Genomic DNA, 72089 nt, shown 5'->3' with positions numbered 1-72089 from the left:
TTTATTGTGATATTCAATTTTTATAATATAAAAATAAATAGCTCTTTCAAATAGAAAAAAAATTTATATGCTATTTCCACAAGATTTGAAACATAAATAACAGCCATATGAACTATAATAAGCTAGACTATCACTATCTTATTTAGAAAGAGAAAATGTCTATATCCCATCTTCAGGCTGTTAAAAATCTAATGAGTCTTACAGCTGTAGAATATTGAAAGCTTACCATTCACAACTATGCTAATGAATTTTAGGAGCTATCTCTCACTGTAGCATCTTATCATTAGCTGAGTCTAAGGAAAAGAGCAGAATGTCAGGAGAAGCTACTCCTCTGTTTGAGATTTGACTACATAAAGCGTTCATTTTATTTTATTTATTTATTTATTTATTTTAAAGATTTTATTTATTTATTTGACAGAGAGAGACACAGTGAGAGCAGGAACACAAGCAGGGGGAGGGAGAGGGAGAAGCAGGCTTCCCGCTGAGCAAGGAGCCCGATGTGGGGCTCGATCCCAGGACCCTGAAATCATGACCTGAGCTGAAGGCAGACACTTAACAACTGAGCCACCGAGGTGCCCCATAAAGCATTCATTTTAGAATGATTCATGAGTGAAACTGAGAAAAATCAGATGCTGTTTAAAGGGCAGAAATAAGCGTATTCAAGTTAAATAATTTGTAGTTCTATTACTAGAAAAATCCCAAACTATTCATCTCTTGTATTTCTCATGTGCATATGTAAAACTAAAGGTAGTTACATTTTGTGTCCAAAATTTTAATGGAATACTCTTTGATTTTTACCTCCTTGGAATTATATATATTTCAAAGCAAGAGAAAACACAAAGCTTTTGACAAAAATGTTATATTGGAAATAATCAACATATTTTGACAATCCATGTATTCTCCCAGGAATCTACATTGCTAAAGAGGGAAGACATTACATCTTTATCAGAATCATAATGCAAGAATTCTACATTTTTTAATAAACCAAAGAAAACATAATGACTTTTTATTCATAGATAAAATGTTAATTAAACACACACATATACTCACATACACACAAACACATACATACATAGCATCTTCATGCAAATTTCTTTTTTTCTTTCTTTGCTAGTTCTAAAGGATAGAGTGACTCCCAGTATCAGGATGAATAAGAGGGCAATCCATAAGCAATGTTTGTCCTTTAGGGAAATACACCAGGCATATTAGGACATTTTATTTCATTGAAAAATGATATATTAAAGCCTGTGAAGGAGTTAGATATAATTAGAATTCCCACTCTCTGAGACCCAATTTGATCCTTATTAGATAAATTAGTAAAATATTGCCGAAAATTAGATATAAACCATATATGCAGTAGTCATATAAAACCCAAAGTATCTAGTAATTTTTTAAGTTCCTTAGGATTAGTGGAGCCTTGTGTCTTGTTGATTTCTTCAGATCCTTACAAAGATGCTGAGCACTCAAATATGTTCTGTAAAGACTCTTACCTAGTGGTATTTTATGCCTCAAATAAGATATTTGGAGATTCAAACTGAAGTTCAAATGCTCACCTATCTTGGGATAATATAACAACCAAAATGTATTTCTGCCGAAAAGAGAAGAAATGATAAATACTTTTGAAATAAAGGAAGTTTTTAAAATGTAGCATTAGAAAAAAATATTTTTAAGTCTACAGGAGTAAAGTTCTAGTAGTTATATGAAACCATTTCATATACTAAACCTCATTTTGAACTTACCTCTTAGGAGATAACCAGGAATAGCAATTATATCATGAAACAATGATTAGAACTTTATCCTAAGAGCCTAGTAACATTTCTAATCATATTATATCTAAACAATGGGGTCATATTCAAAAGTATCCCCAAATAGCAAATGTAGTCATCTTCTAATAGAAACCTCAAATTAAGCTGAACAGTGAGAAGAATATTTGTTATAGTTAGAATTTTATATCTAATAAATCAAGTCTGTTATTTGGTGGCTTGTCTTATCCTTATCTTTATCAATTTTTGCTCTGGTTCATATAAGAATCGTTATAAGAAATGTATTGAAATCTTCCTTGGTAGTAAATTTGTCGATTTCATTTTGTAAGTCTTTCCATTTTGCTTCATATATTTTGAAGCTATTTTTACTGAGTAGTTTCAAGTTTAGAATTATTATTAGCTCCTTAGTATATCAAACCCTTTACAAGTAGTGACCCTTTCCGTATGCAGTAATGCTTTTTAAGTTAAAATCTATTTTGTCTCACATTAATATTGTTAACACAGCTTGCTTTATGTTAGTATTTAACTGGTATATGTTGTAAATCCTTTACTTTGAACCTTTACATGTCCTATGTTTTAGGTGTATCTTTTATAAATAGCATATAGCTAGATTGATATGAATCCATTATGAAAATCTAGTCTGTTTAAAATCACTCATTTTTTCCGAAGTGCCTCAAAGAAAATTGCAAACGGCATATTCTATCCCTAAATTATTTAATTTAGGTTTCTAAAAAGAATTTTCTTACACAGAAAAAAACACACACACACCACATTATCATACCTGTGATGATTAATTTTTTAACTTGGATAGGTTATGGTGCCCAGTTGTTTTTTTAAAACACAAGCCTAGATGTTGTGAAGGAATTTTTTGGATATGATTGACATTGACAGCTAGTTGACTTTAAGTAAAGCAGATTATCCTGCCGCAGGAGGGTGGGCCTCGGTCTGTGAGTTGATTGACTTAAGAGCAAAGTCTGAGATTTCCAGAGTAAAAAGGAATTCTTTCTCAAATCATTAAGTTAGCAATCCTACCTGAATTCCAGCCTGCTAGAAAGCCCTGCAGATTTCAGACTCAAGACTGTAACATCAATTCTTGCAGAATTTCCAGCATGCTTCCCTATGATCTAGATATTAGAATTTCTGTCTGGATTAGATTTAAATTAAACAGTTTTGTAAGAAATTTATCAGAGCTAATGTTTCAAACTTTGAATGACATCATATCGGAAGACATATAATGTTTGTGTCCCAACATTAAGTACCCACTGGTTAGGGTAGTGACAGACTATAGCCTTGTGCAAAGTTCCTTTTGTTTTTGGTTTTTTTTTTCCTCTTGCATCAGAAAATAATCTGTGTGATATTATAGTGTGACTCTCACTATAGGAATGTCCAAATCTCTTTCATATTCTGTCACTTCTAGCATATTTATTAGCTTAACATTCTTTTCTGAACTAGAACGTCCTCTCTCTAGCTAGGGTTATTTAATTACCTTGAAGTATAATTCTTTAGCAAATTTACATTTGCTAAATTCATAGGATATTTATAGTTATCTCTGTCATCATATTTTTGCTTCTATTTTGCTGTTTTTCTGTGACTCTTCTCTATTTTATTTCTTTTCTCTATTGCCTCTTTCGAGTTCATTGTTTTTCATTTTAACTGCTCCATACACATATACTCTTTTTGGATTTATATATCCTTTTTCTATTATTTTAATACTATTACTACTATTACTATTTTTAATACTATTAATATTATTTAATACTTTGGCTAACCTTAAATTTATCAGCTGTATTGAACTCAAAAAGTCCAAAGTTATTGTCATAGCCCCTGGCCCCCAGAACAACTGAAGTGCCTTAGGCCCCTTTAACAGCATCACCTTATCTCTCAATTTATGTGCTATTCTTATCTAACATTTTTTATGTATCTTCTATTGTTATAAAACAGCATATCAGAAACCGTTATTATTATTTTTTCTTTTTTAAATTTTATTATGTTATGTTAATCACCATACATTACATCATTAGTTTTTGCTGTAGTGTTCCATGATTCATTGTTTGCGTATAACACCCAGTGCTCCATTCAATACGCGCCCTCTTTTTTTTTTTTTTTTTTTTAAAGATTTTATTTATTTATTTGACAGAGAGAGAGATAGCGAGAGCAGGAACACAAGCAGGGGGAATGGGAGAGGGAGAAGCAGGCTTCCCGCCGAGCGGGGAGCCCGATGCGGGACTCGATCCCAGGACCCTGGGATCATGACCTGAGCCGAAGGCAGACGCTTAACGACTGAGCCACCCAGGCGCCCCCAATATGCGCTCTCTTTAATACCCATCACCAGGCTAACCCATTCCCCCACCCCAGATGGGTTATCCGTTATTATTATTTTATGCAGTCACTGTATGTTTAGTTTATAGACCTATTTATTTCTTCACTCACCATTTCATTTTAAATCTCACATCTTAAAAAGAAAAAAAAAAAGTCTTTTCATAGCTGCCTAAAGAACATCCTTTAGAAATTCCTTAAAAAAAAAATTCCTCAAACCTATTGTTGTTGGCAAGCTCTTAGTGTTGTGTTTACCTGAACATTTATTTATTGTATGCTCCTTTTTGAAAATTAGTTTTGTTGGATACCCAGTTCTAGTTTGACTGTGATTTTTTCATAATGAAATTCTTACTCCATTATTCTATTAGCTACTAGATACTCTTTAAAAGTCTGCTGTTTAAGCATTGTTCCATTGAAACAGAGGTGGCTTTTATCTCTAAACTTGCTAAAATCTTCTCTTTACCTTGACATTTTGTAGTTTTAGTGAATTTTGTCTAGTGTGAAGTTTGTGTTTTGATTCCAGCTTCAGTATCTTTGGATTCTTCAATGTCTTATCTTTCATTAATTCTAGGAAATTGTCTGCAATTTTGTCCTCAAATTTCCCTCTCCTTTATTTTATCTATGCTCTGTTTTGGGTGCCCTGATTAAATATACATTGGAACATTGTATCTCTTTAAAGTCTTCTGGTTTCTGCCTACATGTTTCTCCATAGCGCACCCTGGGTCACTTCTGCTTTGCCTTCCTCATGACTCATTTTCTCTTCAGCTGTGTATAACCTGCTGTTCAGTCCATTCATTGACACCTTTACCCCCAAAGTAATATATTTTATTTCTAATATTTTCTTTGGCTGTTTTTTTTTCAAATGTGTCTTATACTTTTGATCATATCACTTCCATTTTTATTTCTTCTTTTCTTTCAGCATTTCATATATAATTATTTTATATTCTATGTTTGACACTTCAAATTTTCATTTTGGGAGAGTGAGGGTTTAATAATGTTTAGTTTTATGTAATCTAACTAATTTTGATTTTTCTGATTATTTGGTGGTTTTTTGTTTTTGTTTTGTTTTGTTTTGTTTCATCAGTGGGAGTCCTGAGAGCCCACCTTGGAGATTCTGTCTCACAGAGCGCATTTACATTTCCTTCTACTAGGAACCATGAAGTACCACTAAAGTGAGATTTCTTTGGTCCCTCTCAGGTGCACAACTTAACCTTGGAATTTCTAGTTTCACCTAAATAATCCGGCTGCAAATTGGTACTGTACAGGCCTCCAGGAAAAACTGACATCACAAAAACTCCTGCCCTCATTGTTCTATTAGCACCTCCTGACTCTCTCGGGGAGAGAGAAAAGGCTCTTTTAAATTACTCTTGCCATTTATAAGCAACCCAGCAACAGAATGCAAACTAAGTTATATGTAGATACTGGTTATTTTGGTGTGGAATAGTGTGTTATAATACCTCAACTACCACACTTCCAGTGGCCAAAAGTACATTAACATTTTGGTCAAAAATTATTTGTATATTGCACCCTTGAAATAAGGAACTTTAGTATAAATAATTTATTTCCCCTAATATATGAAATTGCTATAAATTATCTTATCCTTTTAAAGTTCATATGTTTCTTGTTATATTACTAACTTTTTAACCCCCCCTTTTTTTTTCTCTCTCGTACAGAATTACAAATGGGAAGCATTGTCCACGGACAATTTAACAGTTGTGAAAAATTTAAAAACCATGCATAATAGAGGCACATGGTCTTTAAACAGGAGAACCTATATTGACTCCTAAAAAGTTTACTCCTAATTACCTCTTTTTCACTAGTAGTTCTATGTGTTCCAATAAGCATTGCTTTGCAGAAAAACATTGCCGTGTGTATGGAAACAAATGCAGTGAACTCTTACTATGGAACCTCCTAAAGGCATAAACCATTTTGGTCACATTCATCATTTCACCCTTCAAACTGAGATGTAGTCAAGACTTTTTTTTTTTTTTAATTACAAAAAGCATTGGCATTTTTTTTATCTTTAGTTATTTTCAGTTCTGCCAAGTGAGTAAAGAATCTTTTGCTATGAAAGAATTAAACACCTGGGAAAGGAGGACATATGTCTCTAACATCAATGGGATTAATTGTAAGGATAAAAAGAAAAGCAACGTCAGAGTTTGGGCTCTGTCATATGAATAGTCTGGAAATAAGTGTTAAGCAATACTGATTTCCTCTTAATTTTCACACAGTGGAATTCTTGAGGGCAAAATCCTCTGGCCTTCACATTTATTACATTGCTACTTGACATGACTGAAGTATCTGAAATGTTAAGTGTTCTTGTCAAAGGGAATCTTAAATCTTGCACATTTGAGTAGATTTATTTAAAAGAGGGTATTTTCACCTTTTGCTAAAGCAATATTCCCAACTCAGTAACTATACCCAACAGATGACTAATGAAGGTCTTACAATAGAAATTAGCCTCTATGCTGTCTCCTGGATTCAGTTGTCCCATAGAGACTCTCTCAATCTGCCTTTTCCATTCAGCTGGCTCCCTAGAGAAAGCTGGAAACAAGTGCTAGGGACCTTGTCATTAATTCAGATCAGCAGTGTCAGTTAATTAAGTGGAAGTTCTTTAATGCAGCCTCTAAAGGCAAAGATGGCTAAGGGTCCAGAATGTTAAAATAAAACACAGACTTCATTTCATCTCATAAGTCAGATTTGTTCTTCCTAATTATATCTTTTACAATTTTTTAGTCTTAACTTTAAAAAAAATTAATGTGGCCAATATAATGGGAAAAAAGATAAGATACCTCTTAATCTTCTTATGTCTAGAATATCATGAAAACAGTGCTTTTCAACACAAATTCCACACACATCTTTTATATGAGATGAGAATAGATGGATCTTGGAAGGATAAACATGCTGTAAAGCAACATAATATCAGAAATACTAGATTTATTAAAGACTTCTTTGTTGCCAAACTTTACTAAGCTTAAAACATACCATTAATGTATGTTATTATAAATCACTGAGATGGATACATTATGTAGTGCTTCACACACACGTGCGCGCGTGCATAAAATGATGGTGTTATTTATGTAAACATAATTTCTTTCTGTAATAATTTTTTTTAATTTTTGAGCTTTTTCAACAATAGAATTTTATGGAACTTAAGGAAACCCTGGATTGTTCTTTTATAGAAAGGTTATGCAACACTTTTGTCCATTATATATAACACTTTCATTAAAAAAATTCCCCATATTATTTTTTTAAAGATTTTATTTATTTATTTGAGAGCATGCGAGAGAGAGAGAGTGCATGGGCGGGGGAAGGGGCAGAGGGAGAGGGACAAGCAGACTCCCAGCTGAGCAGGGAGCCTGACGTGGGGCTCGATCCCAGGACCCCGAGATCATGATCTGAGTTAAAGGCAGATGCTTAACCCACTGAGCCACCCAGGCGCCCCTCCCCAGATTATTTTTATGTGAACGCCACGTTAAAGTTTGGAGGAATTTCAATATCTACACTTCCGTTGGTGAAACAAATTCTTTTCTGGTATGTGTGCTTGTCAAGGCTGGACTGTCCACTTTATTTTCCAGTCTTCTTTTAGAGTTTTCATCTACTTGACATCAAAGCAAAAATAATAAAAGGAAAAATTTCCCCTAGCATTTAATTGAATACTATGAGATTCCTTTGAAGAGCAACCTCAGGGCTTATGTGCAAAACAGAAAGAGGCATCTCTTCCTCAAGACACTACTTCCATCTGCTGCAATATGGTGATATACTGGAATGTGAAACAGTGCTGCTATCTTCTGGAAAATTATTCTATGATGTGATTCCCACAATGTGAATGAGGCCCCTAGAGTTGTGCAGTGCACAACTTGCACATCTCTACACAATCACTCTGGAGCAAAAGTAAAAGCATTTTAAAGAGTGCACAATATTCTCCCAAAGGCCATCCCTAAGCTTATAGTCGCCTCAGATGCAGGAGTCTAAAGCCCAAAGGAAAAACTACTCTTTAAAAATTGTCATTTTTGGTTTTTATGGTTAGCCTTAACAACCAGTCCCTTCCTCCTTTGAGGCCCATATTACTATTCCATTAATGACACAAGCCTTTTACCTGTTGGTTGGTGCTATGTGATTTTTTGCACAAATGCCCATTCCCTAGAATCTAGTAAAAGGAGAGCAACATGTTATTAATTGCTTTCCATGATGACCTGCTTTGGTTTTGGGCCCGAGGCTCATGCTAATTCAACTCCCATAGGCAATTTACCTATGCAAAATTATACTTTATAACACTTTTCAGAAAGATAGTCAATGTGATTGTTGAAATGTTTGATGTTATCACTGTATAAAAATTAATTTAGAATTATTTTGTATTTCATGCAAATATAGCACTCAATGTGATCAGCTGGAATTTATGTGATCAAATTAACACAGATTGAGAAAGTGCTCGCCATCCGTACCTTTAGAGTATGTGTTGCTGGTGTGCTTTAAATTATGGATGCAAACAGTTGTTTTCTGCCAGAATCATCTGGTATAGCTATTTTGTGAGCAGTAGGAGGAAAAAATTTCCGCAGTAACTTGTTGTGTATTTCAGCTGGGGCTGTGTAGACCTAAAATGTTGCCATTCGCTCCTCTGAGTTGCCTCATAAAGGTGCTTGCTTTCCCTTCCATTATATTATTTACAAGGTTCTTATCTAATTGTTTACATCTCTGTCTTTCACGATTGAACTCTGGACTTTTAAAAGTGGGAACTCTCTTATTTTTCTTAGTGCCTCCACAGAGAGTGGCAAAAGTGGGTGTTGAACGGATCACTGATGGCAGGGCAGTTCAAAAGGAGATCTCATCTCCAAGAGCAGAATTCTAGATACTTTTTAAGAATCCAGAGAAAACATCCCTGTTGTCAACTGGCCTACCTCCCTCTGTACCTTTAAGTCCCTTTTCAGGTATTTTAAGTTTCTCATCTATAAAATATTTAATAAGTTTCATGAGGCCTCTGAAGTGAAATTAATAAGAAAGTATTAATATAAATACTATGTTTGACAAACAAGAACATTATGAAATAATACATTTTGTTTCATTATGCTTGCTTCCCAAAAGCCACTGATGGAATTTTTTTTTTTTTTTTTTTTGAGAAATTGACGCAGGGTAATATCTTTTGAGTAATTTGAAATAAATCTGGAAAATACTTTATAAGAATAATAATTACAATTTGCCCAGATGTCATAGTGTCATCTGATCTCTTCTCAAAATATTGAAAATCAGGTTTTTATGTTGTAACACCAATCACTGCTTATTGAAAACAGGCTTGATTATAAATAACGAAGTCCTTCACCTTCTCCTTTCTTATCGTTTGTATGGAGTCTCTTTGATGATTTACATTTAGGACAGATACTGATTTCTATCCTCTGACTTTGCCCTGTAAATGCTACTCTATTTTCAGTCAAGTGTGATAGGGATTAGGTCAGGACAAGGATGGGACAAATAAAACGAAACGACTATGTTTAAGCAAGCAAAACAAGAACATCTCCCAAGTACCCACAGTTTCCTGTAATGTGCCTTTTGCTGTACAAATAATGGAACTGCGAACTCCAGATTCATGTGCAGCTTAGTTGTGTTTATATTTCTAAGAAGCCTATATAATTTAATGTTATATGCTTTCTTTAGGTCCACTAAAATTTTTTTTCTTAAGTGTCAATTTTGGTGGGAGTATTCTGAGGGCCAATGAAAAAGTCCTAATTTCCTAGCATTTCAGGAAAAACAATACACGATATGGGGAGTAAGGAGAAAATAGTTGCTGAAATTTCTTTACGAAATTTTTAATGTGACCATCTCACATTATACATGTCAAGATTTGATGTGTGGATTACGTGGGAGCCAAAGCCATGGGCTCAGGACCCAGGTGTCATGAGCAAACAATTCAATTAGAGCCAACAACCTAGAAGCACTTTTGCTTTTGAAAAGTATGCAGTCTCTTTTAAGGAAAGAAATGTACTGAAATAATTAAATATGCTTTTGCAGAATGCCTACATGAAGGTCCTAACACTGACTTAGGAAGAAGGAAAACATCAAGCAACACCAAGTGAATTGCCTAAGAAAAATCTGTAATAAAGGAAACCTCAGTCTTTCAAGCAAAATGTGACATGCCTATCAGATTAAAAACACCAACTTTTTGCTTTATTTTATTAAGTACTACTTGAATCAAGGTGTCTATGGTAGGCAGAAGAATGCTCCCCAAAAGATGTCCACATTGTGAGTCCTGGAAGCTGTAACCGTGTAGCTAACATGGCAAAGGGGAATTAAGATTACAGCTGGAATTAGGTTGTTAATTAACTAACCTGGAGATGGAGAGCGTCGTGCATTACACAGGTGGGCTCAATGGAGTCATAAGAGTCTTTATAAAGGCGAGAGGAAGGCAGAACGCAGAGAACCGGAGAACCGGCGGTATGAGAAGCGCTTGGCTCGATCTTGCTAGCTTTGAGGCTAGAGAATTGGGGTAGTGAGCCAAAGACTGCAGGTACCCTCTAAAAAGAAGAAAAGAGGCAACAAAACCGAGTCTCCCTGAGGGCCTCCAGAAAGCAGAGCAGCCCTGGAAACACCTGGATTTTAGCCCAGTGAAGCCCATTTAGATGTCTGATCTTCAGAACAGTAAGCCAACAATTTTGTGTTATTCTAAAATGCTACATTTGTGCAATTTGCTACAGAGCAAGAGGAACTAATATCCTGTCTAATAGCAAAATGATATCAGAAAAGACCTACGGTAAGCCAGGCGAGGATGAATCGAATTCGGATATCTTCTCTCTCTCCTTCTGCCCCTTTCCACCCTGCTCGAGCACGCGTGCTCTTTCTCTCTCAAAAAAAGAAAAAAAGAAAGCTACAAAGAGTTAAAGTTCCAGGTTTTTCCTGAACTCTACTGAAGTTTCCTCAACCAGAAAAGAAAACTTTTAAGTGGTTTAAGGAATTATCTGCTGACTCAGCTGCAACAGGGAAAAGCAGCAGCAAGAGCAAAAGCAGAACATCAGAGGCACGCTCCCTCCTGAAGGCTGTTGATTTTCCTGCCCCCGGACATGTTTATTATTTGCTGTGCTCACCAGGTGTAGTGATGTGGCCTTCAAAGTCACAAGGCCCAGTAGACTTTACCCAGCACCAGGCTTACTTAAATTTGTGGGGATAAAAAATGTAGGCGAGGCAAACCACAGTAACAGCACAGATGAAGTCTCTTGACTCTCAGGCTCAGTTTCCAAATGGCTTTTCATTCCTTACCAGGATGTGAAGGATCAGGAGAGCTGATCTGCAATGGGTGTGGCCCACCTCAGCTCAGTGACACTATGGTACAGAGTCCTTTTCAGCTTTTATCCCTTGCTAATCATGTCCCTTCAAGGGTACAGGATTGATCCCCATTTTCTGGGGAAGCTGTATGCATCAGTTAGAGTTTATTAAATAAACCTGGTATTTAGAGTGAGGAATAAATCATGTGTTGGTATGTAGCCTTCAACCTGGATTCTGTATACTACTAGAGATTCCTTGAGTCATTGTGGCAAGGGAGGTTAAACCAAAAGTCATATTCTGAGGGTGAAGACTACACAACCACTTCTAACATGGACTCTGTCTCATGGACTAAGAGGCTAATGACCTCAAACTCTATGGTATTGGACATTGGACATTGGCAGTTGATAATCAGAAAAAAATCAAGAATGGTTGAGACAAATAACTTTTAAAGACTATTTAAATGAAAGGATATCCAGAAAGACCTGGAAGTGACCTATCCGGCCATTCATAGGAATCCTTCCCAATTTACCTAATTAAAGGAGAATCATTTCTAGGTGTTTGTGCTGGTTTCATGTTGTAAGTTTTAGGTGAGAGGCTTTGCCTGTTTTTTGTTTGTTTGTATTTGAAGTATTTGGTAAACATTTTATCCCTAGAAATTCTTTCGAGATTACAAAATGTTCCAAAATTTCACATAGTGAATATATTGTATATTACAGACTGTTGTGATTGATTTTTCCTTGTTTTTAGAAATCTTGTTCTCAACTTCAGTAAACTTTTGAAAAGAAAATCATAAAGGTTCTTAACGTCGTTTTCTCTTGCTGGGCACACAGGAAGGCTGTGTTCCCCAGCCTCTCTAGCAACAGTGTGGGTGCTTTCTCTCTGTCTCTCTCTGTCTCTCTCTGTCTCTCTCTGTCTCTCTCTGTCTCTCTCTGTCTCTCTCTGTCTCTCTCTGTCTCTCTCTGTCTCTGTCTCTCTCTGTCTCTCAAACAAATTTTTAAAGGGAGGAGTCTTGAGCTGGCAAGGTTGCAAATGGGGTATCCTGGATTCCTGTACACTGATGGGAATAAAGCTGGAAAATTTTGCAAGAATCTCACTGGTTTATTGTCATTGACATGGCATTTGTATGTTTGGGCAGTTTGTGGTAATTACACTCATTAACAGAAAATATAGCAAAGGGACTAGTTGATCTGAAGGGTTCAGAGAATAGTCATTGAATATCCAAATAGATAGCTGAAGGATTGCAACATTATTCATTATACTTAGTATAATCATGGCATCAAAAAAAAAAAAAAATGGCATCATTAAGGGCATCAAAGTAAGTTTTTAAAAATTAGGATTTTTTTTGAGAATAAACATTGATTGCATGCCTACATTCATGCCTGCAATATGACATGAATTATATTATTTGCACATAATATGTAATATGCATCATGTAATTAAATATATATGTAAATAGGCATTAGTCACTTTAGCCTTTAGAACCACACCATTTCATAGAGAAAAATACTAAAGTTAAATGATGATTGATAGCTTGGCCTAGATCACAAATAATAGGAGTGACAGACCTATGATAGTAACTTCAGTATCTGTAGGTACAAAATCTTCGTTTTCTCTAATAAGTTAGGTTGTTTCCTAACTGCAAATACGCATATCCATACATAAAACTAAAGGGGACATTATTACTCTTGACTATGAATTCAATGTATCAAGTATGTGTCCATGTATAAGTCTATTTCTCATGAGTAGTAGTATGTTTGCATATTGAAATAGCTTGTTTCTTTTGGGATATTAACCTTAGAAAATATGATTGATTTTCCTGTTTTCCTATTGACTATTGCTATCATTTTATTGTTATATATTCTTAGAATTGTGGGGGGAAAGTGGGTGCTAGTGTTTTTTATGCAGCAGTAAACACATTTTCTGATCTGGTTAGGAGTGTGCAATGGACAGCATCAGGTAGTTGTCATGACGTAGTTATCAGTGGATGTGTGTGGTTTCATAATGGAGTATAATGGTAAGACTAGAAAGGTAAGCTGGATACCGAGAGCAATGCCTTTATAAGAAACCATGTCATGTGAGGTGTTACTTTGTCGGTTAGGGTTTGCAAACTACGATCTGTGGGTTGAACTTACCAGTTCCTAAGAGCTCTGTGACCTGTAAACATTGAAATGTCATCCAGAATTTTTTTCCCCTCAGTTTTGCTTTAGATAATTTCAACCAGTGTAAAAGCTTTACATTCCCTCCCTATGCTAAGGACTCTAATATTTGTATGTCTAGGCAGACAATTCTGCTAAAATCCACACTCCTAAATCCAACTGCCCACTTGAAATCACCACTTGCATGTGATTTTTGTATGGTGCCCATCCAGCTACACTGACGCTGTGCCTCTCAGAATTCCTCCCTGTATGAACCCAGGTTAAGTTGGTTCCAGGAGAAGTTGTTGTGATACTTGAAAGTTGGAATCAATCAGTAGCTTTTACGCTTGACCAGTCTGTGTGGTGACGGTGCCGCTGCATCTTGTGCCCGTAGCCCTGGGAGCCCGGAAGCAGCCCACAGAATTGAGCTCCCCTTTCTCTACCCAATCATCACTACCTTTAACTTGGCTGAGTCCTCAGTCAGGCAGGTCTGCAGTTCGGTGGGGAAGAGCGCCTCATTCCGCAGGTGATCGAGGTTTAACGACCGAGAAGCAGACTTGGGTCCCAGTATGTTCTGAGGGGATCCAGTGTATCTTCATAGATGCCAGTTTGTCCTTGCTCCTGAGACGAATGGAGATTGAAGCTCACCAGCAGATGGAAAGCCTTTGGTCTTGTGTAGATACCTTGGCAGCAGCCACAGTTGTGTGAGATCAATTATTCTATGTTCCTATAGTAAGTCCCTTGATTCTGCATCATTCATAGTGGTTCTGCTTCCCTGCTTGAACCCTGAAAATTATACTCTGCTCTGTTTTTCCTTGTAAGAGCTAGCACCACTTGACATGGTAAATGCTTATTGGTTTATTTTCTGATTCCATCGAGTAGAGAATCCGCTCCATGAGGGGAGTTTGGTTTGTTTTACTCCAGGCCATATCCATAGCATGCATAATTTTTTGCCTGACCCATAGAAGTACTAAATACGTGTTTATTTTATAAATGAGTGAGTAAATAATAATGACATATTTTGCCAGGGATTTTTTGGTTAACCAGAATATCAATATATGAAGAATAGCAATCTGTGATGAGTAAAATGTTTGACATACAGCTTAGAAATATTAGAATTAATAAAGTCCCCCAAGAAGTAAAAGCCAGAAGACAAGGATTTCTTTTTCTGCTAACAGGTTAAATAAGTTACAGTCCAATTCTGTACATTACCAGGTGATTGTCATGACAACTGCGCAGGTTCTCTGAACGTGCAAACAGCGTAGTTTTGTCAACTGCTAAAGACTGATCAATGCTGGTTCACAGGTAGTGACTGAAATTGCTAGAAAGTAGAAGAGCCTGTCAATTATGCAGTCACGTTTCACTTCAGAGATGCTATATAGGTGCAAGCAGACATTTGGCAAAGGAGTTTAACAAGAAACAAGACAAGCCATTACAGGCATATAGTTCTGTTTGTTTTTGTTTGTTTGTTTTTTTCCCTTTTCTGTGCAACTATGGGTTCTGCTTGAAATTTGTTTGTTTCGGGAGATAAATCTTCTTCTCAAAAAGGCAGTGGTGTTCTTAATTAAACAAAGGAAGAGGCAACCGAGGTGGGATCATGCTAAGCCAGAGTTGTTAAATTAATCTGAGTTCTCGTATGAAAAGCTTCCCCAGTGGTTCTCTAAGCTGTCACCATTTTAGTGCATCCAAGGAAATGTGCTCCAAGATTTGTGTTAGTGTTGGCAAAGAAGGGAACTAATTTGAATCCTCAACTCCTAAATCTGACATCAATCCAGGAACTTTGCAGCTAAACTGAACTAAGTCTGTGGCACAGCCAACAATTATATTATGGATATTACAGGACAAGATAGCAGTCTACCTGGTGTAAATGGTAAAAGTGAAATTGAGAAGAAAAAGAATTTAGTTTTACTTTTTAAAAAGGTTAAAATCTTTTAAAAATTCTGAGTCCTGGAAGTCATAAAAGGACTCCTAGATTTGTTTTCTCCGCTTGCCTAGGTGGCTACAAAACTAGATTGCTTCCTGCTAGTTCTGCCAAAATAAGAATTATTAAAATACCGTATTCCCCAGCTGCCAGTCAGAACCAAGGATACATGCAAGGTAGTGTTTATTTGTACGTGCGTACCTTTCCCACCATAGAACTCAAGTTAAAGGTCACGACACTAGAGATAGTTTCAGCAAAGTTTTTTTAAAGCTGATTGTTGCACGTCTTCCATCCCACTCATAATACATAAAATATGATGACTCATAAAATGAAAATCCTCAGCAATTTATTAGAAATGAATTTTTCTTCTGCCTATGCCCAAAGATGTGAGGGTTTGTTCTGCTTTGTTTTGTTCTGTTTATCACTAGGATGTGGAAGGTAAGATAAATGGCTGATTTTAGAAATGGTAAGAAATGTAAAAATCTGATTTTTCTTAGCGATGATTGCCTCGAAGAAGAGGATACATTCTGGGAACAAGGAAAAGATCCAACTGATTTTCCACTGCAAAGAGGGGAATGATTCAAATAGATTTTGAGTGAGAGAGAAAAGATGAGTGCTCTGCAATTTGGTGCTGGAAAAAAGCCCCAATTCTCGCTTCACTAGCTTAAGTGATTCTTTTTTTTAATAGCTAGGTTTTAAAGGTACGTTTTTAAATTATCATTGTAAAAAGAGTTTTTTTTTTTAAACTTTTGATGGTGTTACCTTGTGACCCAAGATGTTGCTGCGGTTTTTAAAAACAAACAAAATCTCTCCCTGTTTTTATTGCTGCTATCTTTTAGATTATACCAGAACTTGAATTTGCCAATAGAGGGCAATAGTCAAACTAAGATAGACTGCATCTATCATTTTTGCAACTTCTAATGAGGTAAAAGGACACATAGAATCCTCATCTGCTTTTATGAATATCGCTGTGTAATTGCTGTGTAATTACGGCACACAACAGCTTCAGAAAATTATCTTTCAAGAAAACAGCTGGTTCTCTTTAACAAACTGGGATGAAATCTCATCAATTAAAAAAAAAAAATCCAAAGAAAATTTCCAAAAATACGTGCTGATAATAAACAAGCCACAAAAAACGAAATAACATAAAAATTTTAAATGGATAAATCAGAGCTGCTGATACGAAAAATAAGACAAACACACAAACATAAGAAGAAATTATGAAGGTAGGAGGTACTTCTGACGTATTGTTTGATATTGTAGAAAAAGACTTCTTGGAAAGATTTTTAAATAGGTTTTTCTATTTTCATTTATTTGTGTAATTATGTAAATGCATGAGTATATCTACTTTGTATACGGGATACACAGATGAACACAAATTTAAAGGATAGGAGTTTTGTACCCAGTGCTCAGGAAAAATTACAAGACAATTCGCTTTGGGCATTTAACACTATACATTTATAAGTTTCTTAAACTTCAGAACGTGCCTATAATCCAGTACAAGATTGCCTTCGATAGAATTCTAATCAAAAAAAAAAAAAAAGGCAAGCCAAGAGGTCATTAAACAAGCCCATAATTCACTTTGACAAATATTTATATGTTATCTTAAAAGTTAAGTGGTTTAGAATGACTTAGAGATGATTGTATTTATGAAAAAAAATTTTAAGTCAAAAATACAAAGAGTAATATTTAAATTTTCTCCAGTTGACATTTTCAGGCAGTCATTTATATTTAGAGTGTAATGTAAACATGAAAAAGAATTGATGTTTTTGTACAGTAACCTATTGTGTGCAGTACCCTAGCCTTGTAGGCAAGTATACCTTATGACCCTTAGGTTTAGAAACTATTGGGATTAACAACAACCATTAACTAACGGTATGCCATTTAAAGAATTAGACCCAGTTTGGTTAAAATTCAAACTAAAATCTGACATTAAAAACCCAAATACAGTTACATACCCATCTGTAGTAGATTTATGTTTAGATGATATGTGTATGTTTGAAAACCAATACTTCAGTATTTTTTCTAATTGTGTAGATGAAGTTGAATATCTAGCAATACTGTTCTTAGCCCATGGTTCTCCAGGTGTGTTTCCTGCAACAGTATTACTGGTATCCTCTGAGAACTTGTTTGTTCCCAGTCTGGCCCCACCCCGAACCTAGTGAGCCACAAATTCCAGGGTTGGGCTTCAGCAGAGTGTGCTTACCCAAACATTCTAGGTGATTCTGTTGCATGTTAAAGTTTGAGAACCACTTCTCATCAATAACTTGATGAATACAAGTTATTTTCATGATTATTGTAATTTGGACAATATGAAACCCTCTTATCTCCTAGGCTTCTTTTCAAACAAGTTCTACATTGAAATATATTTAGTTCGGGTATAGTAAAGATGCTCTTATCAGGAAGATTGCTTCTTCACTACTCTTGACTGGACCTTTTAAAAATATTTTTTGCAGACACTCTTTCAAATTACCAATGGAATGTCAGCTTTACAAGTTGCTAAAATTATATAATCATGCGAAAACTGGGAACCAAAAAGGTTAAAAATACTTGCCAAATATCAAAAAGCAATTTGACATCAAACTTAATGTGATATCCAAATCTTTTAACATCTCCTTTAAAGTTTAGTCAGGTGAGTTTGTAGCCTATGGTCTTTAATTTTCTGTCAGTGATAGGATAGCTGCCAAATACCTCAGGAGATGTTTGAACAACTCAACAGTTGGGCCAGTGGCACAGCTGCCTGAGCAATTCCCGATCCTGGGACACCCCGTGTACTTACCCCCCAACACCACCTTCCGCTCTTGATTGTGTGGCTGGTTAGCTCTTCTGAGAGCTATTGTTGGGCCCTGCCAGGAGATGTTTTTGTCATTGCAGCCAGGAGAATGTGAAATTGAAGTATGCTTCTAGACTTTTCTTAGTTATTAATATACCCTTCTGAAACAATTGTATTATTTTTCTCTGGCTGACTTGTCTGCATCCCTGATGTACACTTGTTGAATTTAAGGGCTAGTCTTCCTGATTTGGTGTGTGTGTGCGTCTGCATTTTCCCACCGTCTTCAGAGCTTACTACAGCACCTGGCACATGAAAGGTGGCCAAACTGGGGTCAGGTACATAAAATGATTAAATGGGGAACTCAATACTAGATACTCATTTTTGCAGTATTAACTTTGTAATGAAAAGTAATGCTTTTCATATAAAATTTGCACATACTTTGTGATAATGTAATAAAAGATATAATCTGTACATATTGTTCTAATTTGTTCATAACTGTATTAGCTCAATGCTTGTTAACTGCATGTGCAGTTTAGAAGCATTCACTGCAATTATCAGGGAGACCAGTATTGCTCTGGGCCACCTAAGCTGTATAGGAAATAAAGGGCCATGATGCAATTAACAGTTATTGTTGTTGAGCTCTTGAAGTCCAACACTTCAATTTCCAGCCGCAGATGTCTAGGTATCTTTCCTGTGTGTCCATGAACTAGACTTCCAGGATATCACATGAGGTCACTTGGCTTTTCTTTTGCTCTGATTTTCAAAATAAAGAATCTTCTATGTTCACAATACAATTTCAAAAGCCACAAATTCAGATCACTGCAGTCATGAAGGAATATTGTTTGCTTTTTCTTCATGTCCAACTGATAGCAGTTCCATCTTAATCTGTTCACTCTGCTGATGAGTTTGCATCAGACCCCAGTAAGCAATATATCTTTTACTCCTCATGGGCAACATAGTTGGCTGTTTGATATTCCTAATCTTGATGGTCATTCCTCAGATTTTTCTATAAACCTATCCCTGCAAGCAGAGGCAAGAAACATGCTTAAGAGTTCTTTAGACTTCTGTTTTACCTTTAAAATATACGCATGTGTGTACTCTATTCCCTAATGGAACAATGTTTTATTATGAAACTAAGGTTTTAAATTACTTCAGGTGAAAGCTTCTTACTCCAGAAACATGTATTATATGCCTTCTGTACCTTTTTTACTACCGCCAAGCACACTTACTTAATCTTGTGAGTACTCATGGACAGTTAGAGAAGTTTAGCCTTACTTAAATTTTAATGGAAGAGTTTATTTTTTTCTCCTCACTGTTTATTAGAAACTGCTGTATTGGAAGTTCACTATACATCAGTGAAAGCCTAAGTGTGGGAAAACCTGAATAGTAAACACTTTGTGACATTCAGAACTGCTCCCCCACCGATGATGAATGCTTATCCTCAGAAATAGCAATTCTCAATAATTAAGCTTTTTCTTCAGGGAGAGACTTTCAAACCAGCTTTAATGTAACCCCTCAATATATACTCAGATTTGTTTGAATTTCAAAGTAACATTAACTTAGACTCTTAAAGAGGGATTCCCAAAATACCAAAGTCACATCTTAAGGCTATGACTTCCCAACTATAGATGCCTGTAGACCTTCAGTAGGAATGTAGTACTTCGTGAACTTGATCAGTCGTTACACTTGAACTTAAGCGGGCTATCTGATCATAAGGCAGTGAACACCACAGCAATCTTGTTTGGTTAAACTTAAGTTTTTCTTAATTTTTTTTAAATTTTTTATATTACGTTAGTCACCATATAGTACTTCATTAGTTTTTGATGTAGTGTTCCCTGATTCATTGCGTATAACACAGTTTTTTAATAAGACGGGTGATAGTTACTATTTCTTGAGATTGGCAGAAATGCCGTTTCAATGCATACATGATTAATTCCACTTTAAAAGGTAGATTTAATCACATAAAATCTTGTAATACTTAGGTAACTCGAGTAACAGAATGAGTATGCATTCAAACAAATGTACTATAGTACAAACAGTAATAACAAATAAAAACTATAATCATTCTAAGAAACTATAATATTCAGAAACTATGAGAAATTGGTCAAATGACAGGATTTTATCCACATTAGATGGGCAAAAAAACATAGTCATGTATTATGACTTGTTGCATAATACTGGGAAGAGTTTGAGAGATTTCTGAGAAACAGGTAGGCATTGCTATAACCTTACATATCCTTTCTGAGAATGCAAGTTAACAGAAATATTAAGTGGATAAATATTTAATTCTTGTCTAGGGGATAAGATAAATTAACTAGAATGATAGCCATAAGAAAATGCACTTGGAATGATGCACAACAGTGGTTAATATCACATGAGGGAATATAAGCAAATGGTTTAATTGAACCAAAAAAAAAAATAAAATTGCATCAAAGTTCACAGTTCTACAATGTCTAAACCAAAGTCAACTTTTATTGATATTTAAAGCAGTGAAACCACTTTCATCGATCAATTTTGTGCGGTAGATGATGCACTATGAGAGACACATCTATAATGTGCTGTACAAAGTGTTATAAGTACTGTTAGCAATATATTAAAAAGTAATGTTGATGTTCCAACAAGTTTTAACTGATAGTTAAATTTTGAAATGAATACTTTAGTTTCTGAACTTCACTATGGATTTAACAGTAAAAGCAGAACTTGTTTTCCTAAAAATTGACTCTATTCTATTAGTGGATAAAAAGTTCCTTTTGATCAGAATATTGGAAATAAAATTTGCCAATAGTACTTGTACCAACATTTGAATTCCATAAATGTGTAAAAGACTGAATTATTTATCTTGAGGATTTAAAGAAATACTCAACGTAGCCTTCTTGGATTAAATTTAAAAGGGAAGTTACAAGGTGCATGACCAAAAGGAATATATATGAAATATTAGACAAAAATGCACACACTATGTGGAAACAAATAGATGAGAGCAAACACTAGAAATGTTGCTAATTATAACTCACTCTTTTGAAATTAAGAATAATAGCACAAAGTTAGAATGCTAGTTTTTCAGTGGAGAAATAGAAGGCATAGCCAGATTATTTTTCAGTCCATTTTATCCAACTTCTATAGAGTTACTAGATTGGTATAATTTTGATTCCATATAGCAGACATGAAATCACAAAATACTTTTTTCCCCTCCAAGCAATCAGCTTCAAAAGCATTCTAATACTACAAAACCTAGAAATCCCAACAAAGTGGGGGAAAAAAAAGTGCTGAAAATCTCGATTAACTGTTAGTAGTATTATCACTGATTTGAAGGTAATCATACTTAGAATGGCAAAATATGAAGGTGTAAGTTTCAGAGAAGAGAGGTTTAATATTTGCCACTGAAACCTCCATCACAATTCTAACAGGACTTTGTTTCAGCACCTGTAGAGATTGGGTTTCCTCCTAACACTCTTTGAGATTTCTTAAGATTCAGGTGCTTTTATGCAAGAACATACTGTTGGCTTCCTTCATTCACTCTTCCTTTTTGAATGTAGCTTCCTAAAGAAAGAAACCCCGTCTCATCCAGCATGGCATAGAGGAGCAGTTTATCCCTTTATATTGCAATTCTCTAACTTCAGCTCGTTTGGTCTAGTTGTTGCATAAGTGTCTCAAATCAAATTGCTGCCTTGGTCATAAGGCTCTTCTCCACAAGGCACCCATTCTAAAAGAATCACAAATCAAATTGCAATTCCCATGATTCAGAATAAAACCATTATGGGAGGTCTATTGAACAGGAGGTCAGGAAATTATATTTTGTAACGTGACAGAAACTTCTGGAAGAAACAAAAGAGGAGGAGGGAGGAGAGAAAAAGCTGCGAATACTTCAATTTTCATCTCTAGTATCTATTCCCATACTCAGTATGTTGTTCTGTGAGCCAAGTTTAGTCCTGTATATACACTTTCTCAGTTGTTCACTTGTCAGCCTTTCTTATACTTTGTTTCTCTGCTAATCTTTGTTCTTTGTCTTTTTTTTTTTAACACTCAAATTTCATGTCATTCATATGTAAGTTAATGTCTCACTACTGTCTGAGAAGGACTTCTGTGGCCAAAGAGAAGTATAGTTTGAGGAAAAGCAAACGCAAAGGAGAAGCTGGAGTGTACCAGAGCACACAGAGCCATTGGATTTTATAAAGGCACTGGGCTTCCAGAATGCCTTTCTACAGGAGTGAACCTCGCAGACTGCTCTTGTAGTAAACCTCTAGATCAGCCTTTTTCTCCCATTTCCTCAGGCTTCAACTCTGCAGATGTCCTAACTGGTACAATGTGCCATCATGAATAATCTTTGCATGGTTGTTTCTCCCAGTTGGCACATTTGAATTCTGTCTTCCCGCTAAAGACAATGAAGGAATCTAATGATGATTATTGTAGTAGGTGAAGTGGCCTCATGAAGGGAAGTTAAACTTTTTGTATCACTTCAAATCCAATTTTTACGTGCTTTCCTTTAGGTTCAACCACGAGCTTTCACATTCACGGAGACTATGATACCCTCTGTGTTCTAAGCACCACTGCACTGTGTGTTTTACGTAATTATCACCAGGTTTGTAAAATTGCAGGTATTACCAAACTCACTGTTGTATCTTGCACTTTCAGATTTTCATCTGCCAAGAGCTCACATACGCCACCCATTTTTACCTTTATCTGTCCTCCTTGCCTTTTTTTTCCCCCTGCAAATACCTTAGGTTTCCTCAGTACTTTCTGAGTCAGCGAAGTGTCTTCTCATTCAAAATGCCATAGCCTGTGATCTACAAAAAGCTCTTTTGTGGTAATTGATTATCACTCTTATCATTTAATGCAATGCATAGAGCTGAAATTTTGGTTTAATAGCTAAGTACACTCAAGAGGATTTCCCACATTTAGTGTAGGGCAGTGGCGATTTCTTAAAGTTCTGCATTTACAAAATTGATAAAAGTAAAGGTGCAGTCCTTAGAGGATGTGAGTTTTCTGATGGAAATAGATTAACGAAAGACGACATACTAGGTCAGTTTTATGATAGTTGGTAAATATTGACACATAAAATAAAAACGAATGAAAAGAAATTACCCAGCTCTTAGAGTAGTGAAGACATATTTTTGGTCTTAGGAATACGTGAGAAAAATCAAGCATCAAAAACAAGGCTGTGAAGAGCCAACAGGCATTGTAGTCCAGGCAAAGTGCAACATTATTACCTAAATATTTAGGAAGACATGAAATTCCTTTCATCTCTCTGTTCCTTTGAAAGGCATGTGGCCAGAATATGGGTAAATACAGTCCAGGTAATTGTCTTTAAGACAGACTATTTTATAACATACGTGTGTGAGTGTGTGTGTGTGTGTTTTGGGGGGGCAGATTCGATCTATGGACTGTGCAAAATACCACCCATGTTTTTTTAAAAAAAACTTGAGCATCTTCTCTCTTATCCTTTCACAAAGGATTAGAAAAATTTTAGGTCCTCGTTTTATAGAATTCCTTCTTCAGGCTCTGTGTTGAATGTAATTATTTTAAAAGATGTTCTAATTTGATCAATTATTTTAAAAGTAGTTGTAAACTCCGTTGTAAAGGTTTTCAGTGCTGTAAGGGTGGCAGCTTATGATCTAAAAGGACTTTTGGGGGGTTATATTATAGGATGAACAGCTTTCCTCTTGACTCCAAAAATAGGGTACAAATGGAGAAAGTTATTTTTTATTCCCCTGGTTCTGTTTTAGTTCTTGTCAGTTATGTAACTATTCTCTTCCTTATTAGCATCAGGGTCATAGAAGGAAATCTGTGTGAGTGATTTAATAGCTGAAGATAAAAAAGCACAGGTTTTCAACATAGAGAAATCACTCCACAAAAGGAATGCCTAGAAACAAAAATAATTTTAAGAAGCATTTTAGACAATTTCTTAAAGGTTTAACCTTACTTATTGCAGCTTTGTTTCTAACTTAAAAAAACCCAAGTATTCCATTTTTTTAATGTTCTTAAATACCTGTGTAAATCAGAATATAAAACAATCTTACTACACTTGAAATTTAAATACAAGGAAATCACAATTTGTGCTATGTCACTAAAATAAGGGTTGAGTAGTTGACTCCTATTAAAGAGGATTGAACACATTTCCTTTATTTTTTTTTTTAAGATTTTTATTTATTTAGAGAAAGCACACATACATGAGCAGGGGGAGGGACAGAAGGAGAGGGAGAAAGAATCTCAAGCCACCTCTGTGCTGAGAGCAGAGCCTCATGTAGGGCTCCATCTCACCACCCTGAGATCGGGTCCACCTGAGCTGCTGACGCACCCTTTTTCCTTTATTTTTAAAGCATGGTTGATTAGAAGATGTAACAACTTAGTGACAGCTTTGTGGAGAAAATGTAATAAATGAACATAAATTGATGGATCTGGATTTCAGAAATATTAAACTATAGGTATATATAATATAGATTATATCCATAAATATATACATAGATACATACATCCATGTGTGCATATATGTATATATTTGTGTGTGTATGTATATAAAATCATCTCCTAGCATCTCTTGTTGTTTTGGGTGCCTGCCCCCTTAGGGAAGAAGGAGAAATACTGCTTAGTATGAGGGTTCTGCAGGTATGGTTTATACAGTTTCAGATGTAAAGCACACAGGTATCCTGTCTGGGACTGTTACGGACATTGGCTATTTGAAAGAATACTGTGATTGACATAATGTTTAGCATGAATAGCATGTTTCCATCTAGAAAAAATATATTTAAAGTAATGGGGTGCCTGGGTGGCTCAGATCATGATCTCAGGTTCTTGGGATTGAGCCCCATGTCAGGCTCCCTGCTCAGCAGGAAGACTGTCCCTCTGCCTGCCCCCACCCCCCCGAGTTCGTGTTCTCTCTCTCTCTCTCTCTCAAAATCTTTAAAAAAAATTATGTCTTAAAAATAATTCTCAACTTGGCAGCTCTTTCTGTACGATCTCATAGTGGATTATCTGCTTCTGCAGACACTCATTTGAGTCTTTTTTTATTTAATGTGTTTGTGATGTTTGAATTTGTTCTGTAGCCATCAGTGTCCCCACTGGGCGAGCTACTTTTATCTAATTCCCAAAGATTCAAAGTCTTACCTCTTCCTAAAGTTTGAAACATCCAGCAACTGCTTCTCTTAGTTGAAGGAGCTATATAAAATCAGTGGGCTATTGCTGAATGGCTTCACTACAATTAGAGATAAAGTCGTATTACCAAATAAGGCTAACGACTATATCAAGGTGTTTTTTTCATGCAGGAGCAGTGTCTCCTGCCTACCTTGCTATTATCCTGTCTTTTGTTAATCAACTCAGAAAAGCCCCTTCTGATTTGTAACTACTTATACTGTATATCCATTTATACTGTATATCATCTTTCTTTGAAAGTGTGAAGATTTTGCCTTGTGGATGTGCTGTCCTAACAGAACTCTTGAAAGTTTAGCTTTTTCAAGATTTTTATACGCTTTGAACCTGAACAAACCAATAAAGACAATCCTGCTTGCCAAAGGGGTCGGGGGCAGTGAGACCTATTAAAAACAAGGCAACCATTTACTTAACAATAATTACAGTGTCCTCAAAAAATTAGAAATAGTATGTCAATGAAACAATTCAGTTAGTGGATACTGTTCTACTGTTGTCTATGAGACAGCTTCTGAAATTTAAATCTCTTTAGTGTTCATAAGCTGAAAAAAATACAAAGCGAACAATTAGAAATTTAAGTGCAAAAATAATTAACAATGTACCCATATCTACTGAGGATAATAGCTTCTATTATTTAAGAGCTAAGCAGAAGAAACAGATGAAGAAAACTAAAAGTTATTGAGAGTTGAAGAATAATGATTCAGCCATCTGGTATAATTTCTTCAGATGATACACTATTTTTTTACTTAAAATTAGCATATCTAATAAACTGTATGAAGGGAAATAATTGTTATTTAGATGATGTAAATATTCTTAATTATGTCAAGTTAAGTGTTTGGTATCACAGACTGGGAACTATATAGCTTTATTACCTACATAATGCATTTGTGGATCTTGCTAAGCTATTAGTTCCAATAATATCCTTCAGCAGGAAAGTTCTTGGGGTTAATTTTACTTTGTGAAAACATACTTCCTTTCCATTATTTTAAATTGTTGCTTTTCAGTGTTAGTGGTTATATTTCTTCAGGAAGACAGATAGAATCATTGGGGGTGTGTGTGTGTGTGTGTTTGTGTGTGACTACCAACACTAAGAAATGCACTGGTTTTATTTTTCCAGTTTCCATGGTGTAAATACTTGTACCACAGATAATTTCAGGATACTGTTGTGAACAATTGGGAAGAGCTGTACACAATTTGCTCTTGGAAGCTAGTACTAGCTATTTCCAGAACACCATTGGATCTGAGTGATTGTTCTTGCCACATTATGGAAATGTCAACACTTTAAAAAGTTGAATGTAGGAGTCTAAAAACGTTTAGAAGACAAGTTAAAGAATTCCCAGTTTTATAATCAAAACTAGTACGTGATGCCCTTTTATTTTTATAGCCCTTTTTAATACCTAAAAGTAGAAATTTTATTGATTAATGATCATCTCCCAGCCACAGTAAACTGAGGAACTCCAAGAAAAGGACCTTATCTGTCAGGTAGACATGGTGTCCCCAGGAACTATAAAAAGTGCTAGCACATAGTAGGCCCTCCTTTAATATGGTAAATAAATGTCAACATTTTTGAAGTTAAAATGTTACATATTTGGTTGTAAGTTAAAGTAATTTTTAATTTATAAGCCAATAAGAATTTGATTAAAAAAAATCTTGGTGATAAAGATCTGGGTGCACAAATAATTTGTTACTAATCAACATAAACACAGTTCAGTGCAGACACCGGCTGCCAAACTTGCTTACACCAAGCCCCCCACCCCCCCCCCCCCCCCCCCCCGCTCTGGCAGCACTGCCCTTCTCAGTCAAGCTTGTCTCAGTCCCAGTCTAGTGGGTCCCTTCCCCAGAAGACCAACACAAACCCCTGCCCACACCACAGGTCCCAACCAGAGAGTTCTGCAGGGCCTTGGTTCTAGTGGAGTTGGTGTCAGGTCTCCTTTCACGAGCAGACCAGAGCACACTAGTTAAAACAGGCCACATTCAGGCCAGGGACCAAACACTGTCCACCGTAGCCAAGGAGAGCCCCTGCAGACAACTGGCCCAAAGGATAGAGCAGCCACAATGCAACAGCAGAGTGCACACCGCACACACCAGAGACACTCCTTGATGTGCCAGTCCATATGTACCACATGATCTATTCTTTATAAAGCCATTACTTTCAGGAGCAGGAGACAGAGATGGTTTTTCTAATACATAGAAGAAGGCAGAGACTTAGACAAAATGCCAGGGCAAAGGAATTCCTCTCAAGTGAAAGAACAAGAAAAATCCACAGCCTGAGATCTAAGTGAAAGAGACATAAGTAATATGACTGATGGAGAATTTAAAGCATCAATCATAAGGATACTCACTGGGCTTGAGCAAAGAATAGAGGACATCAGGGAGACCTTTAGCCACAGAAATAAGAGTTAAAAAAATCAGAGATGAAGAAAACAATAAACAAGATTGGAAACAGGCTTGTTGCAATGAATAGCAGACTAGAAGAAGCAGAGGAATGAATTAGTGACCTCTAAGACAAAATAATGGAAAATAATGAAGACAAAAGAGAGAAAAATTATGCAACTCTAGAATAGACTTTGGGAACTCCATCAAATGTAATAGCATTTGTATCCTAGGAGTCCCAGAAGAAGAAGAGAGCAAAGTGGGCAGAAAATTTGAGGAAATAATAGCTGAAAATTTCCCTAATCTGGAGAAGGAAGCAGGCATCCAGATCCAGGAGGCACAGAGAACTCCCATCAAAATCAACAAAAGCCGACCAACACCAAGACCTATTGTAATGAAATTTGCAAAATATAGTGATAAAGAAAAAAAAATCTCAAAAGCAGCAAGACAAAAGAAGTATTTAACTTACAAGGGAAAATTCACAAGGCTAGCTGCAGATCTCTCAAATGAAACTTGGCAAGCCACTAGGGAAGGGCATGATACATTCAACGTGCTGAATGGGAAAGATCTGCAGCCAAGAATATTCTATCCGTCAAGGCTATCCTTTGGAATAGAAGGATAGAGAAAGAGTTTCCCAGACAAATAAACTAAAAGAGCTCGTGACCACTAAACCAGCCCTGCAAGAAATATTAAAGGGGACTCTGAGTGGAAAGTAAAGACCAAATTGGCAAAGACAGGAAAGAATCAGAGAAAAATCTCGAGAAACAATGACAAAACAAATAATAAAATGACAATAAATATATATCAATAATTACCTTGAATGTAAATGGAGTAAATGCTCCAATCAAAAGACCTACATCTGAAGGTGTCAGAATGTATGTATCTTTTAAAAATAAGTTTCTATTGAAAGGAAAAAAAAAAAAAACTAAGCCACAAACCAGTTTGTAAACAATCTGATACCTAATAATATTGTGACAATAATTAAAGTGCAGAAATCAAGATGTACTAGATGACTTTGAGATAAAGAAGGGGAAAAAGGAGTGAAAATCATTTTTACTGCCATTTAAACATAAAATTTGAACCTAGGAAGTTTCTTAGCACTTCAAATACAATACAAAACTTTATTTATTCATTCCTATCATTTGTTTAAAATATTAGCATATACCATGTGCCTGTAACTATTCAAGGTGTGGATTCCACAGTGAAAAACATAGCAGACTAATCTTAGAGTAAATATATATATATTTTTTAAAGATTTTATTTATTGAGAGAGAGAATGAGATAGAGTATGGCAGGAGAGGGCCAGAGGGAGAAACAGACTCCCTGCAGAGCAGGGAGCCTGATGCGGGACTCGATCTCGGGATTCCAGGATCATGACCTGAGCTGAAGGCAGTCGCTTAACCAACTGAGCCACCCAGGCGCCCAGAGTAAATATATTTTAATGGGAGAGAATGTAAATAAGAAAATAGTGTAAAAAACACAAGCCCTGAGAAAAATAAACAGGATATAAAAACAGTCCCATATATTTTGGGCTGGATAATCAGGGCAGTTTCTCTAAAGGGTGACAATTCAGGAAAAGTCATGCAAAACATGAAGGGGTGGGAAGGCAAGGGGAGAAACAGGTATGAAGGTCTTTAGATTGGAGAGAATTGGGATAGTTCAGGGAGCAATAAGAATCCCAGTGCACCTGGTATACTGTAAGCAAGGTGTGAGTGATGGGAATTGAAATGAGAGAGTATACTAAGTGATATAACTTAGTCTCCTGTGAGCCATGTGAAGGAATTTCAATTTTATTGTGAATGATAGGTAAACTTTGGGGACCTAAAAAGAGAAGAATGATAAAATAAGAACTGGAAAGCTTAAAGATCTGTCTGGTGTGGAGAATAGATTGTAGAGAAACATGTAAAACCTGGTATATTAGGAAACTCTTGCAGATGAAAGAGGGTAAAGCTGTTGTAAGAAATCTTATAAGTAGAGTTGCCAGGTCTTAGTAATGGATTATTAAGAGACATGAAGGAAAGAAAAGTCAAGAAAAAATCCCAAGTTTGGTCTGAGCAGCTAGAAGAACTAGAGTACTGTTTACAGAATTGGGAAGACTGGAGATGAAGTGGATTGTGTTGGGTAGGTATTTATTGTGTAAATCTGAAGCTAAAGGAGGAACTCAGGGCTACTGATGCAGTCTACAGACTCCAATATGAATAGTATGTCTCTCCTTGAGGCTACATGAGATCACTAGTGAGGGAATGTAACTAGATGAGGTAAGAATCTCCAGAACTAAGCACGCAATGACTCTCCTCTTTAGTGACCCAACTAGTAGGAAGACCTAGCAAAGGAAGAGTCGAAGTCAAGGAGGCAGGAGGAAAACCAAGAGTTTTTTTTCCTAAAAACCAAGCATGAAAAAGTTTGAAGGAGTGAATAATCAACTGCATCTGTTAAGAGAAGAAACACAGATGGACTATACAATTTCATTGGAGCAATTTCATTAGAGTAGTAGAGAAGAACAACTACTTGGGATTGAACTACAGAGAAAGTGAAGGAAAATACTAGGATAAAAGCTGTATATAAAACTCGAAGGAATTTTGCTATCCAGGGGTATAGACAGGTAGACTGGAGCTGGAGAAAATTTAGGAAAGTTATTTTTGTGTTTGTTGTTTCAGTAATGAGATACATTGAAGTATATCGATATCTTGATGGGAGCGATCTTAGTAGGACAGAAAGAAGTAAAGAAAATGCATAAATGGAAATCCATAAGTAGGCAAGGGGAAATTAAACTTTGTACACAAGTGGCCAGATGTAGAAGCAGAAAGAATTCATTCCTTGAAACAAGAAGAATGGAAACTGGAAATGGAGGTGGGAAGATGAGCTTGGTCTCTTTTGCTTGCTACTGTTTTATCATTGGAAGAACACCGTGTAGCTATCATTTGGCAGTGGGAAGAATTGATATGGATGGTTGGAAGAAGGAAGTGTAAAATGGTCAACTCAAGAATTTAAGAGTAAATGATAACAGAATTGTTAGGCCCACTTAGGGACAGCTTTGTGTGTGTGTGTGTGTGTGTGTTGCCACTTGAAGTGTTCAGATGAAATCAAGGACAATATTTAAACCCTATAAGGAGGGGTCCTTTTTAGTCATGGTATGTTAAATGATTTGTTAATTTTGACTAATACTTCTGGATACAAGCAAGTTACAGTTAAAGAGTTATACCTTGGTTTGGATTGTACTAGAAAGGTATGGCTGAGGTAGAAATTGGCGAAACTTTTGAACATGGATTAAAGTGCATGATTTTATTTAGTAATGGACTATAGAATCTAAGCCCAAGAAAGAATGGAAATGAAGAAATAAAAAGTGGGGAAAAATGTGAATAAATTGTCAAGTTTCCTATGTGGTCAATCAGTTTTTAGAAAGGGATTGGGGTAGCTAGTTTGTAAATACGGACACAAAAATTAATTCCAACCAGGTATACACAACCATTTAAATTAGTACTTTGTACTGTAACCCTTAAACAATAGGGTTGTTTTGTTTTTGTTTTTGTTTTTTTACCTCTTAAATCTGGGCTGTCCTTGTGATGAGTCTTGACCAATACGATGCAGTAGAAGGGACATTGTGTGACTTGTGAGTCTAGGCCTGCCAAGTTATCTGGAAGCATCTTCATTTGCACTCTTGAAACACTGCTGCCAATGTAGAAAAGTCAATGGTAGCCAACTAGAGGATAAGGGATCATACACAGGGAACCAGGTAATGAATTCGGTTAATTACTGTTTAAATTCAGTCATAGCCCCATCTGAATACTGTCACATTAAGACTAAATTATAATGCTAACTTTCAATTTAACTTGCATAAAATAAAAGGGAAAAGAATACAGGTAATACAGATATATACGTTGAAGACTGAAGCTTGTTATTTTTGTAAATGGTCAAAGAATAGAGAGGAGATGATTGGCATACTGTGGTGCTTAGATTCATCAATATGGTCAAATACTCAAGCATTGAAACCATTCTGTCCTCTCAAAGCTCCTGCATCAGTTGGCACTTTCAGCAAAATCAATCATAAGTAGTGACTTGATTGGTTATGGATTACTAGCAACCTGTATGCCAGTGATAAGGAGCTCATGACAAAAGCCTGAGTACATGACAAAACCTATCCCCACCTCCCACTGTTGAGGGTGTGTTTCTGGGGACCATTCTGGATACCAATTTCTGGATCATACAGATTTAGCTAGGAGACCGAAGCCACACCAGTTACCTGGATAGAGAAAATAAAATGGAAGGTAATTATTAACTATTGGAAGGTAATTATTAATTAAAATGTTAAAAAGTAATAACTATAAATGTAGCTCCTACAGGGAGCAGCAAACACCTCCAGAGTTAAAATAAAACATAGTGAAGTTATTCAAACTTTGAGGAGAGGGCCCTAAGAAGCTGATACTTACACCTCTGAGGAAGAGATTGTGCACAGCTAGTGTTGGTATTTCCAAGTTTGAGGGTCTCATAAACCTGGAATCCTGACCTCCAAAGGTAAGGTTATGAGTTAATCAATGTTTGAATCTGTGAGAATGAGACACCATGAAGTTGATTATGCAAGAGCTGGAAAAACTTCAAACCAGATACAGCTGCTGGCATAGAGGTAATTGCTTCTGCTAGAGTAAAGACTCCTCACCTGGTGACCCAGGGAACACAGGCCTGTAGTAAACCTACAGGATGCAACAAAAACAGGAACCTGGGCGTTCCTTTTCCAGGCCGCTGATCTTTCTCTAGAGCACCTTCCCGAAGGAACCAATCATTCAACTCATTGGCAGAGCTGCAGTGTGTTTCCTAGATGACCAGTTTAAGTATCACAAAATGGTTCAGAAGGGGAAGTTGAGAGATGAGAGACAGTAACTTAGTAACTAGAATAAAACCCAGAGAACAATAGGAAGGAAATCAGGGTGGAGAAGACAAATCTAAGGGTCCAGGTAAAATATTAATAAGACTTCAGTGCGATAATCCCTTAACTTTGGGTCAATGCCTAAGGTACACAAGTAGAAACAGAAAGATCATTTACTATGGGGACTGCGTCTCCATCTATAAAACTGAATTAATTTCATATTGCTACATCCACAAGGCACTAGGGAAAGGCAGATAGAAATTGTAGCAAGATAATATCATCATAGCTGTTACTTCTATCAAGAATAGTAATATTTTCCAGGTAACATTAACCTGAACGTGACTAAAAACTGGTAAAAACTATATAAAAGGAACTATTAGAGCCCAATAATAAAAAGGCAAGCCACACAATTTTTTTAAATGACCTATGCATCACCAATAAGAACATGGAAGGGTGTTCAACATTTTAGTTATCAGGCACCGCCCACAATAGCCAAACAATGTAAGTAATCCAACATTAATGCATGTTCATACGATCACATAATAGACATAATACAAGGAAACTGAACAAACTATAGTGATACAACGTGGATGCATCTAACAAAAGGTTAAGCGAAACATGTCAGACACGAAAGTATGTGCTACACGATTCCATTTATGGGAATTTCAGAAACAGTGAAAACTTGACAGAAGTAATGGAAGTGGAGATAAGGATTACCTTGTCCGTGAGGTGGAGAAACTGGTGGGCCAAGTATGGTACGGGAGGCAGCATGGAGGGAGAGAACACGTCTGGAGTACTGGATGAGTTCTCTTTTCAGCTTTGAGTGATTGTTCCAGAACCTTGTTTACTTCATGCAACTTAATCTATATGCCCGTTGCTTACACATCTATATTGGTTACACCTTATTTTCCTTTTCAAAAAAGTCAGGTTGGGGAGATAGGGGTAGCATCTATAGAACTATAGTGGATATACACACCTTAATACAAAATGAGATTAAACTCTGTAGCAAAGCCCTCCTCACTTCAGCCAGCCCTTCACCTCGCATATCTAGGCCATTGGTAAGTTGCTGAACAACATGGGCATATTTGAGTCCTGAAGTGACCAGTACTCCAGAAAAGCCAGGATATCAAGATAAAGAATTGGCATAGTATAGGACTTCTTGATTTTTGAGGCTCAAGGTGAGAGTCCTGAGTTAAAAAAAAAAAAAAAAAAAAGGATGGCACCTCCATTTTCCAAAATAACCAGACAGGAGCTGTCCTAAAAGCAGTGACCAGGTGAGACTTAGACCATAGGGTAGGCCAGTGATTCCTCCCATCACACAATTACTTCTGTAGCACCTAAGTTCTTGACCATACTAATCTTTCCATAACTGTTTTCTCATTTGAGTTGTATACTTATGCACAATACTCTTAGTAGACTGGTTGGACCTTTGGTGGTTGATGTATTTCATAAAAAGATAACCAGATGAAGTAAAGAAAGTTTAGATGAGTCAGTTTGCTATTCTAGGTGGCAAATAGCCTAACAAAATATTTAATTGATTTGATAATGCAGTATTATTTATATTGTGAATGTGTGGACCTATGAAGAGATTATGGGCATATTTTACAAAATAAATGTTAAATTCATTTTTAAAAACCAAGAACATTATTTTCTATATTCTTAGAGACCATTCCTTTTCATTTAAAAATATTTGTGAAGTGTTTTGCTATTATGTGGTTTTATCCTGGTGGTCTCCTGGCTGACATTCAAAGACTTTGTTGTCATTCTGGTCTTACTGGCACCCACATTCTCCTACTTCAAACCCATGCTTGCTGTGAGAGTCAAAATTGTCTGTGCTCTGTTGCCCAGCAATGCTGTATGCTGCCTTGCCCCCAGTAGTACTGCTACTTGGGAGGCCTTCTCACTCATTTCTCTCTTAGCTGCCTATGTCCATTTGTGCCTCCAGAATCTATCCCCATCCTTGCAGTCTTAGGTCCCATTTTGGCTACCCCAAAAAGCTCCCTGATGCCTCCATCCTCTCCTACTCCTCATCTGATACAATCATAATTGATACCTTACATCCACACTTGAGGAACATAAATGGAAAATTTTGAATAGTAGCTTTACTTTTTGCTAAAGTGACTTATATAGGTTGTGGTTTGCCTTTCTAAATTGTGAGCTTCTAAGGCCGCATCTTCCTTACTTTTCTAGTTTCCACTGCAGCAGTGTGCTCCCAAGGTGCTTCATAAAATTGGGCTAAACTTCTTTGGCTTAAGTTTGTTGAATTTATGGTAGTCCCAAACTTTTACATAATCTTGATGACTCAGGAAGCTATAATCCCCTACATCTACATCTGCCATTAAACATCTCTATTTGATCCCTCTCCCCCTCCATTTCTTCACTTGACAATGTTCACAACTGGCCAGAAGCCGGACTACTGAGAGATCTTCTTTACCAACATATGGCTCTATCTGAATGATTGCAGTAGACTTGAGTGTGCTCATTTAAGTCTAATGAGGTCCACAGAGGTGACCGTATGACTCATGACATGAAGTCATTTTTCCAATTAGCATTCTGACAAATGCATTAGAAGGAGAACCCTTTCAATAGATTTCCACAGCTGCTGAAGGGATCAGGTGTCAGAAGATTTTCAGCTTTGTCCTGCTGTTCTGGTCAAATAACTTATTTTTACCCAGACTCTGCCTCTTGATGCAGCTGACGGTGATCATATGTCATCAGAGTCTGAGCCCAGTTTAAAAATGGTCCTTGTTACTGTACTACAACTGAAGACATTTTAAAAGGGAACAGCCATAATTTTTAATTGAATCATTCATCTTTTTGTTTTGTTTTGCATTTTTAAATTTTATTATGTTATGTTAATCACCATACATTACATCATTCATTTTTGCTGTAGTGTTCCATGATTCATTGTTTGCATATAACACCCAGTGCTCCATGCAGTATGTGCCCTCTTTAATACCCATCACCAGGCTAACCCATCCCCCCACCCCCCTCCCCTCTGAAACCCTGTTTGTCTTTTTAAAAATATAGAGTATAATACAAAATTATTCAGAACTAACCCATTCTGTATAAAACACATATTTGCAGACATAATAAAGACTGGAGACACTCCCATTATCCTAAAACCATATCTAGCTCCAGTTTGGCCTTTTATCACCTTTGTATTCAAATTCAGAACATATGTTCTCAGGTGGATAAAAGAAGCAAAGTTTACAAAATCAGTAGTCTCTCCTGAGTGAGACTGTGGGGTATGGCACGGATGTGAAGGAGAATACTATTGAGGGAATGGTCTCAATTCTTCAATATTTAATGCTCAAAAACTATAGTAGTCCCCTGGAGAAATCTGGATTGCATACTTGTAAAAAAAAAAAAAATCTTAATGTAAATTTTCCAAACAACTGAGGAGTTCTAGATTATCTGCAGAACTTTGAATATTGTCCCTCAAGATATTCAAAAAATTAGAGAAATAATTATGGTAACTTTACTGACTTAAAAGATAAGAATAAATGCAAGAGATGAGTAACCAACTTAAAGACAGTTATGATAATTAAAAACAAGAATTTTATTTCCTTGAGCATACCTCAATAAGAAAATGGCTTTCAGTGTTCTTCTCTAGGATAACCCCCACATGAAATTGAATCTCACCACTGGTGATATCCTATAGGCATTTGTTTTCAGATATTTCAGTTCATGTTTTTGTTTTGCCATAAAATCACTTTTTAGAATATTTGATACATTTATACATACAGGCTGAGAAAGAGTTGCCTGCACGTGTTTTCTTTTCTTGGTGTTAGTATAGGTACTGACTGCTCTAATTATTCAAGTAGGACAGTACTCATGTGTGCGAAAAGGAAAACAAATTAAACAAATACTCTTTATATAATACATGTTTCCAGAATGGAATATGGGCTTCATATTTAGGACTACTATTCCTACAAAGATATCAAAATACTCCTAGCTACTAGCTTCTGGCCTCCCCAAGAGTAAAACTTTTAATCAATTGTTTTTTTTTTAATCTGTTAAAGAACAATTTAAGTACTATTATTATTTCTCCAGTCTTATTACATAAAAGAAAACTAGTAGTTCCACTGAGAACAGAAAAGAGATAGTAGAATAAATATGAAGCAAAAGAGTTTTCTTTAGAAAAAGAATAGGGCATAATTTGAGTTCTGTTTCAAAAGATTACTCAACAAAAGCTTCATTCCATTCTAGAAAAGTATGGCTCATAATCAATGAGCCAGATATTTTTCTTCCCTTTATGGAATCCAAACTATATTCAGGTGCAATGAAATTCCATACTTAGGAAGCTATACTGAAAGTATTGAAACATTTTTCTGATAACAAAATCAGGTATATCAGGGTTGGCAAACTATGCCACACAGAACATATCCAACCAATGCTTGTTTTTGTAAATAAAGCTTTATTGGAACACAGCCACACCCATTCCTTGGGATATTGTGTATGGCTGCTTTTTGGCTACAAAGGCAGAGTTGCTTAGTTGGAACAGAGATTATATGGCCCACAAAGCTGAAAATACACTCTGGCTTTTTACAGAAATGTTCTAACTCCTGAAATAGAGCTTTTATTTGTCTAATTGCTCTGTTTTATACATAATGGTTTTCTAATTAGACTTCATTAGAAATGGTTATTAAAGTACTATGGGAACAATATCAAAAACCTTAATTCTACTTGTGTAGGCACATATACAAATAGCTGAGTCATTTATACTGTTCACAACAAGTTGGGGAATTTATCAAAAGGCAAATTAAAAGCAATATCATGTATATATTTTTTGGTAACACATTGAAAAACTAACATAGGTCAAGTAGAGCAAGTGTAACGAAGAACAGTGTGGCAGATACGTGGATGATAAAGGACACTTTAAAAAATTACTCTATATGAAGAAAGTTTGAGAGAATATTTTGCTTGATCAGGAAAAAAATTTAGAGAGATGAAAACGTTTTTAAACACGTAAAGTTGTGCCATCTGAAAAAGGGATTAAACTTGATCCTGAGGGCTCCAAGTGAAAGAGCAAAGAGTCATTGTGTAAAGTTTCAAGCAAGCAGATGATTCCCTATAAGAATAAGATACATTTACTCATCATCGGGGATGTGCAAAGTAGGGGCCCGCTGCTTCGGACCCTACTTGTGTGAGACACTTCTGACCGAGGCTGTCCCAGCGGAAGCTGAGGAGAAGCCAGATAAGGTTAATGTATTTAGAAAACCTGGGAGGGCTGGCTAAACTAGATGGATCTGAAGATGATCTGGACTTGCTAGTTTGTCTTACAAGTTATGCCTCAATAAGCGAGACAGACAAGTATATTCAAAATGAACAAGGCAAAATACCAAAATGTAAAGTTCATAATTCACAGCATTAACTTTGTATACTAAGGTGTACAAACAAGAACAGAGAAAGACTACAGAGTGAGTATTTTTTGTATGAATGAGTTTAATTCAAAAATATAAATTGAATACTGCAGTGTTATAAATTAGAGGGTAAGAATTCATTTATTTCACTCACAGATGATATGCACGCAAAGAATAACAACTTTCCCTCAGTAGAACGTAGTAACTTTTATATCTCTTTCTGACGGACATTTGGACATGTAAAACAATCTGGCCCCAGAAACCTAAAACAATGTGCTTTAATTAGCCACAGAGCATTTAACTCTTAAGAGTTCATGTAGGAAAAAAAAAAAAAAGAACAAAACAAAAAACCTCCATCAGGTATAATTGCTAAAATTAAGAAAAAAATAGAACAGTTGATTAAAACAGCAAACATCTATGTTGTGGACGATAGTGAATGAGTGCAAGTGAAGGCGAGGTGCTTTCCTTTTGCTCAGTATGTGGTGTAGACGCTTCCTTCTTATCACCTCAGTCCCATCCACAGCATTACATTAGACCAGGCAATAAGACTAGAATTATTGAGTGGTTTTGTGTTTGGAATTCTGGTTGTTTCACTAAATGCTTTCTAATGAATACCTTAATGCACTTCTTAATCTATAGTTTCTCTGTTTCTCTTCTTTCCCCACTTAGAGATTAATATTTAAGTAAGAAACAGGATAATTCTTCTAACTGCCAGGTTTTATTTTTAATTCCCTTAGTTAACTATTAATCTTTTGACATTATTATCCTCAGATTACTGTTAAAGCAAGATTCTTACAGTCAACATTCCTATGAAAAGGATGACTTACTGAAGGAAGTGCTAAAATTTACTAGTACATTATAGCAGGTATGAATTTTGAAATGGGTTTTACTGATGTCAGGAATACAATGCAAATGCGAATATTCCCCTGTGTAAAATAATAGCAAATGAAAGGAAATGAACATAAACTACTGATTCAACTGATTGCAATCAATGCTAGTAAGGATGTAGAAATAGATGGTTTAGAAATTTTTAAGAAGGTTAAACAATACTAATCCACTATCTTGAGTTATTTAATACATCTTCAATAGATTTCCATGCTGATGGACCTTTATTTATATCCTATAACTGTCTTGCATTAAAAAACATATTTTATTACCTCTCTAATATGGAAAAAAGTTAGTAAAATGATTGCTAAATAATTTTTCAAAGTTTTGTCTAATTTTTGTGCCTCGTGCTTTATTTCTACAAACTTTATCTCACTAAAAATTGAAGTTGGCTTCTGAAAATAAGTAGAATAATATATTTGAACACAGTTAGCTAATAGACTTTGGTGTTCTCTAAAAATAATCTTCCTACCTACACTACCTTTTATATAATTAAAGAATTAATAAGACAAGATAATACATTTTGGTTTGTGTAATTATTATTGATTTGCTTTCACTTTCCAATACAACTTCAAAGTAGGCCAGTGCTCTGGTGCTACTACTTTATCAAGTTTACAGTCATTTTTGCAAAGTGATTTTGATCTTAGGAATGTTCAGATAAAACGGACCGATAATCAATAAAAGAAAATCCTATAAGAATTACTTTGATCTATATATTGGTTTGAGTATTTGTCCTAACAGCACATTTTCAAAGAGCGTATCTGAAGCCCATATTTCATTTTTTAACACTGTACATTAGGAATAGAAGATGGAGTTTGTGATGTAGTGAGGAGGTGCATAACTTTATAATGAGCTGTAAATACAGCTTGCATCTGCCTCCAGAATTCCTTACTTAGTCATATTGGATGCTTTCTGGGTGATGTACATATACCAGGTATTAACATCACAGGTAATAATAGATCATGAAAAAGCAGTTTCCTTATCTAGTGAGCATTGGTGAATGGGTTTTGGCAAGGGCGACCAAATCAATCCAGGAGAATTCTTACACAGTGGGAGATGACAAAGTGAGATAGGAAGATAATATTCTTTCCACCATTTCAAAGTTTGACTGCACTTGTTCAATGGATTCAAGTAATTGACAAGATAGGGTTTATCTAGTCCTCTTTCTGGGACCATTCTTTAAAAGAAATGACAGTCTTTCTCTTTCTCTTTCATTTATTTATTTAGTATGGCATGAATTACTTTTTCTTACATGTTCCAAATCACAGCATTACGCTACTGCTGGTACTGCAGTAACAACTAGTTGATCTTGCTCTGAAAAATACAGATAGTGGGACAGTATTCTGAAGTACTTCTGGAAGTGGTTTCTTCCTTGCCCTTTGTCCCTCAAATTGCAGTTTATGTCTGTCTGGGGGGCCCTACGCAAGGACATCCAACCCGGGGCTCTGGGTGAGCCGAAATCTGGTCTATACCCTACTTACCAAGCCATGAATCCTGTCATGGGACTGCACTGACTGGGAGGAGGGGAAGCTTTTCTTGTGCTAAAAGGCACTACGTCATTGCCAACCATTGTATCCGGAGGACAAATCCACCCAGATAATGTGTGGTTTCTATTGCTCCCTCCCAGAAATGGGGCCTTTTTCTGAATCACACAAGTACGACACAGTGATCATGGTTATCACAGACGACTCCAGTGACTCAGCAGTGTGCGTGGCCAAGGGGAAAGAAAGAAGCCACACAGAAAGCCAGAGAAAAGTAAGCAGTCAAGTTATTTGATTTTGGATTCAGAAATAATCTTTGAAATTCAGGAAAGACAGCTTTGAGAGGAAAAGCTTTGATTATAAGAATCTAGTTTTTTTGAGTTTCAAAAGGCTAAGACCTGAAAGATAGAAAAAGAGATTGAAAATAGAGTAGATGGAAAGCTGCACTAACCCAAAAAAGGAGGTAAACGTTCCCATGTTGAAAGAGAAAGGACTATTTGAAGGGAAGAATAAAACTTAGACACTGTTAGGGCCTTGATAAGGGACCTCTAACTTGCTCTCTTCTCCAGGGTCTAGTTTTTCAGACGGGATGGAAAATGGAATCCTCAGATATTTGCAGTCCTAAGAAGAATGAAACTTACACCTTGCTTTCCAGAGTAAGTCTGGAGTTATGACAAGGCTTGCAGAGTTCCCAGGACACACAGATACAGTATAACAACTACAGAATTGACATGGTGACAGCGTATCTCATCGGAGGTGGGTTGTAAAAGCCCTCCTGTTTTCCTGCAGCTACCAAACAGCTTTTCAGAATACCTGTAATATTTTCTGTGGCACTGGGAGAGGAATCAAAGGGCAACAGCAAGAACTGGTAGAGGTGAGAGAGCATGATAGCCTGAGAGGTGGTAATAACCTCTGAAGTCTAGTGACTGGACACCAGACAGCTGATGCACATACCTTGAGAAACTCTAGTTGGGTGAGACCCCGGGTATAAAACAGCAGGTGCCTCCCTGCGCTAGTGCCTGGACTCTACTTTATCCTAGAAGAATTTAGATGGATATAGAGAAATTCGCTTGATCAAGAAAACCCTACATCAATTATAAATTTTTCCTCTACTTAGGCTCTGAATGGCCCTAAATTTAGTTATTAGGGATTTAAACAAAGACAGTTTGGTTTTTACACACCCAAGTTTGTGGCCTATGAAAATCCATACTTTACTAATGGGTGTTAAAAAAAAAAAAAAAAAAAAAGAAAAACAAAACAAAAAAAACATTGCAGGAGGGAAACCTCATGAGTGTTACTCTTAGATCTGCCACATTGTTTTTAAACAGCCATTAAAATAGGATTGCAGTTTTCAAGTTCCTGTTTACCTACAATATTTTGGGGGGCTCAGTTATTACCACAGTTAATTCATTCATGATGACAGTTTGGGGGCCTTAACAATGAGTCAGACACATCTTCCCATCTAAGGTGAGGAAAATAAACTCAGAGGAGGTGAACTTAGGCGTCTAGGTTAAGACCTACTAATGTCCTTCCAAGTTTTCTCCCACTCAGTCATGTTGTGTAAAAAACACACCTTAAATTTCTAGCAAATAACTACATCTTAAAACAACAAGCGAATAAAAACATTGGCAAACATATATCATTTGTCTGAAAACCAGAGTCATTGCTTTGGTTTATTAACATCAAAGAAACACAAAGGGATTAATAACTTAGTTTATATATGGATAGAATTATATGGATTTTTATATTAGATGTGAATAGAGAATGCTTTTTGCAAACTCACAAATATTTATATCTGTTGGTCAATTTTGTTAATAGTTCTTGAAAGCTAAGTATTGGTTAAAAAAAAATTGCTCTAATCTTCAGTAAATTAGTGTCATAGCAAATAGATCCAGATAAAAGAACCAAATTCTTTTACAGCACTGTCCCAACGTGCAAAATGAAACATGGCCTTAGGAATCATCACTGCATATTTTAGAAAATATAATCTTTTTTTCTTGAATGTATTTGGGTAGTAAAATCGTTTAATTATAATGTGTGAATATATATATATATATATATATATATATATATATATACATACATAAACTTCAGTGAGAACACAGAATCACTCAGAAATTTCACCTAAAGTGAGATTGTAGATGAAATACAGGCATTTTTATGCTGGGTGTGAAAAAGCTGACTAAAATATTTACGTATTAATATCCCATTGCAAAGATCACTGTTAGCTCATTGGCCTTAAATTATTCACTAGGTTCAATGGTTATTATTTTTGGCTGCTGCCGCCAGACCTTATAAATACATTTCTAAGGTCATACACTCTACTTTTCATCTAAATCTTTCTCCTTCTTTTCTCTTTTAAAACAGAACATTAAATGAAATTTCCTGACATTCAACCTTAATGAGTCAAACACTTTTTTAGACCACAAATGAAACTACAAGGATATTATTTTTTATATTCAAAGAGTGATCCAGAAGTCAGGAAATAGGGGGTTTTAGTATCAACTTTAATAAATATTATTTTTAAAAATGGCAGTCACAACAGTACCTCTTTTGTTGGAGAACCGAAATTATCATATCAAAATGTAGTGTAGAAATAGATTTTTTTTAGATGTCTCAGAGTTGATACTCATCAATAGATGTTTTGCCTTGTGAATACCTTTGAAAGACAGACATTTGCAAGGACTCCATCCATGTTTTCTGTGTGTTGACTAAGCTGTGGTCTACAGGTTTTGGAATGTGGGAATCTCACATCCCTGTGCAGCTGGAAGGGCCTTTTATTTTGCACTACTCCAATTTTGCTTTGCTTTGAATTCAAACACAGTAAAGGATACGTTTTCTCATCATGGGAGTGCAAGGACCTGCTGAACATAGCTTGCATCAGATCAAAGAGTCCATATAGAATTTAAAAACAAATGTACCTTTGGCGTAAGAACAAGTTTGGGAACCCAAAAAATAAAACTAAACTCTTGACCTGTAGTTGACCTTAGGAAATCAGTTCCCATTTATGTTTCAGTCCAGTTACCTATGATGTCAAGCAACCTCACATTACCAACCACAAGAGAATTTGGTCAGTACCCAGTGAGCGCTGTATTTCATTCTAGATAATGTGATAATTTTCAGCTCTTGTTGGTTTGGGCATGCTCTCTGGGTCAAATGCTTTGTCATTTTTCTCCATGCCTTTGTTTCTGCCTGATTGGAATGCACTTTCTTCATCTTCACTCCTCTTTTATCAAATGACTAAAACATTAATTAGACAAACACTTAAGGCTATCAACTGGGTAGTAGGAAAAGACTTTAATAGCACAAGGCCCTCAAACTTCAGGAAATCTTTCTTTCTCTAGTTCAATCCTATTTGTCTTTTTAATGCAAAGTTCTGCTCTACTGCATCTAGCCAGTCCTCATACTGACCCCCTCTCATATTCTCCACTCTCCACAGCCACCCTCTAAAACTTCTCTCTTGGACCATGAAGCTCATGTATATTTCCTATTTAATTCTCTTAGGAGCAGTAAGATTCAGGCTGCCGAATGGATAGGCTGTATTTTAAGGCACAACTTTGAAACAATGACCATTTGGTGGATGAGAAGAACTAAATTAACCGAATTCTAAAAGAGAATTCATTAACATGTGTTTAGGATGCTTGGGGGACATCACCATTGACACAAGTGACTTTGTCTGGAAGGCAAAGTAGTGTTTTAATATATATAAAGATGATTAGCACTGATAATCAAGAAATGGTTCCCACTGGGAGAAAAGATGCATTACTCAAAGAGCAATATAGGGACAGACAAGACTGAATGGAATTGATAAATCTAAAAACAGGATGGCAAAAGGAGGAGAACATAGAAGTCAATTCAACAAATAGAGAACATCTACCTTACACTAGGCCCTAAGCTGTTTCTTGGAGCTACAGAATGGGTAGCCAAGGAACTTACCCTTAACTTGGGTATCAGGAAGTGTTCTCCTGAATACTCGACCTTAAGGCTAAAATTCTAAGTCAACACAAAGACACTTTGAAAGCAACAGAGGCAAAAATCAACAAGTGGGACTGCATTGAACTCAAAAGCTGTGGCTCAGCAAACGAAGCCATCAGCAAAATGAGAAGGCAACCTATGGAGCGGGAGAAAATATTTGCAAACCGTATATCTGATAAAAAGGCTCCTATCCCAAATATACAAGGAAGTCCTATAACCCAATAGAATATAAAAACAAATAACCCAATTAAAAAATAGGCAAAGGACCTGAATAGAGTTTGTTCCAAAGACATACAGGTGGCCAGAGGTACATGTAAAGGTGTTCAGCATCATTAATCATCAGGGAAATGCAAATCAAAACTACAGTGAAATACTACCTCACACCTGTTAGAATGGCCACTATTTAAAAAAAAAAAAACTGCTGATAAGGCTGTGGAGGAAAGAGAACCCTTGGGCACTGCTGGTGGGAATATAAATTGGTTCAGTCACTATGGAAAACAGTATGAAGTTTCCTCAAAAAATTACAAATAGAGCTACCATATGATGCAGCAGTCTCACTTCTGGGTCTATACCTGAAGGAAATGGAACCATTATCTCTGAGAGATATCTGTACTCCCCTGTTCATCACAGCATCATCCACAATAGCCAAGACACAGAAACAACCTAAGGGAGAAGATTTTATTTTCATTTTTATTAAATCTGCATTTTAACTCATCCTTTCAGTTACTAATTACTATAAAAATTTTATTTTCTTTCTAAAAATTTGAATTCATCTACAAGTCTACCTGGTCAGCTTACACAGTGCCATTTTGCTGATTCATTTTTGTGACTCCATCTTCTATAATTTAAGACATATTCTCTAGATACTATTTTCTGTATTTACTAATTTAAACCTATGGAATCTTTGGGACTGTCACTATTCCTTCATTGTTTTTGGTGATTTATTAAAAAAAATAGACTATTTTTAGAGCAGCTTTAGGCTCACAGCAAAATCGAGAGGAGGGTGTCAAGATTTTCCCACACACCCCTCGGCCCCAATGTGCATATCTTTCCACATTATAAATCCCCAAACAGAATGGTAGGTTTGTTACAATTGATAAACCTATATTGACACCGACTACCATTCAAAGTCCATAGTTTACATAAGGGTTCACTCTTTGTTGTATGTTCTATGGGTTTGGACACATATATAATGACATATATCCACCATTATAATATCCTACAGAGTACTTTCACAGCTCTAAAAATCCCGTGTTTCTCCTATTCATACCTTCCTACCTTGAACTTCTGGAAACCACTGGTCTCTTTGTGTGCTTGCTGATGTTTCAAGGTGAGCTCTTAATTTAATTCTTGTGAATTCTCAAGACCTGAATTGATGGTCCTTCTGTGCTGAGAGGATTTGTATTTACTTTTGTCACAAACCAAAGGATACTGCCAACATGGGAACACTGGGGCTCTCTTTAGAGACCCTCATTTCACATTCAATGAACGTAAAGTATTTTGTTATTATTCTACATTTTGAATGTCCAGCAGAAAACATGGCCCATAGTTGATGGTTCATAAATGTAAATTAATTTATTCTCTCTCTGAGCTCCTTAACATTTTTGGTGAATATATATGAATCTGTATCCCTATGCTTTTTTTAAAGTAGCAATCTTTGATTTCTTATACCTACTGTTTTCTTTTCATTTGAAACTTCCCCATCATAAAGCAAGATGTAGTGGAAAATTTAACCAATGATCTGAACATACTGGTTTCACATGAGTTCTGCATAGTCAACATTCTGTTCATGTAATGTCTAACATTTGCTATAATATAATAATGTTAAAGATAGGACTCTGTGTAACATGTTTATGTAGGAAAAGGAGTATACTTTAGATTATAAACTTAAATATTGCTCTGAGAATTACATGTGACTCTGTCCACATAGGCAAAGTGATTGGAACTTCTCTAATACAGAGAACCATGGAACAGAAACGGATAGAGTAGAACTAATGCATTTGGTACTAACTTAAGCTAATCAAGCATATAGTTTTCTAACTGGAGTAGTGTTTCCTACAATTAGCTTATGCTATGGTTTATGTAAAAAGTTTTGTAGATCTACACATTTCGGACTCAAAATTTTATAGGTCAATGAAAATATACCATATGATGGAAATAGAATGATCCTACAGAAGTTTCCAGTTGATATATTTTGCTGTACCTCCCAGTGATAATTTGAAATTTTATTTTACTGCTTTTGTTTTTCAGTGCATATGTATTTTTCAACACTTGTGAATTAGCTGAGCATCATTTTCTGCCAGGCTGTAACTGAATTTCAGTAAGGCAGAGAAATAGAAATATTGGGTATTTTACCTTCTATTAAGAAGGATTCAAGAGTACAGTAAACTAAAAGTATACATCTCAGGCACATTCTATCATCTTTAGTCTCTCCTAACCTCTTCGGAGGCAGCCTGGCCATTCATTCCATTAATAATGCCATTTGGGTTCATAGGAATACGTAAAATTTACAGTGACGGCTGCTAAAAATCACTACAGAAATAATGTCACAAACTTTCCAACCTCCTAGCATGTTTTAATTTTTTAATAGGCACTAAATGAAAACAAGGAGCATTTTTTTTTGAGAAATTGAAAATAAGAGTATCTAGCCTATGTTAAATTACTATTGCAAAACTTGGTAGATCTTTACTTTCAAAAAATATATGCCACCAGGTCCTTTGAATCTATCTGTTGACTTTTCAGTTAATACAAGAAAACAGAAAATAGAATCTGAAACCCATATTTACATAGCTCAATTTAAGTAAGATTTGTTTTTCCTCAACGACAGGATTTCTCCTAAGCAAAAATGTTTTTTTTCTATTCTGATTTGAAAGGTACTATTTTAGAATATGAATTGAAAAGCACGATTTGGAGAATCGTGTGACTCAGCTCTAAGACACTTGGTTGCACAGGAGCCCTGGAGTGTCATTTTAAATGTGTAAGTGGCATGATAAACCTCCCACTTTTCTAAGAATAGAGCTCTCACTGGACCCAGTTATCTCACAACCCCAAGGTACAATATGATAATGATACCACTTAACATCAGTGCCGAAGTAGAGGGGAAAAAAGGAAGGGTGGGGAGAGTTTACAAGCATTTTCACTAGAAAGAAAATCAAATTAAAATATTAATTTGCTGATTAATATAACATTAGCTGACCTATTTTCTCCAGCTTGTGAAACAACAAAGACTTGTGAAGCTAAATAACTGCCTAAAAGATAAATGTTTTAAGAATTCCCAGGGAGATGTTTAGCTCCTTTTTAAACATCATTAAAGATAGGCCGTGCATATATCAGGCAGTTTTATGCTTTCTGTGCTGAAACATCCTGTTTACATTTATTAATGCAATGTCAAGAATAGAGGTTTGCTTAGGAGTCCTCCTTTGTTTCAAACTTAAGACCAGTAGGTGTCAGTTTTCTTACCCTTTGTCACTCACTGTAGGATTTAACAAGAATGCATTCTTCCAAGGAAGTGATTCAGGTCACACTTGGAAATTTATTTGTTTAAACTATTCATAAATTGAGATAATATTGATTTTAAAAATAGAAACCAGCAAGCTGCTGTCCACATGCTCACAGCCCCAGGACCTTAGAAATTCAAGCTGGTCTTCAAAGAAGCATATTGTAAAGAAACAGGACGGGCTTTTGTGCTGAGAGCAGAGTTCCTAGTACAACTCTGTTTCTACAACCACGCCCTGATAAACCACATTTTTCTTTGTAAAGTTAGAGATTGTGGAACAAAATTTTTAAGTCTTTCTTGAATTCCAAAACTTCTCGGAATTTGATCAACTGAGAAATAAAATAAAATTCGCTTCGTTTCTGATGCATGGTCTGAAGAAAGTGGAATGGTTTTGTTAGGATAATACAATGGGGATCCATGGGAAAAATATAAATGGTGATGATGGGGTACAGTGAATAAAGTGTAGATGCTAACGTTTTGGTAGGGAGATGAGATAGGGTTACCCAAGTGATACACAGTTGAGACCGATGGAATGAAAGAGTCTAAATTTTAGAATATTTTGTTGATTAATTACTCCTTAACATAATTTGGGAGATAATGCTGACTTTTTGCTTAACATTTTTAATGAAACCTATATCCCTTAACATAAAGCATAATATGATTTTTTTAAAGCCACTTTCCATGGCTAGGGACTCTTTGAAATGTGTCCTCAAGGGCTAATGCTGAGTCCATCCCTAAATTTTACTGACTTCATGAAACCTATAGGGTTAGAAGTTTCCTCCCCTTTCTTCATTCAGTCTTAAGTTTCACTTCTGTAATACGTGTTTCAAAAATATTTTTTTTTCTCTTTTTGTCAACTTGCATAACAGTTTGTTGCTTTTTAAATGTTCCATCCAAGTTCAGAGCCCTTGTTCTTCTGGTGCAGTGTATAGAGTATCCCTGGAGTCTGAGATTCAAGTTCCTGTGTCAGCTCTTAAGCTGTTCTTCAACTGCAACTTCTCTTTTTTGTACGTGTTATGCTTCTCCCTCTCCCTCTCTGTGTCCAATACACACATGCACACACATACACACCTTTTGAAAATTGGTTAGAAGAGGTACCTGTGATAAACAGTATAAGTTACCTTAAAACTATTGTTCTCAAAAATCAACCACAGAGACAGGGTACAGTGGTATTCTAGTGAATGTTTAACAACTTTCTCTGGAAAGAAAAAAAATAAAAGCCCTGATATTTAGTGTTGGCTTGTTTTCCTGGTGTAAATACTCTTGCCATGCCTGATTTCCAGCTCCTGAGGCGACCTTACTGAATGTGGCCTTGGGATAAAATGTATATAATTGGCTCTTATGAACTGTTACAAGTTGAATGACTGTTCTTTTGCCTAGGCCTCTTGCAAAGGTTGTTCATGCAGCTGGTAACCTTAAAAAAGACATTAACATCTCCCTTCACCCCTGTCCCTTAACCAGGAGTGGCTTACTTACTGCAGAATTTAAAAAGGTATATATTCCCCAAGCTCCTTGTCCCTGAGCTGTGACAGAAATGTCCTGTACATACAGCATCCGTGTGGGCCATATTATGTCGTACATGGGGGACTTGCGGACAAAAGAAATAAATGCAAATATGCTGATGTTCAGGCTGACTTCTATTCCATGAGTGTAAAATATTTCTTAGATGTCTCCTATCTTCTGCCACCATACAGGATACCGTTGAAAGCCAACTTACTGTTTCATAAGTTAGGGTTAAAACAAAATCTTGATGGATATCCTCTATGTTGAAATTGATGGAAACACACATATGTGAAAGTCGTCTTTATAATTTGACAATAAACTGGAATTTATTTTCATTGATCAAAACTATAGGAATAGTATAGAATAATTTTATGAGTACAAAATACTGTTGCTGTGGAAACTTCAAATTCTAATACTATACCAGTAAATTTTTTCACTTTGAAGCATTTACTGACCATTTATGTACTGAATTCCATGGGATTTTCTTTTTACCTGCCTGGCATTGCCATGTTATGTTTCACAAAACTTAAGATCTAAAGTCTTCCAACATCGATGCCGAGAATATTTAACTATATGTCACACAATTTAAAATCTAAAATCTTCCAACACCGATGCTGAGAATATTTAACTATATGTCACAGTTTTAAGTCAAACTGGAATTCTTTGACAGTCAAATTTTAAGCACTTAATATATGTGGAGATTACATATATATACACACACATATATATATATATGTTTTATCTATAATCTCCAGAGACATATTTACAATACTAATTAATTGCTGGCAACATTCAGTTATTATAGATATTTGCCAGTCATAATAAAGTCTGGGTCAAACTTCCTTGACTAAAATATATATACTCAACTACAATAGAAAGATGCGATTAAATCAGTGCCAGAAAAGTGACCTTGCTTCCACGCCACTGCCAGGCTTCATCTGACTGCAGACTGATGTGGTGCAGCAAAGCACGCCATTTCCTCTTCTTTCTTTCTTTCCTTCAGGTTCTCGTTCTCAACAAATTATTATGTAACAGATTTAAGGCTTGAGGTTTATTATTATTAATCACTACATACCCTAGAGTAAATAAATAATTTTTGGTGAAATTTTCATTTGGTATTACAATCCTAAGAATGTCACTAAAGACATTAAAGTAACCTAGTGTTTCTTTAATAGAGTATTAAATGTCAAGATCTTGATAAAATAGTACAGAATACTTAATAAGTGATAAAAAATTGTGCACATATTAAGTCCTAAATGCTGCTCAATATAGACTAACAAAAATTATTGTTAATCAAGTAATGTTAGTTAATGATACTGTGAAAAACCTTCATTTATCTCGTATTACCAGATGTAAATATAACTAATTATATTACAATAATATAATTTAAAACATATTAGTTAAAGAATATTAGCATTTTATCTAGTTTGCTTAGTATCCTCTATTATGATAAAAAGTAATAATGCTAGTTTAAGTGACATTATACCAAATAAGAAACATGAAAGGAACAAAAATAATCAAGTGTGAATTACAGATAAATGTCTATCTATTTTTAACTCCTTGATGAGTTCACAGAAAGTAAATTCTCCCTTTTGTTTCTTGGCTGACAGTATCTTTCTCACCCACACTCAAAACCTACTTGAGTTTCATCCCAGTGCTATGAAAACATCTTGTGGTATTCTAATAGGGCCATGCCCTGTACCCATTAGAGATAGCATATAGAGAAATGATGCCAAAAATGTGCCAAATGAAACTGCAATATTTATTTCTGTTCAGCTCATAATGCATATGAAAAATGCTATCTCCTAGCGTCCTTCTTATCAAGGTCTTTGTCCAAATATTCACTCAAAGGCTAATTCACTCTCTTTTTTTAACTCTGTCCAGTTCTATTTGAATCACATTCCCATGGGTCTTAATGGCAGATAGCCTGATGATATCAAGTGCCACTACAATCCATACACAAGCTGGGATCTACTGTGGTGGAAATTGTTGTAGCAGGATTTTAGGAATAAACTACAACATATTCCCTAAATGAATTTTGAGGAAATTATACACAAAGGGCAGTAATTCAGAGACCTGTCTTTCCATCATTTGACAATCTACTTAGGCGTTTTCATGCTGTCTCAGTTATTCTGTGGAACATTCCTGCAAATTTAATATTATAAATCCCATTTTAGACCTTAGACTCAACTTCACACAATTCAAGAGTGATAGAGTTGGGACTTGACCACTCACAGGGCATTCCCTATGCTTTCTCCAGATCTTTTTATTTTTTTTTCCTTATTTAATGGGATTTTTAAAAGGGTTATTAAATTCCGGATCCTGATTTCGAGTATTTCTTCTTATAAACAGATAAACTGTAAGAGAATTGTACTTAATTTTTGCAAAACCCTATAATGGATAGTGGTCCGTATTTGGTGAAAGAGTACAGTGTTGAATGACCTCACAGCCTTAATTTCTAAAAGTTCATTATAATGTAGTAAGAGATCCAGGATAAATATGTATAAAACAGGTTTTAGTAGACCAGTAATATAGTTTAAACATGTCAATTTTAAGATACTTCTTAGACATCATGAATCATTCTACATTAGAAGACAACATTTAAGGCAAGGTGCAACCTAAGAGAAATTCATCAGCAAGTTAAAGTATCTACATTATGTTTTTTACTTGCCTTTTTATATTATGGATAGTAACACTTAGCCATTTTTGCTTCACCTTACAATTATTATTTTATTTGTGCCTTCACTAAAATTCTAGATGTAGGTTTTAAATTTACTGTATATTTTTATAATATAGTAAGGAAAAATCCCTGTATTTTCATTAGCATCTTGCTATTTAAGGATCTGATCTGTGTATGTAGCTTTATGTTGCCTTTCTGGAAGAATATATGGACGATAGGAATCCAAGCTCATTTTAGTAGCTAAAGAACTCTGTTCTCCTTTTGCTCTTTATTTTAAAAATAGTCTTTCTGTTTCAAAAATGGAAAGACTTACAAGATTTAGTTGTATCAAACAGAACGAACCCTTCCTAGGATTGTTCTATTTGAGACTATATGCTTCTAAAGCAACTATATTTTACCTTTTCTAAACCAATACAGCAAAGTCAAGTAAAAAGAAACTGGAGATTGAAGTCTATTTACTGCATAGGGGTTCTGAAGTTCATGGTTTCTCACCAAACTTTAGATCTAAAAATAAAATAGAATCCATAAAATTCAGTGAATTTTTCTTGCTGGTAATAATGACTGAAACTGGAGGGAAGGACAAAAGATGTGACGTATTTTCATGGTAACTTCATTATAAAACCAAAACAGAAGGACAATTTCACAGACATTCAGACATAACAAGTAATAATACATGGGAAATGTCTTACTAAAACCAGGAAATAGTCTGACAAATCTTCCCAGCTATCAATAAAGAGGTTTCTCATAGATTTTTTTTTAATGGAAATCAAATAAAATCAATGCACCTGCTTATCAACAAAAGAGATAGTTTGGGGAAAAAAATAAGCAAATAATCAAGATTTTCAGAACTCCCCTATTACGCTCCCTGGAATGCCACCTTCCCCCCTGCTGTCTTATGTTAGTTCTCCTTCCCCCGTCCCCTTCCTTCCCCTCCCTCTCCTTTCCTAAGACCCGTAGCTTTCTGCAAAAATAACTGTTTTTACAATAATACACAGAACAAATAATAACGGCTTTAAGTTTTACTTATCACTTACCTATTTTGCTTCTACCAACATAACAATTTGATGATATCCTTTTCCTATTAGACATTTTAAAAGATAGCCAAAGATCCTAAAAATACTTGAGAAACATTTTTGAACCATCTTAGGAACTAATTTTATGACATGTGACAAGAAGCAGTGTGTATCTATTTTAAATATTATGTTCTGGATATTGTAACATGGTAAGCACAAAAAATCCCCCTTCATAATCAACCTGGTTAAAAGACAAACTATTGAACTCTTGGAATACTTTATATTTTTAACTTTTATATTTTTATATTAATCATTGTTTTATATTAATTTATAATATAAATTTTACAAGCTTTCTGTTACTATTCCCACATTTCCTTCTTCTTTCTTTTTCTCTTTTCTCCTATGCTTTTCCCCACCTTCAGAAGTTCTAATATACCTATTACTTGGCAATTACTTGATTAAGTAGTTTATATATGTTACTACATATAATATTTAAAATCATCTTAGGAAATTGATGTTACAAACTTCATTTTAAAATTGAGAAATTTGAAGCTCTAAGAGGATGAGTTACTAAAAAGGAGATGTCTCTTCAATCTACCACATGGAAGAATCAATAAAATGGAGATGTACAAAAGAAATTAAAACCTTCAAAAATTATACCATCACTATCACAGGCTATCCTAGACTTAAAGTCAAGGAACACATTTCTTTTACACATGACCCCAATATAGTGTGTACTGGTGTTGAATGTGCCCATGGTTGAGGTGACAGACAGGTCACTGAGCATATTGTCCCAACATTTCGGAGAGGTATCTGAAACATGAACAAGCAATGAGAAGAACAGGGACAGAGGTGAGAAGCATTTCCCACCCAGCCTTGGAATGAACATTCATTACTTAGCAGATACAGTCCACCACCAAAGGAATTGCAAAATGAAGTGTGTGTGGATAAATGTGTCAAATTTTTCAAATACAAATTTTTTGATCGTTTAGACTTCCTAGAGGTCAGTAGGACTGACTAAAATGTCAAGGCAGGGAAAGGTGGTACATAGTTGTTTAGATAAAACTAACGCATGTCAGTGATAAGACTGTTGTTTAGATATTTTAGTGATCATGAGAGAAACAAGGCCCATAATTTGTACTTTATGATAGGCTTGCATTTTACGGCTTGGTTGTCCTATAAGTCAAACAAGTTATTCCCAGAGAGAAGCAATCAACTCATAGGCGTGGCTAACTGGCTCATACCAATTGATATTTTTCTGTCAAATGGTAATTTCTACCACAAATAGAACTCTAATTCTGGGTGACATCTAGAAATAATATGAATTATAACAAAACAGCTGAACTGATTTTAATTGCCATATTTTGACCTGAATTAAAATTTGATCTTAAAAATATGAAGAACCTGGCACAGGTAGGTAGATCCCTATATAAGTAACTCTTAATTACTGGACCACTTTTATGTGACTTTTTCAAAATTTTTGTTGATACTTAGTGAACTACTATTGTTAATTATAGGGTTAAATTATCAAGTGAGCACATCCATGTAACCACTAACCAATAAAAATACAGCACGTTAATGAACACACCTACTTTAGGGCCCATCCGAATCACTCTCCCACTCCCCTACCCAAAATAAACACTATCAATTTTTAACATTATTGCTTAACTTACTAGTTTTTGGACTTTATATAAAATGGAATCATGTATCATTTATGTATAGCTCATTTCCCTCAACACTGTTATTTGTATAATTCATCCATTTTGTTGCGTGTAGCTATATGGTATTTCATTACTCTATAGCATTCCCTCGTACAAATACATCACCATTTGTTTACAAATGCTATAAATTGGACACGTGTTATTTATAGTGTGGGGCTACTGTGATAGTATCCCTATGAATATTCTCACACATTCCTTTCAGAGCCAAGCCCAAACATTTATGTTGGGTGAAATTGCTTTGGCACTGAATCAATCTTGTCAACAAAACAGAAGTTCCTATGAAGTGTTTAGGTATGTATTTGCTGGTCAGTTGGTGATTCCTAAATTTCTCTAATAAGTGATTCTTAGACACGACAAGTCGCAGGTGGCATAAAGAATTTTCTTGAAGTTTGGCTCACATAGCACTTTAAATAAAATTAAAAAAAAAAATTGTCCCTCTACCAGAATCAAGTAAAACTATTGGAAATCTGGGGTGGAAGAAGTGGTGGGGGCAAGTGTGAAAGCCTATCCCTCCCCTCAGCCACGTGGGACCGACCCTGAGGCACAGGCCATGATTCTGGAGACTCTGATATTCTATGTCAGAAGGACCCTAAAATTCTAGTTTGTTTTAAACATCACTTTATTGAGATGTAACCAACATAAAATAAATGGCACACATTTAAGGTGTACAATTTGATAAGATTTGACATGGGTAAACAACCATGAAACTATCCCCACAATCAAGATAATATATCCGTCAGTCCCGAAAGTGTCCCTGTGCCCATTTGTAATCCATTTCACTAAGCTCTTCCCAAGCTCTCTACTTTATCCCTCCCCTAACCTTTCCCCAGAGATTCACTAATGTGCATTCTATCACTACAGAAGTTTGCACTTTCCATAAATTTATATAAGCCACACAGTACACATTTCTTTTTTTCTTTAACTTTAAATTGAAGTATAGTTGACATTAATTTCAGGTATACAATGGTGATTCAACTATTACATACTCTTGACAGGCTTTTATTTTTTTTACTCTTCATTTTTTAATCATTATATATGATTCAAGAGTTCATTTCTTTTTATATCTGAATAATATTCCATTGTATGGTTATAAAGCAATGTGTTTATCCATTCACCTGTTGATGGACATTGCCATTTGTTGAGATGATTTTTTGTTGTTTATTGACGTTGGGAATCCTAATGACTCTTGAATGTTAAGCCAAATTTGCATTCCTGGCATAAAACTCCCTTGGTCACAAAGTATTATCCATTTTATGGAATGTTGGATATAATTTGTTAAAATGTTGTATAGCAATATCGTATCTATGCTCAGATGGTTACTGGTCTGTGGTTTTCTTGTGTCTTTTGTCTAGTTTTGATATCAGGACAGTGTTCTCTCTAGTTTTCTGGAAGATTTTGCACAGATTTAGTATTCTTTATATTTTAGGTAGAATTTGTCACTTAAGCCATTTGGGCTTTAAATTGTCTTTGTGGGAAGGTTTTTAACCATAACTTTAATCTCAGTAATAGTTTTCAGGCTACTCAGGTTATCTATTGTATCTTGAATAAGCTAGAGGTATTTGTGTCTTTTGGGGAATTTCTCCATTTCATCTAAGTTCTACAATTCATTAGCATAAAATTGTTAATATTTCCCTATCCTTTGAATATTTGTGGATTTTATAGTGATATTATAGCCCATCTCAAATCTGATATTGGTTAGGTTACATCTTTCCATTTTTTTCTTAGCAGTTTAACTAGATGTATATGAATTTTATTGATCACTTCAAATGGCTAATATTGGGTTTGATTGATTTTTTTTTTCCTATTGCTTTTCTGCTTTCTGTATCATTAATGTTTGCTCTTACATTTCTTTTCTTTGCTCATTTTATTTTGGGTTCGATTTGTTCTTTAGTTATTCAAGGTGAAAGCTGGGGGTTACTGATTTATGAACTTTCTTCTTTTCTAATATTGGCATTAAGTGCTTTACATTTTCCTGCAAGTACTGCTTTAGCTACATTTCACAAATTTTGATGTGTTGTGATTTTATTTTCCCAAATGTTATCTAATACTACTTTATATTTTCCTCTTTAACTTAAAGGTTGTTTTAAGTGTATTTAGTTTTCAATATTCGGGACTTTCCAGGAAACATTTTGGTTTTGATTTCTAATGTAATTCCATTGTGACTAGAGAACATGATTGGCATGGCTCGATGTTTTGAAATAAGAGACTTCTTTCACCGCTCAGAATACCATTTATCTTGGTAAATGGTCCAGGTGCTCTTTTCATTTTTTTTTTCTTTTTTTTAAGATTTTATTTATTTATTTGACAGAGACAGCGAGAGCGGGAACACAAGCAGAGGCAGAGGGAGAGGGAGAAGCAGGCTTCCCACTGAGCAGGGAGCCCGATGCGGGGCTCGATCCCAGGACCCTGGGATCATGACCTGAGCCGAAGGCAGACGCTTAACGACTGAGCCACCCAGGCACCCCTGGTCCAGGTGCTCTTGACAGAAATAGGCGCTCTACTGCTGTTGGGCAGACTGTTATATAACTATTAGGTCAAATTGGTCGATAGTGGTGTTCAAGTCTTTTCTATTCCCACAGATTATTTGGGGGGGGGGGCGGTCTACAGCTTCTCTGAAATGAGAGGGTGATATTGATTCTCCAGTTATAACTGTGAATTTGTCTGTTTTTCTTATACTTTCGTCAGTTTTTGTTTGATGTATTTTGAAGCACTTTTCCTAGATGTAGTTATGTTTAGGATTGTGTTTTCTTCTTTGGTTAATTGACCCCTTTATCATTATGAAATTACCCTTTGTTCCTGGTAATGATCTTTGCTCTGAAGTAGACTTAGTCTGATACTCATATAGTTACTCAAGCTTTCCTTATGTTAGTGTTAGCTTGGTATTTATTTTTCTGGTTTGAGATTTATTGTATTTTTTGTGATTCCTTTTTTTCTCCTACATCTGTACCTCCTATTTTTAGTGGTTATTTTAGGGTTTATTGTACATATCTTGAACTTACCAGTCTGCTTTCAGATGAGGTTATACTATCTCATGTGTGCTATTAATCTACATGTCCATTTTCTTCTTGAATGACTTCCTTTAACATTTCTCCTAATACATTTCTGCTGGTTATGAATTCTTTCAGCTTCTATATGTCTGAAAAAATACTTTATCTTTGTTTTTAAAGATAATACTGCCTGAAAACAAATTGTAGGTTCACAGGTTTGGGCATTTGTTTCTTTTTAGTTTTTGTGCTTTAAAAATCTTACTCCACTGTCGTCTTACTTGCATTGTTTCAATGAGAATTTTTGGGTTTGTTTTCTCTGTAGTGTTTCTTGTTTCCTTGGATGCTTTTATGATTTTTCCCTTTAATGCTTGCTTTTATAAAACTTGATTATGATTTGTTTTTGTGTACTTCTCTTTATGTTTCTTATGGTTGGGATTCATTAAGATTTTTGGATCTGCATGTTTACAGATATTATCAAAATTGGAAAAAATTTTGGCCATTATCACTTCAAATATTTGTCAGCTCTCTTTTTTTCTGTCTTTCAGGGACTCAAATTACAAGTATATTAAGCTACTCAACACTTGTCCACAGCTCCCTGATGAGCTTAATGTGTTTCTTCTGTTTCATTTCAGATAGTTTCTATCCTAATTTCTTCTCATTAGGGGTCATATTTTTCTTCTTTAAAAAATTCTTGATTTTTTTTTATTGGATACTAGCCATGTGAATTTTATCTTGCTGATCCCTGGACAGTTTTAAATTTCTATAAATATTCTTGTGCCAGTTTCTTGGACATAGTTAAGTTACCTAGAAATAGTTTGATCTCTTAATGCCTTGGTTTTAAGATTTTTTATTTTTTTTGAGAGAGAGGAGGGTAAAGAGGGCGAGAGGCAGGGAGAGAATGAAGAGAGAGAAAGTGAGTGAGGGAGAAGGAGAGAGAATCTTAGGCAGTCTCCACACTCAGCAGCACTGAGCCTGATGCGGGGCTCAATCTCATAACCCTGAGATCACGACCTGAGCCAAAATCAAGAGTTGGACACTTAACTGAGTGAGCCACCCAGGCACCCCAAGTTTTTGTTTTTGTTTTTGTTTTTTAAGTAGGACCAGAGCATTAACCTATGACTACCTGTTCTCCAATACTGAGGGTAACTTTTGGTAACCTATCCAGTGCTTCATGAATTATGATGCCTTTTGGTTGGGCTGGTGGGAACAGACACTATTCTCAGCTATATGTAAATTCCTAGTATTGTTTCCCCCAATCCTTTGGGTAATACTTGCCCCAGCCTTGGCTAATTTTTTTCACATCAATAATAATGCTGAATAATCAAGGAGACCTTCTATAAACCTCTGGGATTCTCTCCTTGTACACCTCTGTCCTCTCTGGCACTCTGTTCTATGAACTTTAGCTGCCTTTGCTGGACTCTTAGCATCATCACCTCCAGAAGTCCATCAGACTCTGCCTAGATTCCTTCCCCTTGCCGGTAAACTCTCTCAAAACATTAAATTGAAATTATTGTAGGGCTCAACTCATTTGCTTCCTTTCTTTCAGGGATCACTTTCCTTCACTGCCTGATGTCCAATATCTTGAAAACAATTTTTTGAATATAGTTTGTCTGTATTATAGCTGTATCAGATAGGAAGCTGAATCTAGTTCCTGTTACTCTGTCTTGACCAGAAGTATGTATCTCCACATCTGGACAGTTTAAAGATTCCATGGACAACTGATTGTGTAGTTATGGTTGAGAGCTACTATTTTAGATGTCTATTACTGGATTTGCATTAGGGTGGGATAATTTATATAGTTAGTGAAAATAGCCTGGGTTTTTATGAGATGAAATAAAAGAAGATATATAGTTATTCCTGACATATACTTGACAATAGCTACTATTTACTTTCCATCATTTTTAGGGTACCTTTGAATAAAAAGAGACAGTGTACTATAATAGAAAAGGCCATAAACAGGACTTGAATAACCTGGATTTTGGTTATTGGTTTCCCACCTGTTAGTATTGGCAAACCATTTAAACTCCAAAAGTCTTTTACTTATAAACTTGCTGAAGGTAGAAACTTTTTCTTTGATGCCTTAGGGTATGGTTGGCAAGATTAAGATACTAAAGATGAACATCCTTTGATAAAATGAAAAATGTCTTACTTATATGTGATAGCATATGCAATCCTTTGCCTAGTACATACTTTATTAAGTTCTACTTTACTACGTGTTCCACTTTTCCCAAATGAACCATTATGCGTACAGAGTCCTTGAAGCCTGCCCTTAAAAACAAATATTTGGGTGGATTTTAAAACTTTACATAGTTCAGGGGCTCCTGGGTGGCTCAGTCAGTTAAGCGCTGGCTCTTGATTTTGGCTCAGGTCACAATCTCAGGATCCTGGGTTCTGGCCCAGCCTTGGGCTCTGCTCTTAGTGGGGGGGGGGGGGGGGGGCTGCCCGAGATATTCTCTCTCTCTCTTTCTCTCTCTCTCACTCTCTCTCCCTCTACCCCTCCCCCCATGCACGTACTCTCTCTGTCTCTCTCTAAAATAGATGAATCTTAAAAAGAAACTTTACATTGTTCAGAAAATTTTTCAAACATATTTTTTAAAAGTTAATAGAGAAGCTGATTTTTAAAAAATAGAACAAAGTGTGGGGGAAGAAACATGAAAGAAAAGTTTGTCTTTTGATAATGTCCTTATGGTAATGTATAAAAATAGGTTGGCATTACATACTATTAATATAAAAATTTCAGAAATAGGTTTCCTTATCATATATATAATGGGTCCTATATGTTGGGGTATTTAAGTCCATTGTGCCGATTGATACCCAATAACGTCTAGATATATCAGAAGTCATCTGATCGAGACAGTTATGCTCCAAGAGACTTAATTCTGGTTCTGTTAGTATAATCGTACAACCACAAAAGCACATGCTTATTTGAGGGATAGTCCCACTTGTATGAGGAATACTTCACGGTGAACTATAGCCAGACTAAATTGCTGTGTAAATAGCGGAAGCAAAGCTGCAGGTACAGCACTCCTTTAGACCGTTGATCAGAAATGTTAAATGTCATAGTGCATAATTTATCAATGCTGATAGCCCTCGGTGCAGATCTGAGGGAGTTAACCTCTACAGCCCAACTATTTATCACACCACAGTATATAAAATGTACTTTTAATTAATAAATGGACAATCTATTGTCTTCATGGATGCAGCTGATCAATCCTTTTTTATTTTCTGTCTACAGTTTGGGTCCTTTTAATGGGTTTTAATGGGTTTTTCTGTACACTTGCACAGCTGAGTTTATGCACTTACTTCCTGGAACAGTTTCTATACTTTGTGGCATAATCTCACAGCCTCTTTGGTATTTTTCCACAGCAATATCAGTATGAAAATAATCATGCTTCTTGGTATTTTAAAATGACATTCATTACTCTTGAGCTGACCTCACGGGCACTAACCTACCTGAAAGTCATAAAATAAGTATAATGCAGTTCCCATCAATATGCCAAGTCTATAAAGGCCTGAGTTGATAGTTTACATGTACAAAGATTTTTAAAAGTACAGTGGCTCACTATACTCATTAAAAGTGAAGCAAGCAAATCGAACAGAAAAAACCGTTTTAGATAAATGTTACCAAAGCATCTGAGATATTACTTAACATATTAAGGCAACTACTGAATTCAATTGTCTATTTACATTTGGCATCAAATCAAATTTAGTAAATTTGATGATACTGCCCAATTGCCTTTTCCATATTTACAAATAGGATATGTGTTTTCTAGGAGTTTGATTTAGAAACAGGAACAATTACTTCATAAAACAATTTTGAAGTCATCGATGGTTTCAGCACGTTACACTGGAACACTCACAAATATTTTTTTTGAAAAATAATGTGTTAAAATAAACGAGAACACCTACTATGAGGGTTTTTTTATATCCCAAATATTCTCTGAAACATGTTTTGACTCAAGGTTTGTACATATATGGAAAAAATATTTTGAACATTTCCTCTTAGGTATACCATAAGTTTTAGTAAAAGACTGAAAACTGAAATAGCAAGACTCATTCACTCATAATCACATTATTATAATCCCTTGGGTTTATAAGGATGTTATTCCTTCTCATGCTGCCCTATCATGTCCTTATGCCTTAATACTTCAATTTTCAAATCCAAATACCAAGGAAGACAGAACATCTTACAATGAGCTCCATTTTCCAGATTAATGCACCTGAGCAACATTTTTCCTTATTTAATATCCCTTACTCATTTCCTCTCCTGTTGTAGGGATAGCACAGCTGTTTATCTGGCAATTATCTTTGAATCTATTAGTGAAAATGTCTAAATTAATCATAAAAAGACAAGTGCATCCCACAGTGCCTGTGCTATGAATACAGGACCATGTTGTATTCTGTCTGTCATTTTCGCTGGTTCCATATGGCAGCATTGGTTTCTTGACACTGCAAATGGTAAATTTATTTCCTATAGAGAAGACCTATATAGATTTATTAGGGTGTACTATTTATTTCTAGAAATCCTATCATTTACCCCAACAACTCAGTTCATCCATGTCGGTGCTTTTAAACAGTCCACAAGAATTTGCATATCTGGGACTTATGGGCAATGAGCATAATCGACTTTGGTAATGTATCCAAAAGATTAACAGATTCAGTATTTGAATAATATAATATTTGAATATACTAAAATTTGAATATATATAATAATTGAATTTGATAAGAAAAGAGGTTTCATTAAATGTAATAAACATTTTTTTCTGTTACCTCTTTAATCTCTGTGCTGTGGGCAATCTAAAGATGAGGGAAGAAGATCAAGCATATAAACTGACAGAGAATAAGATAAAAAGTGGAATGTGAATACTGGGCATATGTCAGGTTGTGTCATTAATATAGTCATTCAACTAAGGAACATTAGAATTTACAAGATGAAACCTACACAGCGTAACTCGTAAAATATGGGTAAGATACAGCCCAAAAAAGAGTTTGCCCTCAGAGAGTTCAGGGTCTACTAGCGAGGACAGAAACACAAAGGTTTAAATTGTAATACAAGTGTAAGTGATAGTGCTGTGATGAGAGGAAAGTGCTATAGGAGCACAAAGTGAGGAACCCTTGTCAGTGCCAAGCCAAGCTTCACAGACAGGTGACATTAAGTCTTACAGCACAATTGATAATGTTATATGTGGATTGATAAAAGGGGGAGGAAATCCTTATTGAATAATTATCCCCCAGGAAGAGGAATTGCCCTCCCAGAAATCAGGGAAAGGGAAGCAAATAAGCTTTTCAGATGTGTTCAGTCACATGTTAGTAAGAAAAATAAGAATGAGTGGCCTTCAGGGTTGAAAACTCTCCTCTAGGTCTAACCTTACCTGATGTGAGCTGAGAAGCGATCATCATCTGTTGTGTGGGTTCAGGATCTCTAACATTATAAGGAAAATGGAAGTGCAACCATTCTTACTTGGTACACAGAGTCTGGATTTACTATCTTTGCTCCTCATATTTCATTTATAATTGCTTTATTTCTATGCACATATGATAAATGTAGTTGTGCCCATACTGTTGGTGGTTAAAAGCAGTTTAGAGTAACACGAATGGCAAAATGGCTTTGCTCGTGCACCAAGGGACAGTGCCTACATGGGGCCCGATATTGAGAAGTGTTCTGAGGACGTGCGCCATAGCCAATTAGCCCAGAGTGGAAGAAAACAGTAGGAGTACAAGGGGCCCATATTTACCGGCTGAGTTATGAGTGAAGAAAGACTTAGGTCAGCAGACTTGGATTCCAATCTGGACTCTGTCATTTACTAGTTTTATCTCTTTACACAAGTTGCTTAACCTCACTAAACCACTGTTTCCTTTCCTGTAAATTGGGACTTATAATAGTATCTACTACAGACACACTTACAGTAATAATTACATGTGATAATACAAGTAAAGTGTTTACCACAGTGCTTAGCACATAAAACCACTCTGTAAGGATTAACTTGTTATGTGGTTAAGTGAGATACTATTTATAAAGTGTTAGCATATTGTAGACCAAAATGAATAATAGCCTTAATATTAACTGCAGAAATTTTAAGAAACTAAGTAAATAAATTTTAAGAAACAAAATAAGTCTTCTCCCACAGAAACACTTTGAGGTAAAAGTGTACTAGCCTCATAGTAATTGACTCACTCCTTCATTAACTCATTTATGCTACAAATATTTATTGAACAACTACTGTTTAATTTTATTTTTTACTGAGGTGAAATTGACGTACAACATTATATTAGTTTCAGGAGTACAACATAATGATTCAATATTTGTGTATATTGGGAAATGAGCACCACAACAAGTCTACTTAACATCTGTCACCATAAATAGTTTTAGAATTTTTTTCTTGTGATGAGAACTTTTAAGATCTATTTTCTTAGCAACTTTAAAATATTGAATATCGTATTAACTATAGTCATCATGCTGTATATTACATTCCCATGACTTACATATTTTATAGCTAAAAATCCATACCTTTTGACTCCCTTCACCCACTTGGCGCACCCTCATCCACCATGTTTGGCAAGCACCAATCTGTTCTCTTCAGCTATGAGTTTTGGGGTTTTGTTGTTTTTGTCTTGTTCTGTTTAGATTGCACATATAAGTGCAATCATATGGTATTTGTCTTTCTCTCCCTAACTTATTTCACTTAGCATAATGCCCACAGAGTCCATCCATGTTGTCCCAAAAGGCAAGATTTCATTCATTTTAGGCCTGAGTGACTATTACTTACAAGAAATAGCAAATGTTGGCAAAGATATGGAGAAAAGGGGACACTTGTGCACTGTTGGTGAGAATGTAAACTGGTATAGCCATTATGGAAAACAGTATGGAGATGCCTCAGAAAATTAAAACTAGAACTACCATACGATCTAGCAATTCTGCCTCTGGGTATTTGAAGAAAACAGAAGAACTAATTCAAAAACATACGTGCCCTCCCATGTTCATTGCAGCATTATTTCCAATAACCAAGACACGGAAACAACCAAAGTGTCCACTGAAAGATAAATGGATAAAGAAAATGTGAGCTACACACACACACACACACACACACACACACACACACAGAATATGATTAAGCCCTGAAAACTAATGAAGCCTTGCCATTTGCGAAAACAGGGAGGGAACACCTATTATATTTTCATTCTAAATACTATGGGTGAAATAGTGTGATGACATTTTTGCCTTTGTGGTGCTTCTTTTCTTATGAACACAATGGTTCCACATTTAAAACCAACCTACCTACATCAATGCTACTCCAGTGCAGAAAAGAGTAAGTAGCTGTTGTATATATTACCCTCATACTGTCTCTGCTATTATGGGCCTATCAACCCTGATTTATCAAAGATATTTTCAAAACAGAAAAAAGTGTCTTAAACCTTCTGAAATTCACTCCCACAGCATCCAACTAGTTGGTTTTTTGCCAGGAGGAAAAATAAAACTTCTAATTGCTCCAGTCCTCCAGGGGGAGGAACCACACTGAACTGTTTCTGAAATATAAGCAGCAATCACAAACATTTGTTGAATGAGGTATTGAGAAGGTTCATCAGTAGAATCCAAACTTGTTCCTCCACATGCACAAGCCCCTGGTATATATTTCTGAAGGCTGCTAGAATTATGATTTTCAGATGGCTTCAGTGCTTATCAATCCATCTGCAGAGGGAGATTAGGACTATTTTTTTTTTTCTCACCTCTAAATACACCTGATTTGGATAAGCCCTAGATGCATGGTTTTCTAAGAAATGGGCTCGATGAGATAGAACTGTATTTTAAATTGAACTTTATATTGAATTCCTGATGGCAGCATATATCCCAGTCTTGAAAATAATGGAGGGTTAGATTCTTTTAAAGCTTTGCTGTTAATAGATATTCTTAAACTGTTCACTTAATAGAAAATACTCTAGTTTTAAACTTTATGATTTTACTCCTAGCAAAATAGCTGTTTTGATTTTCTCTAATTTGAAAAGGACCATTTCAGAAATAATCTCTAAGATGCTGTTTCCCCAAAACTGATTATAACAAAGTATTGATGTTGACTTTGTAAACTCTATTTATTAAGGAGTACTATATGAATTCTATCCAGAGAAAAATAATAGATCTCAAAATTTATTATGTACTGTTTGTAAAAGAATAAATTCAATTATTACAGAAGAAAATCAGGTACAAAGAAGAAAAGATTCATTTGAGTGTGTTTCTAATAAAATTATAAATGCTTACATTATTAACTTCAAAGTGTAGATTAAGGCTACTAGATGGCCCTGACTTGTAAATCAATATCAATTAAAAATAATCATGATCAGACAACTAAACCAAAGTCTGTATTGCTGAAAAAAGGGTTTGCCCTAGTGACAGATCACTGCGACAACCTCTCACGCCATTGGGTGATGTTTACCATATGTCCCATGATTGATAGTCAGATTTAATGAGTTCTTACAAGCAATTAAATAATCAAGAGTTCCTGCTGTTACATGGCATAGCTTGATAGAACAGTGACAAATGAGAGAATATCTACAACCTAATCAAAGGGACATATTTCCTTGGGAACAAAATAATATTATCCACCAGTGCAATCAAAGGACAAAAGAACATAGAAAGGACACAAACAGAATGAGATAAATTATGTCCTCTTTTCATTATTCTGACTGCACAGTTTCCATTTATTGAGCCCTATTAAATCAGTAAAATTAGGCTTGTTAAATATCTTTGACTTATTATAGATTGGTGGTTGGTACATATATATTTAAGGATATATACATATTATACATATATCTCCTTAACCCTTCAAAAGAAGCTATGGGTAAAAGTTGCTAGCAGTAAAATGTATTACTCTTGAATCCTCTTAAGAAAAATACATCAAGAATAAAGACTAACAGGCAAGCAAAGAAGTGCAAGGCTGCCTTAGAAGGTTTTCCTCAGGTCTTCAATGTTAAGTGTTATTCTACTGGTCCCCCTTGGTGTTCAACCCAAGTAAATGTAACACAGTTTTGTTTTTGCCAGTTCAGCTATAGGTATAAAGTTATGATAAAATGATCTATTGCCTTTGAGGATTCTCCTCCTTCATATTATTTCTACACAGTGATTTCCCATAAATTTCAAATAAAATGTCTCCCATGTATATAGTACTTCATGATATGATTGTTTTTATTTCCCTTATTGTTAGGAAAGTACAAGATTCCTGTTCTATTAAATTTTGGTGAACTAAAAATTTTTAAGTCCGTTCACGACATACCAAGCGATCTATTTTTCTACTCCTGCTTACTCTCCTAAAATTTAAGTAAATAAGTAAAATAATAAAAATAATAACACACAATTGTTATAAACTCTGTGCTGGTATAGTATATTTGCTTATTTTATCTAAAAAATCCATCACAAGTATTACTATCCATTTTTGGCACATTGAGATGCAGGTTTTAATAGCTGTCAAGTCAAGCCTTAAACAGGTAAGGGGCCAAAAAAAAAAAAAGAAAAGGTAAGGGGCAGAGAGACTTTGAATCCTTGTGCTTTCAAAGGAGCTCTGTAGTAAAGACAAATGTTCCAGAATCAGATATGCCTGAGAATGACTCTGGCTTTGTCACTTACCAGCTGTTTGATTTCGGACAATTTATTTATGTTCTATAAACCTTAGTTTCTTTAGCCAAAAAAAAAGAGGGGGTGATAATGTGAGATAACTCATATAGCATAAGTTACACTGATGAAATTACTTCATCAGTAAATACTATTATTTATTAATTCAAACATAGACTGGCCATTTAATATGGATCAGGATATATTCAAGGCAAGTCCAGCCCTTAAGAAAATCACAATTTAAATTCACTTAAGTACATAGTATATTAGAATACAGATTGCCTGCCTATGGTGTTTGATAAGAAAAGGCACAGTGCAACCTGAGCAAACAAAATAAAACTATAAGAAGCATGATAAGTCTGGGTTGGGGTAGGACTGTTAAGGTAGGACCTCCTAGAAAAGCTGAATTTTAATCTATAAACATGAATCAGATGAAGACTGAACTTAATGCTGGCTCATGAACTAGAATATAAGTGTTGGTAAATTCAGGGAACATGACTCTGTTTGATGGCAGCTCAGGGCAACTCTAGGAGTAGTAAATGCTTAAGCTGAAGAAGTTAAGCAAATCATGTAAAGATATGTCAAGATATTTGTCCTTCATCCTGAAAACCATAAAGAACAACTGAGGTAAGTTAAGCAATAGAATAAGAAGGAACCCTAAAAGGGAGCTATCCAATTAAAATCCGGAGGCAGCAATCCCAGCTAGAGACGATGATAACAGTAGTAAGAATGGAGAGGGCTAGACAAATTCATGACATTAAAAAAAAAAAAAAAAATCATTCCTACTACATGAAGATTGGATGGGGAAAATGAAGGCTGATGGTATGTTAAGAATTATAGGAGAAACAAATTCTGGGAATGGAGATAATTTGTTCAACCTTGACAATACTAAAATTCGTATGAAACATCCAGATACGGATAGAGAGCATGCTGCCGGTTATATGGGTCTGCAGCTCATTAGAGAAATTGGGGCAGGAGGGGCATTTTGAGGCCTTGAACATACAGATGCCCGTTAAAGGTATGAGTAGACTGGATTATCAAGGGAAACTAGAAGTGAGAAGATTGCCAACGATAGAACGCCAGACAATATTTAAGTTCACGTAAAGGAAAAGGTATCCACATAAAAGGTATCCACATAAAAGATCAATAAGGAGTTACCAACAGATAAGAGCAGAGTCAGGAGAGATTGATTTCCTAGAAGAGCAACAATGAATTGGAAAAACAGAAAACGCTCAACACTTGTCATAAAATGGCAGAAGGGACAAGGAAGATAATGTTCTACAATGAGTATTATACCTTCGGTTATGACCACTTTAGATTCTCTTGCTGTCTCCTGTTTCTTGAGCATTTGGCCGTTGTACCTGTCCTGGCCCCTGGGAGTAACCTGTTTCTCTCGGACCTCTGATGACCCCTTTGTGGGCATAAACCTAGGGGTTTCACTCTTGATACTGAGGCATGGAATGCCAAAACCTCTGGCGCTCACCTGTGCACAATTAGGAAGTACAAGGGAATTTAATGCCCTGTGGGGCTCACCTTTGACCAGTGGGAGATGATATTACTTTCTTCTTTTTTAATGAACTGCCCTAAAAAGCAGTCATTTAAAAGCCTCTCGTGAGGCAGTCTCAGGAGAATGAGCAATTTGTACTTGATATCCAAGTGCTAGACAGGGTAAAACACATCGTCTTCTCGGCCCTCCCTCCTCTGCCACATTGTCTTCCCCCCCATATTTCTGCTTCTGGGCCCGCATTTTGTGATACACAAGTAGTACTTCATCCTTCACTTCAGGCTCTGCTTGCTAGGGAAACCATGCTAAGACAAATAGATATTATTGCTGGAATCAGAAACATTCATTGTAAGTGCAGGAATTCCGTGTGATTTAATACCATGACATGAAAATAATTTATTTTTTTCTTGTTATTAATCTAGCATCTGGGATCCTGTAGCTACAAAAAGTGATGCGCTGTGAATTGTGTAAGACTGTTGAATCACAGACCTGTACCTCTGAAACAAATAATAAATTATATGTTAAAAAAAAATAGGAAGGGAAACATGAAGGGGGGAGATCGGAGGGGGAGACAACCATGAGAGACTATGGACTCGGAGGAACAAACTGAGGGTTCTAGAGGGGAGGGGGGTGGGGGAATGGGTTAGCCTGGCGATGGGTATTAAAGAGGGCACGTATTGAATGGAGCACTGAGTGTTATACGCAAACAATGAATCATGCAACCCTACATCAAAAACTAATGATGTAATGTATGGTGATTAACATAACATAATAAAATAAAAAAAAGAAATTGATGAATAGATGGCCATGAAACAGACAACAGAAACTGCATTTAGAAAAAAAATAGTAAAAATACTAGAGTAAATCAAAAAGCAAGAAAAAATATTTAGCCAAAAGAAAATTCAGGTCACATTTCAAGGGAATTCAAAGTAAATATTCAGTAGTTTTAATATGATAAAAGAGACATGTGAAAATGAATTAGGGGATTGGGGAATGTTAAGCCTAAATTTTCCTCAAGAATTGAAGAAGTTAGCTTAACCTGAGTGACTTCATTGTCTAGCTTTATACATGCTTCTCAAAGTGTGGTAGTGAAATGAGCAGCATCCAGCATCACCTGGGAATCTGACAGAAAAGCAAATTCCTAGATCCCACCCCAGACGTACTGGATAACAAATTCTGAGGGTATAGCCCAGAAATCTGTATTTTAGTAAGCCCTCCCAGGATTCTGATGCATGCTGAAGATTGAGTTGCTACAAATAAGCATGGTCTGTTTCATTTGGGGTAAAGAGTAATTTGGAAAATGGAAATAAAATTTCCTGCCTCTGAATTTCCAGAGCCTTTATATATATTTTTTCTTGACATCTTTAAAACAAGGACAACTTGCTGGAAAAATTGATAAAACAGCTGTATGTTTGACTAGCCATTGTGAACTCTAACCTCTCAGTTTCCAAAAGGAACCGGAGCGATGAAGGCTTCCCTTGCAATGGTCACCTGGCAGTGTATACAATAATGAGTAAAAATCACAGAAAGCTTTTTTAGAAAGTGGCAATGTAGTTTCTGTCAGGAAAAATATGCCCATGTAATATTGGAAAATTGTGCCCCTGATAAAGAGTGAGGGGTAGTTGCAATTTACTCTTTTAAAATGCCTTAGACAAGGTTCTACACTAAAGGCTATTGATCCAATTGAGTCAATAAAGGATCGAGAGGGATCTTTGGTTATAGGTAGGAAACAAACATTAAAACCATCAGCTCTCCATTAGGTACATGTGGGTTTTCTAGTTTGCTGGTCATCTATATTGAAGTATCCATTCTGATCTGCTTATTACAGTTTTAATTGATGGATCCCCAAGGAATTAAAATAGGTATCAATATTCTCTAAAGCAAAGGTTTTTAAACCTTTTAAGCAGGGGGGAACAAACTTGCATCTACCTGAATTTTTCTCAAAATGAAAATTGACCCAGAAATGTTCTATGTAAAAACTAAGTTAAGTGTAGAATTGCTCTGGTCTGCCTTTAATGACCAACAAGGTCTCCTCTCAGTAGTGATTTTTTAAGATTAGCATGATGAGAAAACATGCCATGAACATACTGAGTTCAATTCTGGACAGCCTGCGAGCTAGCATTTAAGCAGACTTTTTTTTCTTTGCATTTTTTAAAATCTGCATCACACCCTCTTTTGAGACTCAGTGTGTTCCCTGACAGGCGTTTCTACTTCATGGCTCTGAACCCCAAGCTCCTGTTGAAAACTGAAACTGGTGCAATCAGGCAGAACAGCTGTTCCCTGGGCACCTGATGTGCAGTGTGGTCGGAGAGGCCCATTGCAGAGGACCTTTCCTGGTTGTATGCTCAAAGTGGGGGCAGATCCAGTAGGGTTTCTTCTCACCTGATTTCTCTCAGGATAGTCACTCTGTGTCCTTGGACCCCCTCAAGGTGCAGAGAGGGCCAGAACTCCCAAATTAGACAGATTTTCTCCTATTTCATAATGGTCAAGTAGGTAGATTTTGAAGAGCAATTGACAAGGGGGAGAAACAGCCTAGCCAGAATGGTGTGAACAACCGATGAGTGTCACTGCACAGCAGGGTTCCTCCCTCTCCTCCCTGGTCACTCCACATCCACCCCACTGTCTTTCAGGTCCTGGACTAGATAAGCAGGTGCAGCTGAAGCCACCTTACAGAGAGTTAGACCCTCATGACCCTCACAAGTAGCCATTCTTTGAATAGTTTTATAAACATATTAAAACTTGGATATTACCAATATGGAAACATCATAGAGATCATCCTTGCATAATTCAAATAATCGGTTATGACATAAAGCAAACACTCCCAACATTTTCTGGTCTGTGTTGGATAAATGGCCATTAATGCTGTGCTGTGTGGTGAATCACAAAATGTAGTGCTATGAACCCGGTTTTCATATTATATGTGACACTTTTTCATGTAACTTACTGAAATATTCAACCATATTAGACCTCTTAGACTACTAGAATTAATAGAGAGTATAAGTTTGCTTTAATGAATTAACTGCTTACTTAAGTTACTCTGAAGCTGTCTTAACTTACCAGGGCATGAAAATACTGTCAAGATACAAGCTATGTGATGATTTTACAGATAAAAAATATGTCTGTATACAAATCTAGGAGTTGTAGATGATGCAACTCAAAAGAAAAAAATAACTAAAACTACAAAATAACTGAATATAGAGTATATGAAAGAGTAGGGAGAGGAGCAGAATAAATCGTGTATTCTTCTAAGGACACTTTCCATGTAGATTTAGAGAAAAGTAGGTAATGTATAAGAGGCAGTACAGAGAGTCAACAACTGGCACTAAAATATTATTGTCCGTATATAAGAT

This window comes from Phoca vitulina, unplaced genomic scaffold (assembly GCF_004348235.1).
Source record: "Phoca vitulina isolate PV1807 unplaced genomic scaffold, GSC_HSeal_1.0 scaffold4, whole genome shotgun sequence".
Classification (NCBI taxonomy): Eukaryota; Metazoa; Chordata; class Mammalia; order Carnivora; family Phocidae; genus Phoca; species Phoca vitulina.
Note: the sequence above shows the minus strand (reverse complement) of the source record.